The sequence below is a fragment of the Oncorhynchus mykiss genome, chromosome 14 (assembly GCF_013265735.2).
Source record: "Oncorhynchus mykiss isolate Arlee chromosome 14, USDA_OmykA_1.1, whole genome shotgun sequence".
Classification (NCBI taxonomy): domain Eukaryota; kingdom Metazoa; phylum Chordata; class Actinopteri; order Salmoniformes; family Salmonidae; genus Oncorhynchus; species Oncorhynchus mykiss.
This window is the reverse complement of record NC_048578.1, coordinates 17251796-17323884: the sequence shown is the minus strand read 5'-3', so window position 1 is coordinate 17323884 and position 72089 is coordinate 17251796. Positions and strand designations below refer to the sequence as shown.

The window sequence follows — 72089 nt, the reverse complement described above, 5'->3', positions numbered from 1 at the left end:
TTTTGCCCATTTTAATCTTTTATTTTTATTGGCCAGTCTGAGATATGGCTTTTTCTTTGGAAGTCTGCCTAGAAGGCCAGCATCCCAGAGTCACCTCTTCACTGTTGATGTTGAGACTGGTGTTTTGCAGATACTATTTAATGAAGCTGCCAGTTGAGGACTTGTGAGGCGTCTGTTTCTCAAACTAGACACTCTAATATACTTGTCCTCTTGCTCAGTTGTGCACCAGAGCCTCCCACTCCTCTTTCTATTCTGGTTAGAGCTAGTTTACTCTGTTCTGTGAAGAGAGTAGTGGAGAGCGTTGTATGAGATCTTCAGTTTCTTGGCAATTTCTTGCATGGAATAGCCTTAATTTCTCAGAACAAGAATAGACTGATGAGTTTCAGAAGAAAGTTCTTTGTTTCTGGCCATTTTGAGCCTGTAATCGAACCCACAAATGCTGATGCTCCAGATACTCAACTAGTCTAAAGAAGGCCAGTTTTATTGCTTATTTAATCAGGACAACAGTTTTCAGCTGTGCTGAAATTGGTCCCTGTACACCTATGTAGATATTCCAATAAAAATCAGCTGTTTCCAGCTACAATAGTCATTGACAACATTATCAATGTCTACACTGTATTTGTGATCAATTTGATGTTATTTAAATGGACAAAAAATAGCTCTTCTTTAAGAATCAAGGACATTTCTAAGTGACCCCAAACTTTTGAACGGTAGTGTATTTCTCAACATTACAACCCTTCCTCTGTCTTTTCTGTCGATCCCACCCTGATCTCCACTTCCACTGTCTCACAGTTGTTACTTAGTGATTATGTGGATGTCTGTGTGTCCACCAACATGCATGTGGCTGTGTATTTGAGCATGTAAATATTAGAATGTATCCGCTTATGACCCATGGGTGTTCCTCTCCTATCCTTTAGCCCCACTGGCTGGCTGCACAGTGAGAGAGCGGGACCGTAATCAATGGGTCAAGTCCTACTGTGTGCCTGAAAAGGCGTTGCCATAAATCCTGATCACATGTGTGGAGCTAGAAAGCCATTCCCATGGATACCCTGGCCTATGCCACCCTCTGCACGTGTCTGGGCACTAACCGCCATACCAGCTATTCCATTAACATGACAACACCCAAGTTGTTTGACTAACAGATGGGTTGAGTTAGTGGGACCTGCTAGTCTTGAGCCCCCCCCCTTGAACACTTTACCGTGTTATTACTTCTGCATTCGTGAAGGATCCGTGTAACATATAATATTTATAGGTAAACACTAGTTATAGTAACACAGTAATAAGGACCCTAGTTCGTTTGTTACCATGTCCCACATACATACTTAAAATCATAGGTAGATGATTAATGTATGATTAATTTGGTCTACATGTCAACATTGTTTAGCATCAGATTGGGCATACCAACAAAACAGTGAACAGTGACACAGTATTCCAAGGTGCACTCCATGACATTTCCCAATACATCATAGTGTTCCGATGACAACGAGAGTTCAATATGTGCAGTATTTGACCTAGACTGACCTAGACTGACCTAGACTGACCTAGAGTGACCTGGAGTGATATATGTCTTTCAAATGCTATCAACAGGGGTGAAATCACGGGGCAAAAGCCATTGAGCAGGCACATTTCTAACTCAACTCAACTACAGCTGGAGACACTGAGCCCTTCCCAGCCTTGTTAGCCCTCCTACAGCTACTTACAAAGCCACTTGTGACACTGCTGCTAACAATATGCTAGTCATCCTGGGTATGAATAGTGGTTTGGATGGTGGAGTCTGATGATGGCTCTCCTGAGTAAGCAGAAAACATGTCTTCCCCACTTTTCCGAGTTCCCCCGCTTACTCATCCAGCCTGATTCACTCAGGGAGAGGAAGATGCTTATACAGGATAGAGAGACACACATACCGGGTACACATTCTAATCTGAACACACACACTATCTGGACAACAGGTTACATGACTGTCTCTGGTGGAGGATATGGAGGGAAGTGGATAACACAACACACCACAATACAACACAACTAGCGTTCATGTTTTGGACCGTTTCACCGGGTGGCAAGACAACGGTTGTCTCAGCTATTCTTTTGCCACTTAAAAATAATATATTGGAATCACCCAGTTAACAGTTTCTCTTCCAAACAACATGACATATTGATATTTTAGTGTGATATAACATTACATGCCAAAGAAAAAAATGTAATGTTCTACTATTTCAATCAATATTACTCTGCTTGAAAGATACAAACGATCTCACACATAAGATATCGTACAAGCCAGACTGTCCAAGACTGTCTTCACTGACATATGAGGATGTTCACCATGTGAAAGGAGAGTGTGAACGCACATGTTGCTAAGAGATGACTGTTTAATTGGGAAAGCCAGAGCTGCCTTGAACTCCACCCCATTAGGGCCATATGAAGAAGCTTTTAGCCAGCAACATTGATTCAACAAAGGTATCAACACAATGGTGTACTGTGTTGACATATTCTATTGAGATCATGTTGCATTAGGGCAGCTATCTGTGTTTGGCACTAGAGTAGTTCATAATTAGATATCACTTGTAGATTGGTGTATATCATTGCTAACTTCTCAGTATTCTTCCCATCAGGTGTCAATCTTTTGGGATGTTTGTGTCCCTGGATCAAGTCTACTACACTGATGTGAAATCCTGGACCATACGGCAAGTCAATTAGTACTCAGGGGGTGAGGCAGAGAACGTCAACCTAAAGTGAATGACCCACAATAATCACATCCTAGATGTCAACGACTCTTACATTCCAGGCTCCTACTTTTGCACATGTCCCAAGGGTTATGTTCTGCTGTTTGATAGGAAGACCTGCCAAGGTAAGACAGTGCTGCTGAACTACTGATTATCCTATGCTGCTCCTTGACCAAAAGTGGTATTGTCTTGTTGATTTGGAAAGTGTGGTTATTTAAACTCATTCACGTAAGCAACAAACACTTTGTTGTACATGTTGTGTTTTTAGACTTTGAGATTGTGTGCAAAGGGAGTTTGTTTTCACATAGAAGTACTCATCACTAGTTCCAACCAACATCAGTAGTTCCCACATCATATGGTGTGGTATTTGTACACATTAATTCTTACACAGCCTTTTGTGGTATTTGGGGCCCCTGTGTGACAGGTATGAGAACCCTGTTTGCTTCCCCTTTGTAATATGAATCAAAGCCCTGTTTGGGTCCCCTTTGTGACAGGTATCAAAGCCCTGTTTGGTGCCCCTTTGTGACAGGTATCAAAGTCCTGTTTGGGTCCCCTTTGTGACAGGTATCAAAGCCCTGTTTGGTGCCCCTTTGTGACAGGTATCAAAGTCCTGTTTGGGTCCCCTTTGTGACAGGTGTTAAAGCCTTGGTTGGGGCCCCTAGACCTTACCTTGACCCCTGAGGCCTAATAAAAGAGAAAAGACAGACAGAGGCTAGGTGCCAACTCTCACTCAGGTTATATAGGTAAAATCACAGAAGTGGAGGAGACTAAGTCTTGTGACTGGCTGTATATAAGAGTATTGGGGGCCACTGGAGAGTAAGGTGTAAGGTAGACAGAGAAAAGAGAGGAAGAAAGGTCAAGGTACAAAATGTTGAATGTAGGCTGTACCATGTTTTTAAGCTGATGCAGAATATGCTGTTTTCAAGAAGACCTTGAGCCAAAGTGGTCTTAATCATCTCGAAGATGACTGATTCCTACGCAGAAATTGAATTCTTATTGTGTGGTAGATATGTATTTACATGTAGGGTATATGGTAGCTTAATAGCTTTTAAATGCTAGTGAATGTAGGCACTCTGTGTCAATGGCTTTGCAACGCTCAAACCTTCAGCGATGCATTCAATTACTCATGAGAAAATTGCATTACTAGATTACAATCAAACCCAAGTTAATTGGTTTAACCTACATCCTAGAATTATGACGACACAAGAAGGGTACTGTATAGGTTACTGTATAAGCACTGCAGTGAGAGTTTGTTTGCAGTCAGCTGCAAAGCAGTTAAGTACCTGGTAACTGTGTCAACCTGCATAGTAGTTACAGTGTTTCACTCTTTGTGTAATTACATTGTAATTACATCGTTTAAGGGTCTTAAAATAACATTTACAGTGCCTTGCGAAAGTATTCGGCCCCCTTGAACTTTGCGACCTTTTGCCACATTTCAGGCTTCAAACATAAAGATATAAAACTGTATTTTTTTGTGAAGAATCAACAACAAGTGGGACACAATCATGAAGTGGAACGACATTTATTGGATATTTCAAACTTTTTTAACAAATCAAAAACTGAAAAATTGGGCGTGCAAAATTATTCAGCCCCTTTACTTTCAGTGCAGCAAACTCTCTCCAGAAGTTCAGTGAGGATCTCTGAATGATCCAATGTTGACCTAAATGACTAATGATGATGAATAAAATCCACCTGTGTGTAATCAAGTCTCCGTATAAATGCACCTGCACTGTGATAGTCTCAGAGGTCCGTCAAAAGCGCAGAGAGCATCATGAAGAACAAGGAACACACCAGGCAGGTCCGAGATACTGTCGTGAAGAAGTTTAAAGCCGGATTTGGATACAAAAAGATTTCCCAAGCTTTAAACATCCCAAGGAGCACTGTGCAAGCGATAATATTGAAATGGAAGGAGAATCAGACAACTGCAAATCTACCAAGACCTGGCCGTCCCTCTAAACGTTCAGCTCATACAAGGAGAAGACTGATCAGAGATGCAGCCAAGAGGCCCATGATCACTCTGGATGAACTGCAGAGATCTACAGCTGAGGTGGGAGACTCTGTCCATAGGACAACAATCAGTCGTATATTGCACAAATCTGGCCTTTATGGAAGAGTGGCAAGAAGAAAGCCATTTCTTAAAGATATCCATAAAAAGTGTCGTTTAAAGTTTGCCACAAGCCACCTGGGAGACACACCAAACATGTGGAAGAAGGTGCTCTGGTCAGATGAAACCAAAATTGAACTTTTTGGCAACAATGCAAAACGTTATGTTTGGCGTAAAAGCAACACAGCTGAACACACCATCCCCACTGTCAAACATGGTGGTGGCAGCATCATGGTTTGGGCCTGCTTTTCTTCAGCAGGGACAGGGAAGATGGTTAAAATTGATGGGAAGATGGATGGAGCCAAATACAGGACCATTTTGGAAGAAAACCTGATGGAGTCTGCAAAAGACCTGAGACTGGGACGGAGATTTGTCTTCCAACAAGACAATGATCCAAAACATAAAGCAAAATCTACAATGGAATGGTTCAAAAATAAACATATCCAGGTGTTAGAATGGCCAAGTCAAAGTCCAGACCTGAATCCAATCGAGAATCTGTGGAAAGAACTGAAAACTGCTGTTCACAAATGCTCTCCATCCAACCTCACTGAGCTCGAGCTGTTTTGCAAGGAGGAATGGGAAAAAATGTCAGTCTCTCGATGTGCAAAACTGATAGAGACATACCCCAAGCGACTTACAGCTGTAATCGCAGCAAAAGGTGGCGCTACAAAGTATTAACTTAAGGGGGCTGAATAATTTTGCATGCCCAATTTTTCAGTTTTTGATTTGTTAAAAAAGTTTGAGATATCCAATAAATGTCGTTCCACTTCATGATTGTGTCCCACTTGTTGTTGATTCTTCACAAAAAAATACAGTTTTTTATCTATATGTTTGAAGCCTGAAATGTGGCAAAAGGTCGCAAAGTTCAAGGGGGCCGAATACTTTCGCAAGGCACTGTATCTAGCTTTTAGCGAGTTGAAAAGAGAAGCACGTGTGCATCAAACACGGAAAATGCGGGATAGACATCCAGCAAAACAAAACGCATATGCATCTGGTGGACATCGGGCATCAGGGTGGTTCTTACCGGACTGTCTAATCTGTTATATCCAGGGCCTATTTATATCTTGGCCTTATGTAGCACTTTGTTACAGAACCGAAAGTTTGGTGTACTTCAAGGGTATGCCTTGACGCCACAACTGATTCCACTGCTACTGTGCAACCTACAAACAACTAAAGCAAGCCAAAGGACAAGGCCATTCACCCTGAACTGAGTTGCTTTACTGTGAAGGCAGCTCTCAGACCGAACACACACACACTCATCCTTATAGTCAGTGTTACGTAAGGGGTGAAATCTCCTGCTCCAGCTAATACAGATCCAAGTTACACATCAGGTTAGCCAGCACTGTATATGTTTTTTCGATTCCAGGTCCATATCTAAGACTGGGATAATAAAATGAGAAATGGGACTGTAACAAGTTTCAACATGGTCTCATTAGAATAAATAACAATAGCAAAATCTAACCATTAAGCAATAAGGCACAAGAGAGTGCTATATTTAAGCAATAAGGGCCAAGGGGGTGTGGTATATGGCCAATATACCATGGCTACAGCCTGGACACAGCCCTCAGCATTGGTATATTGGCAGCATATTAGCAGTGCCTTATTGCCATTATAAACTGTTTACCAATGGTTGGTACATTATTGAAGATTTATGTTAAAAACATCCAAAAGATTGATTCTATACACCGTTTGACATGTTTCTCTGGAACTTTTGGACATTTTGTCTGCTCCTAGTGAACGCGCTTCGTGAGGTTGGATTTGTTTACAAAACACGCTAACAAAAGTAGCTATTTGGATATAAATGATGGACATTATCGAACAAAACAAACATTTATTGTGGAACTGGGATTCCTGGGAGTGCATTCTGATGAAGATCATCAAAATTAAGTGAATATTTATAATGTTATTTCTGACTTCTGTTGACTACACAATATGGCGGATATCGTTTTGGCTTGTTTGGTCTCTGAGTGCCGTACTCAGATTATTGCATGGTTTGCTTTTTTTTAAAGCTTTTTTGAAATCTGACACAGCGGTTGCGTTAAGGAGAAGTGTATCTAAAGTTCCATGCATAACACTTGCATTTTCATCAACATTTATTATGAGAATTTCTGTTAATTGATGTGGCTCTCTGCAAAATCACCAGACGTTTTTGGAACTACTGAACATAACGCGTCAATGTATACTGAGATTTTTTTTATATAAATATGAACTGTATCGAACAAAACATACATGTATTGTGTAACATGAAGTCGTACGAGTGTCATCTGATGAAGATCATCAAAAGTTAGTGATTAATTCTATCTCCATTTCTGATTTTGGCTGGAAAAATGGCTGTGTTTTTCTGTGACTTGGCTCTGACCTAACATAATCGTTTGTGGTGCTTTCGCCGTAAAGCCTATTTGAAATTGGACACTGTGGTGGGATTAACAAGAAGTGTATCTTTAAAATGGTGTGACATACTTCTATGTTTGAGGAATTTTAATTATGGGATTTCCGTTGTTTTGAATTTAGTGCCCTGCACTTTCACTGGCTGTTGTCATATCGATCCCGTTAACGGAATCTCAGCCCTAAGAAGTTTTAAGGAGATAGAACAAAAATCATGGATTGCTGTCATTCCTTGTCCATCGACTGCTTACAGGGTAAAGAAACCAATTTGTAATTTGTCATTTGGGTGAACTATCCATTCCAGGCGGATTACCAGGACGTGTACTCAAAGCATGCGCAGACCAACTTGCAAATGTCTTCATTGACATTTTCAACCTCTCCCTGACAGAGTCTGTAACACCTACATGTTTCAAGCAGACCACCATTGTCCCTGTGCCCAAGAAAGCGAAGATAACCTGCCTAAATGATTACCGCCCTGTAGCACTCACGTCGGTAGTCATGAAGTGCTCACATCAACACCATCATCCCAGGAAACCCTAGATCCACTCCATTTCGCATACCGCCCCAAAAGATCCACAGATGACGTAATCTCAATCGCACTCCACACGGCCCTTAATTAACCACCTGGACAAAAGGAAAACCTACATGAGAATGCTGTTCATTGACTACAGCTCAGCGTAGTGTCCAAAACACCATAATGCCGACAAATCTCATCACTAAGCTAAGGACACTGGGACTAAACACCTCCCTCTGCAACTGGATCCTGGACTTCCTGACAGGCCATCCCCATGTGGTAAGGGTAGGTAACAACACATCTGCCACGCTGATCCTCAACACTGGAGCCCCTCAGGAGTGCATGCATAGTCCCCTTCTTTACTCACTGTTCACCCACAACTGTGCGGCCAAGCACGATTCCAACACCATCATTAAGTTTGCTGACGACCTAACAGTGGTAGTCCTGATCACCGACAACGATGATACAGCCTATAGGGAGGAGGTCAGAGACCTGGCAGTGTGGTGTAAGGAGAACAACCTCTCTCTCAATGTGAGCAAGACAAAGGGGCTGATCATAGACTACAGAAAAAGTAGAGCTGAACAGGGCCAAGCTTCCTGCCATCCAGGACCTATGTACTAGGCGGTGTCAGAGGAAGGACCAAAAAATTGTCAGACTTCAGTCACCCAAGTCATAGACTGTCCTCTCTGCTACCGCACGGAAAGCTGTGCCATTGTGCCAAGTCTGGGACCAAAAGGCTCCTTAACAACTTCTACCCCCAAGCCATAAGACTGCTGAACAATTAATAAAATGGCCACCTGGACTACTGACCCCTGGACTATTGGTGGTGATGGGCCTTGGTTTTGAAAGCATTCTAATTACCCTTTCACCCTTTTGGATGGGATTACAGCTGACTTCAAAAAGGGATTTGAGGTGGGTAGGGGTTATGAGCATTTTTGTCCACTAACCATCTGGCTTTGTCCAGAGAAGACACAGTTGTTGCCAAAAGTTGTTGTCATCCACACATGACTTACTTAGGCCCATAGCTACTCAGGGAACATAGGCCATTGACAGATCCACTCCACTGTCCTGAGCAGTCTTTTCCAACTCACTCCACTGTCCTGAGCAGTCCTCTCCAACTCACTCCACTGTTCTGGGCAGTCCTCCCCAACTGTTACTGAGTGGAGGGTTTATTGCTGTCATTGAGTGGAGGGTTTATCAGTATTATTGAGTGCAGGATTTACTGCTGTTACTAAGTGGAGGGTTTAACGCTGTTACTGAGTGGAGGGTTTATTGCTGTTACAATAAGTGCACAGGGCGAGACCCAGATGCAGACACAGGAGGCAGATGGTTCGAGTCTGATATTTATTATAATCCCAGGAGCAGGCAAGAAAGTGGTGGTGGACAGGCAAAAGATCATAAACAAGGTCAGAGTCCAGGAGGTACAGAGTGGCAGGCAGGCTCAAGGTCATAACAGGCAGGCGGGTTCAGAGTCAAACCAGGCAAGGGTCAAAACCGGGAGGACTATCAAAAGAGAGATAAGAAAAAGCAGGCGCATGAAAAAACATGCTGTGATTTGACAAGATGAACTGGCAACAGACAAGCACCGGAAATAAATACCCAGGGACTAATGCGGAAAACGGGTGACACCTGGAGGTGGGTGGAGACAATCACAAAGACAGGTGAAAACAGATCAGGGCGTGACAGTACTCCCCACCCCCCTTTAGGGGCGCCACCTGGTGTTCTACCTGGGCTCATACCTGGCTGACCAGGGTGCCGGCGGTGAAAGTCAGTGATGAGGGCTGGGTCCAGGATGTCTTTAACGGGAACCCAGCACCTCTCCTCTGGCCATGACCCTCCCAGTAAACCAGGTACTGGAAACCCCTGCCCCGTGGTCAAACCCTGACAGGTAAGCCTGAAGGATTGAGCCAATTCCAGGACCTAAGGCTGGGCCGAATGAGGAACGAACATCCATTTAGCTGGGCCCCCCCCAGCGTTCCCCGCTGGGAACGTTGTGCCTTGCGGACCAGAGCCGTAATAATACCCCAAACAACCGAAGCCGGCAGGGAGGATGGTCTCAGATTCAGGGGGAGTGGCAGTGGAACTGTACAGACGGGAGAGAGCGTCCGGCTTTATATTTTTGGACCCAGGGCGGTAGGAGATGGTGAAAATGAACCTGGTAATTAACAGGGCCCAACGAGCTTGGGTTGAAATGATTGGCATGAAGGCACAGGGATGAAAGCACAGGGATGAAGTTTTGGTCCTGGATGGATCGCTGGGAAAGGACGGTCCCTACTCCCACGTTGAAAGCGTCAACCTCAACCACATACTGAGGAGTCTGGATGGATGAGGATGTGGGCAGTAGTAAATCACTGCTTTAGATCCTCAATATCCTTGTCCACTGCTGGAGACTATGTGAATGGTAACTTGGGAGAGGTGAGTGCAGAGAGGGGGGCCGCCAGGTTGCTGTAGCCCAGAATGAAACGACGGTTTAAATTAGCAAACCCCAGACACCGTTGTAGCTGCACCCTGGACGTGGGAGGGGGCCAATCCACCACCGCTCTCACCTTTTCCGGATCCATCTGAACATTCCCTTCAAAGATGATGTATCCCAGAAAGGCGATAGTGGAGTGATGGAACTCGCACTTCTCAGGTTTTACAAAGTGTGGTGCCCAGGAGGAGGTCAATAGCACAATCGTAAGGACTATGTGGAGGAAGGGAGGTAGCACGAGCCTTGCTGAAAACCTCCAGGAGGTCATGGTACTCTGTGGGACCACAGAGAGATCCGAGGCCGTACTCAACCCTGGAGGCAGACGTTCCCGGGGAAGGCTGCGCCGCCTTCAGGCAATGTAAATGGCAGAACGGGCTCCATCCCCGGATTGAACGCGTGGTCCAGTCAATATCGGGGTTGTGCTTCTAGAGTCAAGAGAATCCTAAAACAATAGGGATGTGGGAGACTCAATGAGGAGAAGCTGTATTGACTCACTGTGGTTTCCAGATACCCGCATATTAATGGGAACTGTGCTATGCGTGACTTTCAATGGAACAGCCGTCCAGTGCCCTGGCATCCATGGAAACGGAGAGGAGTTGTGTAGGGATTCTTATTTCCGATACCAGGGTAGCATCCATAAAACTCTCATCTCTCCCAGAGTCAATGAGCACATGGAGAGACTTAGACTGGTCTCCCCACAGCAAGATCACATAAAAAGGAGTTAATGGGAATTAGAGGGTTCCCAGTCAGGCTCACCTATGTACTTGTACCTACTAAGGATTCAGGTCTCTTCACTGGGCCGATGGCTATGTAATGCCCTACAGAACCACAATACAGACAACTACTGGAGCTTAGCCTGTGTGAACATTCCCTAGATGATAATCTAGCCCTTCCCAGTTGCATAGGTTCCAGTGTTTCCGACTCACCCGTCGTCGATGATTCTCAAGGGAGCTCGGGTGGCCTCGGATCCTCTCTGAAAAACAGCTGTTGGGGACTTCCGAATTCTTTCGGAGTTGAGTGAGTGGATGGACGAGTGTGACCTAGGCCAGACCTCCTCTCAGTTCTGTGTTCCCGTAGACGTCCACTCAATCCTAATGGTTAGGGCGGTGAGGGAATCGAGGTCCACCAGTAACTCCTGGGCAGCTAGCTCATCTTTTACCACCTCAGATAATCTGTGACGGAAAATATCGAATAGGGGCTCCGGATTCCAGGCACTCTCAGCGGCCAACGTGCGAAAGTCTACAGAGGTGGTGAGCTGCCTATGAGCTAACGTTCTGATTTGCTCCATAATAGCCTTGAACCCTTGGTCGTGGCGTTCCGTCAGGGAACCTCCCAATGGTGGATCCCTGCAGGGAGACAGCGTGGCAGAGCTGGTCCAAGTCTGCTGGGTCTGTCATGGCCAGCTCGTACTATAAGGGCACAGGGCGAGACCCAGATGCAGACACGAGAGGCAGATGGTTCAACAGACAAACAGGGAACCCCAGAATAAATACCCAGGGCCTAATGGGGAAAACGTTACTGATAGGAGGGTTTCTTGCTGTTACTGAGTGAAGGATTAGTCATTGTTACTGATTGGAGGGTTTATTGCTGTTACTGAGTGAAGGGTTTATTGCTGTTACTGATTGAAGGGTGTATTGCTGATACTTAGTGGAGGGTTAATCATTGTTACTGAGTGAAGGGTTAATCATTGTTACTGAGTGGTGTGTTAATCATTGTTACTGAGTGAAGGGTTAGTCATTGTTACTGATTGGAGGGTTAATCATTGTTACTGAGTGGTGTGTTAATCATTGTTAATGAGTGAAGGGTTAGTCATTGTTACTGATTGGAGGGTTTATTGCTGTTACTGAGTGGAGAGTTTATTGCTGTTACTTGGTGGAGGTTTTATTGTTGTTACTTGGTGGAGGGTTTATTTCTGTTCCTGATTGGAGGCTGTGCCATTAAATCTCTCCCTGTGTGTGTATGGATCTCCCAGGCTGCTCTTCTTCAGACCGAGGGGGCTGTCGTCACACTCCCACCCTGGTAGTTGGAAGTGTGACACTCTGCCTGTGTGCCAGCTCCACCAAGACGGCAAACGCTGCACAGCCACTGGTAAGTCCCCACTCCTACACACTCACACACACCACATATGCTGCCACGGATAAACATACATGTACACACACAATAAATATATCAACACACACAGGCAGTCACACATTACACACGTGCAAGCACACACACAAACACACAAACACATGCAGGCCTACACACACATGGGAAAATATTTATGTTTGCCTTCTTGTTTTTATTTGTCATCACTTATCAACATGTTCCAGCATCTCCGCCTTATCTGCTGCCAAAATGGTAGACAGTAGATGTGGTCATCTGGATGGGACTGGTAACGACAGCCTTGTGGAGGAGCCAAGGGCAATAGTGCTAACTCTGGACTACGATCCTGTACAAAACAAGTAAGGAAATGGTAGAACTAGACTACAACTTCAAAACTGCAATGCAAAATCACTTGACTGCTCTTTATTGACTATAGATCACTTTGGGTCAGCTATATTCAGATCTGCTGCCACCTATATGTCATAACTGGTTACTGTAGGACTGTTGATGATGGGGAAGGGAAACGGTTTGGTCCATGTCAGGCAATGATGCTTACGAGGCATTATGATTTTTTTTTTTATAAAAAAAAAAAAGCGTGTTTTTTCCTAGGTGTACTTTGCCAGTACGGTACTGAAGCAGATTGACCGGGCTGATTTGGACTGTTAGTCCTGGGAAGTTCTGCTCACTGAGGGGTTGGACTCACCAAAGGGCCTGGCTGTGGACTGTGTCAACTGCAAGCTCTACTGGACTGACCGAGGGTGGGTGGTGTATCCCAGGGTTTAGTACTGGAGCCAATGCTATTATCAGAATTTAAAACACACAATTACCTTGACATTGACATTCACACTGAACTATTTGAAGTTTAAACTATTAATTATATTATGTGTGGTTTCTTTTATTCCATTCATTCTACTCCATATCTACTGTTTTGTTAATATTGTTTTTAGCCTAGGCCTAGGACATTGCTTTTGTATTCTGTCTTTCAGCCTCTCAACTTTAGATCGCAGCACTTTCGATGGTATCAACAGAGAGAACGTTATTAGCAATGGGATACAGAAACCAAGGGGAATTGCCGTTCATCCTTTAGCCAAGTACAATATTTTCAATATGTTTCTTTATCAGTATTTTTGCTACACGTAGTCCTCTGCCTGTTAATTGTGGATGGCTGAGTTATCATTTCTGTTTGTTTTTTTAGGAAGTTGTTCTGTACCAGGCCTGTGGTGCAGTGCGTCTTTGGAAGGAAGTGACCATTCGGTCATCGCTGGTGCTGACTTGTTGTCCCCTAGTGGTCTGACCGTAGACTTCACTGAAGACAGGCTGCACTGGTGTGATAGCAAGAGTGGTGTAATGGAGATGGCATCCCTGTATGGCTCCAACCGAGGAGTCCTGACAGAGAACAATGTAGATGAGGCTTCTGTGGAACACACACACACACAAATATGCACACATACAGTACACAGATATACACACACACACACACACGCATGATTTTTCCTACAGATTCTGGAGATGGTGATTCTGCAGACCAGTTCTCTCTGAAAAACCAAACATTGAATGATGAGAGCATGCTGCTCTTCATGCCTGTTCTCTCCTCTGATGGGGAGGAGGCAGAGGACAACATGGTCAAAGAGAGTGAGCCCACTCTCTTCACTGAAAAGATGGTGTCAGATAAAAACCACACCTCTATAACAACAATACCGGAGATTACATACTGGCACAAAATGGCTTTCCACTGTACATATTAAAGTCCCAGTGAAACTGGTCTTTTGAAAAAGTGTTGGCAACATCCTTGCATTTACAGACCAGGATGACTAATGTCTGCTGGATGGAGGCAACCCCACCTGCCACTGCCTGGAAGGCTTCACTAGGGATAGAGAGCTGTGTGTGGGTGATTGCAGCGCTACCCCATAGTATTCATGCACTCAGCTCGCTTTTCACATTTGTGTGTTCTCATTTTACATTCATCAATATCTAGATAGGAGTGAAAACGACATGAAAATGTTGAAATTAAGAAACTCATTTCCACCGGCTGTGTTGACACACGGAGCTCTGGCTACTACACAGGGCCTTCCCTGTGACCACCAGTAGCCATATTGACATCACCAGCCAGTGTCTGAACACCAACACAGTGGAGAGCTGCCTCTCACCTCATGATACTTACTGTCTCTATGAGGGAGTCTGCTTTTACTTAGATAGAGTCCTACACCTGCAACCAAGTCCCCCTATCTACCTCCTTGTACATGGATCAACACTATTGTTGACTGACTATTCTACAACATTAAGGGGGCAAAAATGCTGTTTTTTATTACACTAACTTTGAGTTTGGGTTGAATATTGCTTCTGGATAGGGATTTTGAAGTAAGCCAGTCTAGACAACGGCAGTAGGTGGCACTATTGTTCCATGTGTAAAGCCTTTCCTTGGTAGCTATGGTAACAACGTGAGCTGTAGGGTAAATGTCACGAATCCCGCCGAAGATGGTGCCTCTTCCTGTTGGGGCGGCGCTCGGCGGTCTTCGTCGACGGCCCACTAGCTGCCACCGATCCCCTTTCCTGTTTCATTTAGTTGTGTCTGATTAGTTGCACCTGTTTCGTGTTTAGGTTTTGATTGTGGGCTATTTAAACCCGGTAGGCCCGCCGGCTTCTGTGCGGGCTTGTTTTTCTATTTATGGTGTGTGATTATTTCGTGGTATTCATTTTTCCGATCAGTTTCGTCCTGTTTGTTTGGACTGGGTCTTGTGTGTGTGACGTGACCGTCTCTCTGGTTTCTTGGAAAATAAAGATCCACATCTTTTGAACTACCCTGCTCTCTGCGCCTGACTCCTCCACCCACTACTTATAGAAGCCGTGACAGTAAAACAGTAATATTTATGATTCTAAAGTTTAAATCTGCATGGATCTGCAAGATATACAGGACGTCCTCGGTAGACTTTTCTCATAAATCAGCCAACACTGATTTTGAGCTTCTTGTTTTCAGAAGTTGTGTTATGTTTACACAAGTAGGTGAAACTGTGTGATCTATACTAACAGTGAGTTTTGTGCTGGTGAACCCAGCTGTGTCTCTGGCTACATGTGCGAGCGCTGTCAGTTCAGTTATCAGGAGTGGTGGGAGCTGCAGCAGGCCAAACAGGAGAAGAGGAGGAACATGGCCATCGCCCTGGGCATGCTGGTCCTCATTCCACTACTCGCCATCACTGCCTGCGTCAACTACTGCTACAGGTGAGAGGGGAATGGGGGGGAAGGAGGCTGGAGGCTGGAGGAATGAGGTGAGAAGGGAACGAGGGTGAGAGGGGAAGGGGAGGACGGGGTTGAGAGGGAAACTGGGGTGAGAGGAGAATGGGGGACGGGGGAACAGTGGTGAGAGGGGAACGGGGAAATGGGGGATGAAGGTGAAAGGGGAACGGAGGTGAGAGGGGAACGGGGGGACGGGGGAACGGGGATGAAGGTGAGAGTGTAATGGGTTGAAGGGGAAAGAGGAGAGAGAGGAAGAAGAGAGGAAAAGGAGATGGGGTGAAGGGGGTTTGCTGGTTTGGTCACACTTTACATAAGGTGGGTCTTATACCACAGTAACCATCAGTGTAATAAATACCAATGTACTTACAGGCTATAGTCCTTACCACGTATGCTAGTTTTCTTTATGTATCTTGGTGATGGTGGAGGTGGTCGTGGTGATGGTGGTGGTGGTGATGGAGGTGGTGATGATGTGTGTGTGTGTGTCTTTGTGTGTGTGTAAACGTATAAACGTGATGCATCAAATCTTGTTAGATGGAAGCATCTAAAAAACAGTTTAAAGACGTGGACCCTTCGTGGGGTTAACACCACGACAAGTATCCAATCCCTTTGTAGAAACATGCAGAGGTGTCCATCAAACGCACCTTGTCATGGTACGTGTAATATAGGTGAAGGCACAACAGCAGGGAGTAAACAAGAATTAAGCTAATCACATGGAACAAATAGTGGCTTTTGCTGAGGTGCCTGTAGCATACATTAACTCTATATTCTCGTCCATTTGATGCCACACACAGGCACACACACCCACGCACACGCACACGCACACGCACACGCACACGCACACACACACACACACACACACACACACACACACACACACACACACACACACACACACACACACACACACACACACACACACACACACACACACACACACACACACACACACTCCCCTATCTGAGTTAAGTGGCTGATTCTCTTGACAGATGTTCTGGTGGCTTAGAGAGACACATAGGTGGCTCTGTGGTTCTTCTGACTCACAAAGCAAGGCTTTTTCGAGGGTGTTTTCGTTTGGCTTCCTGGTGGAAGAGGCACGCTTTCAATGACATGCTTGGTTTAGCTTGTTCTACAGCAATTACACACGAAAATGGGTAATTTCTCTGCCTCAAGATGGACCCACTGAGCTATAACCCAGTTCAATCTCTGCACAGTTGACAATAGGTAATAGTTCTTCCCCCAAATTGCCTTTCGCACTTGGCTGCATGTGCAGACATACCCTTGCGGTTTAGTTTTTCTAGCTGATGCACCCCACACATACAAGTGTTTGGGGACACTCACACACACACACACAGTTACAGTCACACTCACACACTCGCTCTCTCTCTGCCTGTCTCTTTCTTCACATCTGCTGAAAATGTAGTTTACTTTCAAACATACACACACATACATACACACACCTCTCGTCTCCAGGTGGAAGAACAGGTCACATAGATCAAACATACACCATTGTAAAAGTAGTAAAGCCACTTACTCTATCCACTGTAAAATATACTTTATTAACTGTATAATGTTGTTTTCACCATCTTTTCCTTTGAGTCATGTCTGTTTGCATGTAATATTATCTAGGGAGTCTGTAGGCCGTGGGGACAGGTTTTACTGTGGAACCGATATGGTCTGTCAAAATGATATCAAAATGATACCACCAGTCACCAGGTCACCATTTACATAGATAGGAGCAACCATATTTACATGACGGTATTTACACAGCTTATATCCGTAGTGACACTGGTGTTGGAGTTGTCATGTGAAATGTATTGAAGAGAACTGAACATAACGCCATTCCCTTGACCTTTGACCTGTGATTGAGACTCACTATGTTGCAATGGTTGTCAACATTATGATGTGAAGGGAAGTATCTTCTATCATTCTATGCTTGTTAACAGCTCATGGTAGCTAACAGTAGCCTATATAAATCATGTTTATTATGCATTATGGACAGATGGATCACATGTTACTCTATTCTTTGTCTACCAGAATTATTTGAGACATATTACATAGGACACAATGATATACAGACTCGTGGCTGAAGGACAACATTAAGAACATACAGCTGGCGGGTAATACACTCTATCAGCAGGACAGAACAGCAGCCTCTGGTAAGACACGGGGCGGAGGCCTATGCATATTTGTAAACATTAGCTGGTGCACGAAGGAAGTCTCAGGGTTTTCCTCGCCTGAGGAATCTCATCAAGAGCTATAGACCACACTATCTACCTAGAGAGTTTTCATCTGTATTTTTCGTAGCTGTCTACATACCACCACAGACTGAGGCTGGCACTAAACCGGAACTCAATGAGCTGTGTTCTTCCATAAGCAAACAGGAAAACGCTCATCCAGAGGCTGCGCTCCTAGTGGCCGGGGACTTTCATGCAGGAAAACTTAAATCAGTTTTACCTAATTTCTATCAGTATGTTAAATATGCAACCAGAGGGAAACAAATTCTAGACCACCTTTACTCTACACACAGAGACGCGTACAAAGCTCTTCCTCGCCCTCCAATTGACAAATCTGACCATAACTCCATCCTCCTGATTACTGCTGACAACAAAAATTAAAGCAGGAAGCACCAGTGACTCAGTCTATAAAAAAGTGGTCAGATGAAGCAGATGCTAAGCTACAGGACTGTTTTGCTAGCACAGACTGGAATATGTTCCGGGATCCTTCCGATGGCATTGAGGAGTACACCACATCAGTCAGTGGGTTCATCAATAAGTGCATCGAGGATGTAGTTCTCACAGTGATTGTACGTACATACCCCAACCAGAAGCCATTGATTACAGGCAACATTGGCACTGAGCTAAAGGGTAGAGCTGCTGCTTTCAAGGAGCAGGACTCTAACCCGGAAGCTTAGAAGAAATCCTGCTATGCCTTCCGACGAACCATCAAACAGGCAAAGCGTTAATATAGGACAAAGATTGAATCATACTACACCGGCTCCGATGCTCGTCGGATGTGGCAGAGCTTGCAAACTATTACAGGCTACAAAGGGAAGCACAGCCAAGAGCTGCCCAGTGATACGAGCCTACCAGATGAGCGACATAACTTCTATGCTCGCTTTGAGGCAAGTAACACTGAAACATGCATGAGAGCATCAGCGGTTCTGGATAACTGTATGATCACGCTCTCCACAGCCGATGTGAGGAAGACCTTTAGACAGCGCAACATTCACAAGGACGCTGGGCCAGACGGATTTCCAGGACGTGAACTCCGAGGATGCGCTGCCCACTGGCAAGTGTCTTCATTGACATTTTCAACCTCTCCCTGTCTGAGTCTGTAATACCAACATGTTTCAAGCAGACCACCATTGTCCCTGTGCCCAGGAACACTAAGGTAACCTGCCTAAATGACTACCGACCTATAGCACTCATGTCTGCAGCCATGAAATGCTTTGAATGGCTGACCATGGCTCACATCAAAACCATTAACCCAGAAACCCTAGACCCCCTCCAATTTGCATACCACACCAACAGATCCACAGACGATGCAATCTCTATTGCACTCCACACTGCCCTTTCCCATCTGGACAAAAGGAACACCTATGTGAGAATGTTATTCATTGAGTACAGCTCAGCATTCAACACCATTGTCACACCCTGGTCAAAGTATTTTGTGTTTATCTTTATTTATTTGGTCAGGCCAGGGTGTGGCATGGGTTTTTGTATGTGGTGTATATTTATGGGGATTGTAGCTAGTGGGGTGTTCTAGCTAAGTCTATGGCTGTCTGAAGTGGTTCTCAATCAGAGGCAGGTGTTTATCGTTGTCTCTGATTGGGAACCATATTTAGGCAGCCATATTCTTTGAGTTTGTCGTGGGTGATTGTCCTTAGTGTCCTGATGTCATTGTTCTGTGTTAGGTTACACAAGTATAGGCTGTTTCGGTTTTCGTTAAGTTTATTGTTTTGATAGTGTTTGTGTTTAGTGTGTTACTTCATTAAACATGGATTGCAATAGACACGCCACATTTTGGTCCGACTCTCCTTCTCACCAAGAAAACCGTTACAGAATCACCCACCACAAAAGGACCAAGCAGCGTGTCAACAGGCAGGAGCAGCGCGAGGAGATGCGCAATAAGGATTTCTGGACATGGGAGGAAATCCTCGATGGGAGAGGACCCTGGGCTAAACCAGGGGAGTGTAGCCGCACCAAGGTGCAGCAGGAGAAGGAACAGAGGCAGCAGCAGCAGGAGCAGCAGCAGCTGCAGTGGGAGAGGCTGCACCACCTGGAGAAATGGACATGGGAGGAAGAACTGGACGGTAAAGGACCCTGGGCACAGCCTGGAGAATATTGCCGCCCCAAGGAAGAACTGGAGGCTGCGAAAGCTGAGAGGCGCAGATATGAGGAGGCAGCTCGACGTAGCGGATGGAAGCCTGAGAGGCAGCCCCAAAAATTTCTTGGGGGGGGGCTAACAGGGAGTATGGCTACGCCAGGTAGGAGACCTGGGCAGACTCCCTGTGCTTACCGGTGGGCTAGAGAGACCGGACAGGCACCGTGTTATGCAGTGGTGCGCACGGTGTCTCCAGTGCGGGTGCATAGCCCGGTGCGCGTGTCGGCCGGGCTAGATTGAGCGTCGAGCCTAATGCCATGAAGCCGGCTCTACGCAGCTGGTCCCCAGTGCGTCTCCTTGGGCCGGCTTACATGGCACCAGCCTTGCGCTCGGTGTCTCCGGTTCGCCTGCATAGCCCAGTGCGGGTTATTCCACCTCGCCGCACTGGCAGGGCGACCGTGAGCATTCAACCAGGTAAGGTTGGGCAGGCTCGGTGCTCAAAAGCTCCAGTGCGCCTGCACGGTCCGGTTTTTCCAGTACCACCTCCACACCCCAGCCCTCCGGTAGCAGCTCCCCGCACCAGGCTTCCTGTGCGTGTCCTCGGCCCAGTACCACCAGTGCCCGCACCACGCATCAGGCCTACAGTGCGCCTCGCCTGTCCAGCGCTGTCGGAGCCCTCCTCCTCTCCAGCGCTGTCGGAGTCTCCTGCCTGTTTAGCGCTGTTAGAGCCTTCCTTCTCTACAGCGCTGCCGGAGTCTCCCGCCTGTTCAGAACTTCCAGTTAGCATAGAGCTGCCAGTTAGCATAGAGCTGCCAGTTAGCATAGAGCTGCCAGTTAGCATAGAGCTGCCAGTTAGCATAGAGCTGCCAGTTAGCATAGAGCTGCCAGTCTGCAAGGAGCTGCCAGTCTGCAAGGAGCTGCCAGTCTGCAAGGAGCTGCCAGTCTGCAAGGAGCTGCCAGTCTGCAAGGAGCTGCTAGTCTGCAAGGAGCCGCCAAAGCTGCCAGTCTGCAAGGAGCCGCCAGAGCTGCCAGTCAGCATGGAGCAGCCAGGGCCGCCAGTCAGCATGGAGCAGCCAGGGCCGCCAGTCAGCATGGAGCAGCCAGGGCCGCCAGTCAGCATGGAGCAGCCAGGGCCGCCAGTCAGCATGGAGCAGCCAGGGCCGCCAGTCAGCATGGAGCAGCCAGTCAGCATGGAGCAGCCAGAGCAGCCAGTCAGCATGGAGCAGCCAGAGCTGCCAGTCATCATGGAGCAGCCAGTCAGCATGGAGCAGCCAGATCTGCCAGTCGACCAGACTCTTCCAGATCTGCCAGTCGACCAGACTCTTCCAGATCTGCCAGTCGACCAGACTCTTCCAGATCTGCCAGTCGACCAGACTCTTCCAGATCTGCCAGTCGACCAGACTCTTCCAGATCTGCCAGTCGACCAGACTCTTCCAGATCTGCCAGTCGACCAGACTCTTCCAGATCTGCCAGTCGACCAGACTCTTCCAGATCTGCCAGTCGACCAGACTCTTCCAGATCTGCCAGTCGACCAGACTCTTCCAGATCTGCCAGTCGACCAGACTCTTCCAGATCTGCCAGTCGGCCAGACTCTTCCAGATCTGCCAGTCAGCCAGGATCTGGTAGATTCATCAACCTGCCTGAGCTTCCTCTCACTCCTGAGCTTCCTCTCACTCCTGAGCTTCCCCTCAGTCCCGAGCTGCCTCAGTCCCGAGCTGCCCCTCAGTCCCGATCTGCTCCTCAGTCCAGTGGGGTTCTGGGTGAGGACTACTAGGCCATGGTCGGCGGCAAGGGTGGACTATCCAGGGACGCGAGGAGAAGGGACTAAGACATTGATTGAGTGGGGTCCACGTCCCGCGCCGGAGCCGCCACCATGGACAGACGCCCACCCGGACCCTCCCTATTGTTTTGAGGTGCGTTCGGGAGTCCGCACCTTAGGGGGGGGGTTCTGTCACACCCTGGTCAAAGTATTTTGTGTTTATCTTTATTTATTTGGTCAGGCCAGGGTGTGGCATGGGTTTTTGTATGTGGTGTATATTTATGGGGATTGTAGCTAGTGGGGTGTTCTAGCTAAGTCTATGGCTGTCTGAAGTGGTTCTCAATCAGAGGCAGGTGTTTATCGTTGTCTCTGATTGGGAACCATATTTAGGCAGCCATATTCTTTGAGTTTGTCGTGGGTGATTGTCCTTAGTGTCCTGATGTCATTGTTCTGTGTTAGGTTACACAAGTATAGGCTGTTTCGGTTTTCGTTAAGTTTATTGTTTTGATAGTGTTTGTGTTTAGTGTGTTACTTCATTAAACATGGATTGCAATAGACACGCCGCATTTTGGTCCGACTCTCCTTCTCACCAAGAAAACCGTTACAACCATAGTGCCCTCAAAGCTCATCACTAAGCTAAGGACTCTGAGACTAAACACCTCACTCTGCAACTGGATTCTGGACATCCTGACGGGCCTCCCCCAGGTGGTAAGGGAAGGTAACAACACATCTGCCACGCTGATCCTCAACACGGGGGCCCCTCAGGGGTGCGTGCTCAGTCCCCTCCTGTACTCCCTGTTCACTCATGACTGCACGGCCAGGCACGACTCCAACACCATCATTACATTCACATCCGCCACGCTGTTCACCGACAACGATGATACAGCCTATAGGTAGGAGGTCAGAGACCTGACCGTGTGATGCCAGGACATCAACCTTTTCCTCAACGTGATCAAGACAAAGGAGATGATTGTGGACCACAGGGAAAGGAGGACCGAGCATGCCCCCATTCTCATCGACGGGGCAGTAGTGGAGCAGGTTGAGAGCTTCAAGTTCCTTGGCGTCCATGTCACCAACAAACTAACATGGTTCAAGCACACCAAGACAGTCGTGAAGAGGGCATGACAAAACCTATTCCCCCTCAGGAGATTTTGCATAAGTCCTCAGATCCTCAAAAGGTTCTTCAGCTGCACAATCGAGAGCATCCTGACGGGTTGCATCACTGCCTGGTGTGGCAACTGCTCGGCCTCTGACTGCAAGGCACAACAGAGGGTAGTGTGCACGGCCTTGTACATCACCGGGGCCAAGCTTCCTGCCATGGCTACCCAGACTATTTGCATTGGTGGCGATGGAAAGGTCATTCAGGTCATGAGCTGTCCAAGAATAGCTGTTAGTCCCTCTTGCTCCTCTGAAACAGGTACCATCACACATGCCTGTTTTGAGGATTCCCAATCAAACAAAACATGTCATTCATAGGTTAAAACTATGTCATTATGAGTTTACTATGATATTTCTTTCGTAAATACCTTACAATTCCTATATAGTGAAGCAAAGCTCTGGTCTGAGATGAGCTTGGCTTTTTAAATCTATTTTATTTTTTATTATTTAACTAGGCAAGTCAGTTAAGAACAAATTCATATTTACAATGACGGCCTACTTGTAAAATGTGCCTGTCCTTCATTCCACTGGGGTTTCAACTAGGATATTTGTGTATAGTCACTTTTCCTTGATGCTGGTTTAAAACAACATTGTTTTGTCTGGAAGGTTCCGTTGGAGATGCTGGGGGTGTCTGAATAAAAAAAGAAAGAAGAAAGAGAATGCATCCCAAATAGGACCCCACTTCCTATGTAGTGCAGGGCCCATAGGACTATGCAGGGAGCACTTTGTAGGTGGTGCCATTTGGGACGTAACCATAGAGACACACTATCTGTGAGTACTGGTGTAGAACGCTACTAATAGGAAAGTGGAGACTTGTTATGCAGCTGATTTCTGCTTTTTCACTGCTTCAATATGACTTGGTCTATACCCGGTCAAGTTATTGACAGTGAGTGTGATTTTCAAGAACTTGATAACAACTGGTTTCCTTTTCTATTCGGTTTTGCTGTATTTTTGTTGTTCATCATACACATTCTCCATTTAACTGGACTGACCTGTTGAAACTTACATATGGGTCAGTGCTTGTGTATTTTTTGTGGGCGATAAAATACTTATAAACATACAAAACTGTCTGATTGGGAGACGGATATCTTTTCAACAGTACCAGAAAATACCATTTCAATCCAAGTGTGATATGGGTTTGTCTCAGTGCAAAAAAAAAAATACAAAAATGTAATACAAAGTCAGTAGTCAATTGATCAATGGTAACAACCATACTACCTGACCTTAGTTCTTTAAAAAGGAAAAGCATGTACCACCATCTAAAGATCATACCACAAGCATGCCAACTATGGCTACGAGTAAGATGTTAAAAGATGTTAAAATAAGAATAGTTCAAAAGCCTTGGGGGGAGATGACCCTTATCAGCCTAATGCCTCTAGCCATAAGAAGAGCTAACAACGAGGAGAGAACCATTGGCAGTGACTTCTTTGAACAGTCACTGTGAAACTTCTAAATAACCTTTTCGAGGAAGGCTATTGGTGATTATTTCATGGAATACCTCATGGATTGCATGAGCCTCTCTGGCTACAATTCAAGAATAACAGATTATCTCTCTGTCTGTCTGTCTGCTTGTCTCTCTCTCTCTATCTGTCTGCCTGCCAACCCGTCTGGCAACATTTTTCTCTCTCTTTCCCTGCCTCTCACCTCACCCAGGTAAACGGTTGTGCTCCAGCGATGATGCTTTCCCGTCAAGGGACCAAATGATTCTATCTGTAACACTCTGGCAACTTTGGTGCCCAATGCACCCGCTTTTCTCTCAAGCCTCACTGGGGATGGTTAATGGCGGGCCAACGTATCTTCTTTGTTTCGAGCTGATAGGGGAAAACAAAATACTTTCCTTCAAAAACTATTTGAGGCCACATCGATATTGATTTCCTGGCAAGGGAACACATCTATATATTGCCCTCCATTGTAGCCTTTTTAGCTCTCTACTCTAAAATAGTGGTAGATCGGCCGTGAAATAAAGATGAAATTGGACCCGTGTCAATTTATTTTGTATTAGGGGCAATAGAGTCAATGGTAAGTAAAAGGCGTTTTCACTCAAAATATTATCCTCTCATTTTCAAGGATGTTTTTATATACTCACCATCTAAACTTTTGTGTTTAAAGAAATGGTATTTGTTTGACGATGAGGTGCTAGTTGTTTGACCTTGAGGGATACATATTTAATCTAATGAATACATGACCTGGGTTGAGCTACAATTACTACTACTGCTACTGCTACAACTACTGCTGCTGCTACTACTACTACTACTTCTACTACTAATACTACTACTACTACCGCTACTACTAGTACTACAGCCACTACAGCTACTACTGCTGACAACTAATATGACTACTACTACTGCTACAACTACTGGTACTACTACTACTACTGCAACTACTACTACTAATATTACTACTACCACTGTTGCTACTACTTCTACTACTACTAATACTAATGCTACTACTACTACTACTACTCCCTCTACAAGAGGGTAGAGGGAGTCCGATAGAGAGGGAGAGGGATTGATGTTGTGAACTGTGTTTACCATTACCAAGGGCTATTACTACTACTACTGCTACTACTACTACTGCTGCTGCTACTACTACTACTACTACTACTACTACTACTACTACTACTAACACTACTAATAGTGCTATGGCAACTAATATGACCACCACTACTGCTACTACTACTGCTACTACTACTACTGCTACTACTACTGTTGCTACTACTGCTACTACTAATAATACTGCTACTACTACTGCTACTACTACTACTACTGCTACTACTAGTTTTACTACTAATGCTGCTACTACTGTTACAACTACTGCTACTAATAATACTGCTACTACTTCTACTACTGCTGCTACTACTACCACTGGTGCTGCCACTACTACTACTGATACTGCTACTAATACTACTACTACTACTACTAATACTAATACTGCTATGACTACTACTACTACTAATGCTACTGCTGCTACTACTACTAATACTTCTACAACTACTACTACTAACACTGCTACTACTGCTACTTATACTACTACTACTGCTACTTATACTACTACTACTACTGCTACTACTACTACCACTGATGCTGCCACTACTACTACTGATACTGCTACTAATACTACTACTACCAGTGATGCTGCTACTGCTACTACTACTACTACTATTACGAGTACTAAATAATAATAATACTACTACTAATACTGCTATGACTACTAATACTATTACTACTGTTTCTACTTCTACTACTAATGCTACTACTACTACTACTTCTTCTACTACTGCTACTAATGATACTGCTACTGCTACTACTACTGCTGATACTATTACTACTACTACTACTACTACTGCTAATACTGATACTGCTTCTACTACTCCTACTACTACTACTGATACTACTGCTACTACTACTCCAACTGCTACTACTACTAATGCTGCTACTACTACTAATACAGCTACTACTACTACTGTTACTACTACTACTAATTCTACTACTAATGCTGCTACTATTACTGATACTACTTCTACTACTACTACTCCAAATACTGCTTCTACTACTACTGATACTACTACTACTGCTGCTACTGCTGCTGCTGCTATTACTACTGCTACTAATACTACTACAAATACTGCTTCTACTGCTACTGCTGTTGCTACTGCTGCTACTACTGATACCACTGCTACTACTACTACTACTACTGCCATTACTACTACTAAGACTACTACTGCTACTACTTCATTCAGTGTGTGTGTCCAGTCCCATTTTCGCTTCAGCTGTTGGGAATTTAAAATGAGGGATCAAGGGATGAGGAGATTATCCACCTGAGAGAGGAAGGGAGAGACAGAGAGGGAGGGAGAGAGCGAGATAAGGGAGAGACAGAGAGGGGGAGGGAGAGACAGAGAGGGAGGGAGGGAGGGAGAGAGAGAGAGAGAGAGAGAGAGTGAGAGAGAGAGAGAGAGAGAGAGGGAGAGCGGGAGAGCGGGAGAGACGGAGGGAGAGAGAGAGAGACGGAGGGAGCGGAAGAGAGACAGGGGCGGGGGAGGGAGGGAGGGAGAGAAAGACAGGGGGAGAGAGAGGGAGAGAGAGACAGAGAGAGAGGGAAGGAGAGAGAGAAGGAGGGAGAGAGAGATAGAGAGAGCTACAAAGAGAATGGGAGAGGGAGAGGAGAGAAAGAGGTGAGCAAGACCGGGAGAGTAAGAGAAAAAGCAAGAGAGCGAGAATGACAGAGAGAGAGAAAACAACAACACCTTACCTTCCCAGAAAAAAATATTACTGTATCTTATTCTTACCCCCTAATTTCCCAGTCATATGGTAGATAGAAGCAGTTGGCCCAAGATGGCCATCGTCTATTCACTCTGCTAGGTCCACAGATGAGAGTGGCTAAACACAGTATTAGCTGTCCACTCAAAGGCTTTACCCTGATCCTTCAGGTCACTTCTTTGTCCCCCTGGCGTCTAAACTGGGCACTTTAGGTCTGTTTTGCAAGCCTTTGGGCAGATTTAGAAAGAATGGGGGATAATGTTTATTTAGTGTATTTTGGCATGAACACTTGTGCCCAAAAACTGAGTGAGTGAGTTACTTGTTACTCCCTTGATTGAGTTGTCGAGAGGTTAGAGGTGGTAGAGGGAGTCCGATAGAGATGGAGGGGAGGAGGGATTGGTGGTGTGAACTGTGTTTACCCATACCAAGGTCTAAGCCATGCAAGATGGTACGCTGGTAACCCATATCAGCCTTTCTGCAGCAGTATGTCGTCAAGTGGTGGTTCCATAGTGCAAAGAAGCATATATTCACAGAATATCAAGCAACTTGATCTATCCAAGAAAAGTAAACTGACTAAATATATGATAACATTTCCAACTATGTCTAAATGTACGTTTGCTATTTTTTAAAATATGTACATAAACATACATAAATCCAACAGATGCAGAATCAGAGGAAGAGATTGATCATAAAATATGATAGGAGAGCTGTGACAGAGATTCAAATGTCAGTGAAGCATGCAGTGCTCCAGGCCATGAAGTAGATTGACACCTAAATCTGAGTTGTATGCGTCTTTTGTCCAGAAGATGGTGATAGAGGACTGAATAAACCTTGACAATAGTTCTTGCTCTGAGTCAGCTCTATTCCACCACTAGGGACAATCCACTGCTGAGTCACACTTTCACAATTACAGTTTTTGACAACTGCTTACACATGATTTCTGAAACTATGGCTCATTTTCTCTGGACTCTACACACAAACCCCCACAGACACAACATGCAAAACGTCACACAATTCTTGTAAAACCAAACGATTCATTCAAAACTATTTAAACTCTTCTCAAAATTGTGTTTTGCGTCAAAACTCTACACACAAACCATCAAATGATTAGCTCTTATACACGCCAACTAGACACGGATGTGACAAATGTAAAACACGACTATCTTGTGACTTTTGCATGCTCAGTGCGCAGTGGAGTCCACGGCAGTTTGTCATAGCACTCACACGTACATGTACAGTATGTGCACAAATATATACAGTATGTATCCATATTCAGTATATATTTACACTAGAAACAGAAATGGAAGGTGGGGGGATTAAATGTATTTCTTTCTGAAAACATTGTATTTTCATCCAGAATTCAGGATGAACAGTAACAGACAAAACACATACTGTAGATGATAAACAAACAGGCTTGTTATTATAAAGAAAAAAACAATTAGGGTGCATCCTGTCTCCTATTTGGGTCTGGCCACAGCACCTCAACATCACAAGCGATGTTCCCTCTGGCTTAACAGCGGGGGAAGTAACATCTGGAGCGGCGTATCCAGCCCTGGCATGCCCCCTCGTCTGTGTCACCACAGGCCTCCTCCGTCACCTGGAGAAGGGGTATGCGTTGGTGGGGTTGGCGATCGTACACCTTCCAACGCCACACTGAAAAGATCTCTTCTATTGGGTTTAGAAATTGAGAATATGGTGGCAGGTTGAGCATCAACTTGCGGATGGTCAATGAACCAATTGCGGACCACAGCAGCCCGTGGAAACTGACGTTGTCCCAGATGACAACAAACCTGGACGGCTCTGGCCCATTCCTCTGGTCATTGGGAATGAGGATATTATGCAGGGTGTCAAGGAAGGTGATAATGTGGGCAGTATTATAAGAACCAAGAGTGGCATGTTGATGAAGGACACCGTTCTGACTAATGGCTGCACACATTGTGACGTTACCACCACACTCTCCAGGGATGTTGACGATGGTGTGGTGTCCTATGAGGATTCTTCCCCTGCGTCTTGTTTTGGCTAGGTTAAAGCCGACCTCATCAACGTAGACCAAATCATGATGCTCTGCAGCAGCATCTAGATCCAGAACTCTCTGAAACAGACAAGACAAAACATTATTGTATGACAGCATGAATAGACATAGAGCAGTCAATATGTAGCACAATACACTGGAATACAGTACCAATGACAGGATAGTGATAGTATAGCTTACTTGTACGTATTATTAGTGCAGTTGTTTCAGTCTGTCTGTCGCAGTTGTTTCATTTCGCTCAAATGGTATCTGATGGCGTTTCAGGAGACTGCCAAGTGCGGATAAACTCACCATATTTATGTTACTGAATGTTGTGTTGTCCGTGATGATGTTGTGTTGCAGATGTTGTAAACGCATGCTGTTGTTTAAAATGACCATATTCGCTATGTGTTGCTCCTGCTCTAATGTGAACAGCCGGTTTCTTCGTCTAGCAATTCTGCAAAAACATGGTGTGAATGGTTAGGGTACAAGATTTCTTTCCGTGTGAAATGAAATGTTACTGTAGTGCTATAAGGGCTACAGTGCTGTAAGTACAGCAGCATGGTATAGAGCCGTGGTTCCCAAACTGTTTATAGTCCCGTACCACTTCCAAACATTCAACCTCCAGCTCCGTACCCCCTCTAGCACCAGGGTCAGCGCACTCTCAAATGTTGTTTTTTTGCCATTATTGTAAGCCTGCCATACACATACAATATATTTATTAAACATAAGAATGAGTGTGAGTTTTTGTCACAACCCGGTTCGTGGCACACACATTACCACTCCACTATGTCTCCCCGTCATGGCTTTTGCGCCATCAGTACAGATAACAACATTAGCAGCAGCTACATTTGGCTACATCCGGACTGTTAGTGGAATTCCCGCCTGAGAGTAACGGTTAATGTGATTGGATGTTAATTATTTGACTAGGCTACCTAAATTTGACATTGTGTTGTTATTTTGCTGAACACTAGATGGTTTCATTTTATTTTTGACAGTTAAACTAGGCTACTCAGTCAAGAAAAAAAACTCACCCAAGTGTATAGCCCCATTGGAAAATATAAATGGACTGTATGAAAATGTGAAGGAAAATGTGAAGTGAATGTGAAGAAAAAAAATATAGAGAAAAATCTTTTAAAAAAACAAAATCTTAAAAATGTGAATGACATTTTTATTTATAGCGTACCCCCAAAAGCATTGCACGTACCCCTGTCATAATGAATATTGTTTTTATTATATTATGTGAACTAAACATATTTCAAAACATATTCATGAACGGGGCAAACTGCAGTTGCTGCATACATTTTTAGACTTATAAATGAAAGGGCGACTGCATTTTTTTTTTTTTTAAGTGAATCACATTTTTATTTGGTGTACCTCCGGCGGCATTGCGTGTACCTCTGGAGGTATGTTCAATCTTTTGATGTTAAAGTACTGCAAAGTCTCTCTCTCTTATAACACTCAGACATTCCATTCTCAATACTGCAAAGGGAAGAGAGAAAATGTACAACAAATTTACAAAAAAAATATGGCAAATTGAAATCACAACTGGATGGTTTTCACAGATAGATGGGAGGGGTTGAGCGTAGCTGAAGGATGGGACTAAAAACAAACAAAAGATAACTAATGTGAAATATACTGTTCTTGTAAAATGTATATAGTATGTATAAGATGGAAGTAGGAGCCTAAGTGTTGTTGTCCATTAGTTTACTCAAATTAGGGGAGGGTGGTAGGGTTATGGGAAAATAATAACGATACCAAAAATAATAATAATAACAAAAAAATAAGCTATTTTTGTTTATTTTTGAACAATTTTATTGAAAACAATCACAGTAAGATACTGAATTGTTAGCCAGAAATGATTTGATGTTGAGATAAATAAAAGAGCTGCATTGGAACTTTAAAGTCTTTTTTAAAGATATTACTAATGTTACTGTCCTCACTACAACAACAAACATACTTAAATACATTTTGTCCTTGAAACATTAAATTGAAATACTGCAGAATTCCATTAATTCCTATGGGGAATGCTCCAACTGGGGAGTACCAATTTGGCCGCCAGTGACTTTAAAGCCTCTCATTGGGCAATACATACCATGAGCAATCCAGGGTTATATAAACACTGAACAAAAATATAAACACAACACGTAAATTGTTGGTCCCATGTTTCATAAGCTGAAATAAATCATGTAAAACAGAAAGGAACACGCTGCACACTGCTGCTTATGCTCCCAGGTGATTTTATTTATAACAAAGTTTTGACCCTTAGGGCTTCATCAGGCGTCCATATAATAGGTGGGGGTGGAAAGTCCTGTATATAGGGGCAGTACTCAGTGAAATAAATAATAAATGATGCTATAAATGTTCCATACGCACAAAAAGCTTATTTCTCTCAAATATTGTGAACAGATTTGTTTACATTCCTGGTAGTGAGCATTTCTCCTTTGCCAAGATAATCCATCTACTTGACAGGTGTGGCATATAATTAGATTAAACACGATCATTACAAAGGTGTGCCTTGTGCTGGGGACAATAAAAGTTAGTTTTGTCACAACACAGTATGCAGTTTTGTCACACAATGCCACAGATGATGTCTCAAGTTATGAGGGAATGTCCGATTGGCATGCTGACTGCAGGAATGTCCACCAGAGCTGTTGCCAGAGAATTTAATGTTTGTTTCTCTACCATAAACCGCCTCCAACATCGTTTTAGAGAATTTGGCAGTACGTTCAACCGGCCTCACAACCGCAGACCACGTGTAACCGCGCTAGCCCCAGGACCTCCACATCCGGCTTCTTCACCTGTGGGCTCGTCTGAGACTAGCCACCCAGACAGCTGATGAAATTGAGGAATATATTTGTAATAAAGTCCTTTTGTGGGGAAAAACTTATTCGTATTGGCTGGGCCTGGCTCCCCAGTAGGTGGGTATGTCTTCCAAGTGTGTGGGCCTATGCCCTCCTGGGCCCACCCATGGCTGCGCCCCTGCCCAGTCTTGTGAAATTCCTAGATTAAGGCCTAATTAATTTATATTTCAATTGACTGATTTCCTTATATGAACTGTAACTCAGTAAAATATTTGAAATTGTTGCATGTTGCATTCATATTTTTGTACAGTCTACATTATTGGTCTCTCCTCATTGTTCATAGTAAGTATCGGTAATGTAATCCATTTCTAATGTATCTCGGGTGAAATGGTGAATTCATTCTAACTCAGTTCATAACTTTGTCAAGTCCCATTTCTTTCTCCTATGCCGGTCTTTTAGCCTAAATATTTGCCTTTAGATTTCCTATTTTTAATGGAATTGATAGTGCCAGTAGCACGGTAACATGCTCGACAAGTACTCATCTCCTGCATTTCATTTGATGAAATGTTGTCTTATATCCAGTCTTTATATCTTCCATAATTGTCCATAGTCCTACATATTTAAGTAATATGTTGATCCAGTTACTGCTATGTTGAAGATGCAACCCCCCCAGAGCCTCATTGTGAATATTTAATAAGAGTAGTGTGAAAGGGCTCAAAATGGTTCATCGGTTTCATGATGTGTATGAGCTTGAATCACTTGACATTGTGGGGGTTGGGGAACTTGCATTGGTGCAATGTTTAACCATTTGTTAGACAAGCGTAAGTATACATTGAGCAGTCTGGCTGAACATACATTGACTTGATTGAATTGTTATGGCTTCATATTCCTCACCTTACTTGAGCCTTCTCCCCAATCAAATTAGCCAAAGTAGAGTAGTCTTATGCAGAGTAGGCCTATATATGAAAAGGCTGCACTGTATGATACTGTAGGAGTGCCAGAAATGCACACCTGTACACACAACGACACACACACACACACACACACACACACACACACACACACACACACACACACACACACACACACACACAATACCCTTATCTCAACATTGACCAACTCTCTAAAATGCAGTGTTTATGATAACACCAGAGATATGGCGGAATAGAAAGGATATTGAGCTTATCTGACATGAATTTGCTTATCTTAATCTCTATGATGATAGCAGCCTAATTCCACATGTATGGTATGACTGCTTATGACCCACCTACAGCTACTGACCATAATTGCAGGTTGATTCACATGTGACTATAATTGAACCAATAGCAGGGTTGATACACATGTGACTATAATTGAACCAATAGCAGGGTTGATACATATCAAATCAAATCAAATCAAATGTATTTATATAGCCCTTCGTACATCAGCTGATATCTCAAAGCGCTGTACAGAAACCCAGCCTAAAACCCCAAACAGCAAGCAATGCAGGTGTAGAAGCACGGTGGCTAGGAAAAACTCCCTAGAAAGGCCAAAACCTAGGAAGAAACCTAGAGAGGAACCAGGCTATGTGGGGTGGCCAGTCCTCTTCTGGCTGTGCCGGGTGGAGATTATAACAGAACATAGCCAAGATGTTCAAATGTTCATAAATGACCAGCATGGTCGAATAATAATAAGGCAGAACAGTTGAAACTGGAGCAGCAGCACGGTCAGGTGGACTGGGGACAGCAAGGAGTCATCATGTCAGGTATTCCTGGGGCATGGTCCTAGGGCTCAGGTCCTCCGAGAGAGAGAAAGAGAGAAGGAGAGAATTAGAGAACGCACACTTAGATTCACACAGGACACCGAATAGGACAGGAGAAGTACTCCAGATATAACAAACTGACCCTAGCCCCCCGACACATAAACTACTGCAGCATAAATACTGGATGCTGAGACAGGAGGGGTCAGGAGACACTGTGGCCCCATCCGAGGACACCCCCGGACAGGGCCGAACAGGAAGGATATAACCCCACCCACTTTGCCAAAGCACAGCCCCCACACCACTAGAGGGATATCTTCAACCACCAACTTACCATCCTGAGACAAGGCTGAGTATAGCCCACAAAGACCTCCGCCACGGCACAACCCAAGGGGGGGGGGGGGGGGGGGCGCCAACCCAGACAGGATGACCACATCAGTGAATCAACCCACTCAGGTGACGCACCCCCTCCAGGGACGGCATGAGAGAGCCCCAGTAAGCCAGTGACTCAGCCCCTGTAATAGGGTTAGAGGCAGAGAATCCCAGTGGAAAGAGGGGAACCGGCCAGGCAGAGACAGCAAGGGCGGTTCGTTGCTCCAGAGCCATTCCGTTCACCTTCCCACTCCTGGGCCAGACTACACTCAATCACATGACCCACTGAAGAGATGAGTCTTCAGTAGATACTTAAAGGTTGAGACCGAGTTTGCGTCTCTGACATGGGTAGGCAGACCGTTCCATAAAAAATGGATCTCTATAGGAGAAATCCCTGCCTCCAGCTGTTTGCTTAGAAATTCTAGGGACAATTAGGAGGCCTGCGTCTTGTGACCGTAGCGTACGTGTAGGTATGTACGGCAGGACCAAATCAGAGAGATAGGTAGGAGCAAGCCCATGTAATGCTTTGTAGGTTAGTAGTAAAACCTTGAAATCAGCCCTTGCTTTGACAGGAAGCCAGTGTAGAGAGGCTAGCACTGGAGTAATATGATAAAAAAAATGTGGTTCTAGTCAGGATTCTAGCAGCCGTATTTAGCACTAACTGAAGTTTATTTAGTGCTTTATCCGGGTAGCCGGAAAGTAGAGCATTGCAGTGGTCTAACCTAGAAGTGACAAAAGCATGGATTCATTTTTCTGCATCATTTTTGGACAGAAAGTTTCTGATTTTTGCAATGTTACGTAGATGGAAAAAAGCTGTCCTTGAAATGGTCTTGATATGTTCTTCAAAAGAGAGATCAGGGTCCAGAGTAACGCCGAGGTCCTTCACAGTTTTATTTGAGACGACTGTACAACCATTAAGATTAATTGTCAGATTCAACAGAAGATCTCTTTGTTTCTTGGGACCTAGAACAAGCATCTCTGTTTTGTCCGAGTTTAAAAGTAGAACGTTTGCAGCCATCCACTTCCTTATGTCTGAAACACATGCTTCTAGCAAGGGCAATTTTGGGGCTTCACCATGTTTCATTGAAATGTACAGCTGTGTGTCATCCGCATATCAGTGAAAGTTAACATTATGTTTTCGAATAACATCCCCAAGAGGTAAAATATATAGTGAAAACAATAGTGGTCCTAAAACGGAACCTTGAGGAACACCGAAATTTACAGTTGATTTGTCAGAGGACAAACCATTCACAGAGACAAACTGATATCTTTCCGACAGATAAGATCTAAACCAGGCCAGAACTTGTCCATGTAGACATATTTGGGTTTCCAATCTCTCCAAAAGAATGTGGTGATCGATGGTATCAAAAGCAGCACCAAGGTCTAGGAGCACGAGGACAGATGCAGAGCCTCGGTCTGATGCCATTAAAAGGTCATTTACCACCATCACAAGTGCAGTCTCAGTGCTATGATGGGGTCTAAAACCAGACTGAAGCATTTCGTATACATTGTTTGTCTTCAGGAAGGCAGTGAGTTGCTGCGCAAAGCCTTTTCTAAAATATTTGAGAGGAATGGAAGATTCGATATAGGCCGATAGTTTTTAATATTTTCTGGGTCAAGGTTTGGCTTTTTCAAGAGAGGCTTTATTACTGACACTTTTAGTGAGTTTGGTATACATTGAGTGGATAGAGAGCCGTTGATTATGTTCAACATAGGAGGTTCAAGCACAGGAAGCAGCTCTTTCAGTAGTTTAGTTGGAATGGGGTTCAGTATGCAGCTTGAAGGATTAGAGGCCATGATTATTTTCATCATTGTGTCAAGAGATATAGTCCTAAAACACTTGAGTGTCTCTCTTGATCCTAGGTCCTGGCAGAGTTGTGCAGACTCAGGACAACTGAGCTTTGAAGGAATACGCAGATTTAAGGAGGAGTCCGTAATTTGCTTTCTAATAATCATAATCTTTTCCTCAAAGAAGTTCATGAATTTATCACTGCTAAAGTGAAAGTCATCCTCTCTTGGGGAATGCTGCTTTTTAGTTAGCTTTGCGACAGTATCAAAAAGGAATTTCGGATTGTTCTTATTTTCCTCAATTAAGTTAGAAAAATAGGATGATCGAGCAGCAGTAAGGGCTCTTCGGTACTGCACAATACTGTCTTTCCAAGCTAGTCGGAAGACTTCCAGTTTGGTGTGGCGCCATTTCCGTTCCAATTTTCTGGAAGCTTGCTTCAGAGCTCGGGTATTTTCTGTATACCAGGGAGCTAGTTTCTTATGATAAATGTTTTTAGTTTTTAGGGGTGCAACTGCATCTAGGGTATTGCGCAAGGTTAAATTGAGTTCCTCAGTTAGGTGGTTAACTGATTGTTGTCCTCTGGCGTCCTTGGGTAGACAGAGGGAATCAGGAAGGACATCAAGGAATCTTTGTGTTGTCTGTGAATTTATAGCACGACTTTTGATGATCCTTGGTTGGGGTCTGAGCAGATTATTTGTTGCAATTGCAAACGTAATAAAATGGTGGTCCGATAGTCCAGGATTATGAGGAAAAACATTAAGATCCACAACATTTATTCCATGCGACAAAACTAGGTCCAGTGTATGACTGTGACAGTGAGTGGGTCCAGAGACATGTTGGACAAAACCCACTGAGTCGATGATGGCTCCGAAAGCCTTTTGGAGTGGGTCTGTGGACTTTTCCATGTGAATATTAAAGTCACCAAAGATTAGAATATTATCTGCTATGACTACAAGGTCCGATAGGAATTCAGGGAACTCAGTGAGGAACGCTGTATATGGCCCAGGAGGCCTGTAAACAGTAGCTATAAAAAGTGATTGAGTAGGCTGCATAGATTTCATGACTAGAAGCTCAAAAGACGAAAACGTCATTTTTTTTTTTGTAAATTGAAATTTGCTATCGTAAATGTTAGCAACACCTCCGCCTTTGCAGGATGCACGGGGGATATGGTCACTAGTGTAGCCAGGAGGTGAGGCCTCATTTAACACAGTAAATTCATCAGGCTTAAGCCATGTTTCAGTCAGGCCAATCACATCAAGATTATGATCAGTGATTAGTTCATTGACTATAATTGCCTTTGAAGTAAGGGATCTAACATTAAGTAGCCCTATTTTGAGATGTGAGGTATCATGATCTCTTTCAATAATGACAGGAATGGAGGTGGTCTTTATCCTAGTGAGATTGCTAAGGCGAACACCACCATGTTTAGTTTTGCCCAACCTAGGTCGAGGCACAGACATGGTCTCAATGGTGATAGCTGAGCTGACTACACTGACTGTGCTAGTGGCAGACGCCACTATGCTGGCAGGCTGGCTAACAGCCTGCTGCCTGGCCTGCACCCTATTTCATTGTGGAGCTAGAGGAGTTAGAGCCCTGTCTATGTTGGTAGATAAAATGAGAGCACCCCTCCAGCTAGGATGGAGTCCGTCACTCCTCAGCAGGTCAGGCTTGGTCCTGTTTGTGGGTGAGTCCCAGAAAGAGGGCCAATTATCTACAAATTCTATATTTTGGGAGGGGCAGAAAACAGTTTTCAACCAGCGATTGAGTTGTGAGACTCTGCTGTAGAGCTCATCACTCCCCCTAACTGGGATACATATGTGACTATAATTAAACCAATAGCAGGGTTCATACATGTGATGGCCAAAGGTTACAGTGTAATGGCACCTATACAGTACCTGATTGTTGCTTGTGACACCAGTGCAGACAGATATGCTTGTTGCCATCGAGTGTTTTCATTCTCTTCAGCTGTAATGAGCAATGAAATGTTCTCACTTAGTATATAATTACATGTTTATTTTGTTATAGAATAATGCATGTTTCCAATTACTTCCATTGACATTTGTGAGAGATGCAGTTACTTCCCGATGTGATTAACAATGTTTCCTTCACCTTAGGTCATTTAGTTCCGTCTAAACTTTAAACAACCTCTTTTGTTTTGTACCTATGATGCATGTTTCAAGGTATGTTCTGTGTGTGAAGCTGTTTTCAGTATCCAACAAACACTAGAACCATAATCTATTATGATGTTGTGGCTTTGGATTCTCAGCCTAAACTAGCTGGTGGAATCTCTGCAATTTTTTGGTCAGACCATGCTCCAGGTATGCAACTTAACCAGTTTAGCTCTTGGTTAAAGGCCCAGTGCAGTCAAAAACATGATTTTCCTGTGTTCTATATATATTGCCACACATTGAGTTTGGAATAATACTGTGAAATTGAGAAAATTATGATAATGCAATTTGTTAATAGACTAATAAGAGAGTACCAAACCTCTCTGCCAATAACAGCTAGTTTTCAGACAGTTCTAGCAAAATTATTGTTTGAGAAATTGCTCTTTGCTAAGAAGCTATTTTTGTTTATTTTTGACCATTTAAATTGAAAACAATCACAGTAAGGTACTTAATTGTTACCCAGAAATGATTTGATATGAGGATAAAAACGGCTGCAATGGACCTTTAAGATGTTATGCAAAATAGATGAGGTGCAAAAGCTCTCTTTCTCACACTCTCATACACATGCAGCTCTCACACACATGTGCATGCACACACACACCTTCTCTGCATGCTGTGAATAAACTCCAATGAAATACAAGCTGCTAAGGGCTGAGGCATGATTTCCCCTTGATTTGTACTCTTCACTTTTACTGACATACAACTAAACCACAATGACTAATTGATATGGAGTAAATGGTATATGTGATGCCAATGCCAAGACAGTCGTTGCTGAGATTAAAATAAGCAGACATGACACTGTAGGCATAATGACGCTCCTTGTTTGCACTCTTGGTTCTTTAGCGACAATGACTTACATTGATACAGTGTGAATGCACAATAACATGACAGACACCATTAAAAGATACAGGTTACTTAAAGTTATAACATTGTAATTTTGACAATTGCATGTTTTTTTTTTAACATAAATATGTTTTAAATTCAATACACTTCAATGTCCACTGGTCTTGAGGCATTTTTCCGTTACCGTTTCTTTCATTAAAGTCTTTGGAAATGTATAGCGTCTCGCTTTCAAATGTGGTCTGCGACTTTGTGAGGTCATTACTGGCAGGTGAACAGATCACTGTCAGACTCCGTTTCCCATCATGCCACACATTGAATCAGTGTGGTCACAAGATTCATTTTTCTCCAATGGGCCTTCAGATCAGATGTTTGTATGTAACTAAGCAACCTTCCCCTTTGATGCCTTTTGGCATTGTTTAAGCCCATATCTGACCTTTATCAAGATCTTTATCAAGATGATATGCATATAATATGAAAAAATTGAGGGAAACCTAAAACCTGAGAAAATATTGTGTTGCAATGATGGGTACAGAAGTTACAGTGTCATTCGCTCCATCGGCACACAAAAGTCACACAAAAGTCTACCTCTCACACACTCCCAGTGTCTAAAACGATTCAACAAAAAACAGAAAAGCAAAGGACAATGAAGAAATGACAAAAAACACCTAGATGGTTTCAATCGTACATTTAGGTCCCCGCATTCTTCATAAGTACCAATAGATTTCCTATTTATCAAGTAACACCTTTTCAAGTAGATGTACTTCCTTTATCAGGTAAAAAATTAACTGTCCCATTAATATGGAGAATCAAGTGGGAGCCAAAGAAACATCAGATAAAGGACACACTGACTGTTTATCGCCTTGGTAGGTAGTGCTTCCTTCCTCAGTGCAGCTCTCTTGAGATGGCACCTCCGTCAAAGTGAAGGATTTTACATCTGCGCGTTAGTAGTATGCTCAAGCACAAATAGACAGCAGTCCCACCTTATGTTTCCTCGTGTTCTACCCCCCCTCCCCAACCTCCCTCTTTCATTCCTCCACCCATCCGTCAAATCATTCATCCATCCATTTGCCGATAATTCTCCCCATCTCCTCAGTCCTTGGTCCTCGCGTTTCGTGTCCATCAGTCTCCCTTCTATCTTTCCCTCTCAAATCGCGTCTACTGGGCCTTCCTGGTGGCTGCGGCAGCGGCTTCTGCTCTAGCTGCGGCGGCCTTCTTGGTCTTGTCAATGTAGGCCTCGTGGAAGAACTGGCAGAAGAGCACAAAGTAGCTGAGGTACATAAGCGAGGACCACACAATGTTCTGCACGTGAGACGGGCACTCCTGACCCTGCTGCATCCACGAGTACACCAGGTAGTTCACCACGCAGCCAACCAGCATCTGGGTGATCTGCGTGAGTGTGATGAACATGGCAAATTTCCTTGAGACCTTGAAGCCGGCCGCCCTCAGGGCGTAGTAAGAGTACATGACGGAGTGGACGAGGTAGTTCATGGTCATGAACCAGCCGCCGCCAGCCACCATGTCCTTGTAGGAGTACCAGGAGTAGAGCAGAACAGTGATGTGATGGTACCAGTGGAGGAAGATGAGCTTCTGCTTCCGCAGCACGATGAACAGGGTGTCACCTGCATGGTGGGTGTGGAGAGAGAGAGCAAGAGAGAGAGAGAATGTCAGTTACAAATGGAAAGGAACCAAAGCGCACACCTTTACATAGCAAGTCATCAATTTCAGGTAACACTTATTTCTAGCATTAAGTGCTATTTAAGCGTCATCTTCTAATACCCTCATGTTCTTGGTAAATCAATGTTAAAAGATCATGATGGCAACATTTAGGAGCGATAAGACAAAGCAAGGACCCAAATAATATTTTCAGTGCTCATGTTTAATCAAATTTAATCACAGATAAATGCACTGTGGGTTCTCAGCATTGTTATGCTGTAGGTGTCAACATACAATAACAATATGTGTGAGCAGAGCAGTCTCCAGGGTGTATCTGTTTAAAAGCAGAGCAGTCTCCAGGGTGTATCTGTTTTAAAGCAGAGCAGTCTCCAGGGTGTATCTGTTTTAAAGCAGAGCAGTCTCCAGGGTGTATCTGTTTTAAAGCAGAGCAGTCTCCAGGGTGTATCTGTTTTAAAGCAGAGCAGTCTCCAGGGTGTATCTGTTTTAAAGCAGAGCAGTCTCCAGGGTGTATCTGTTTTGAAGCAGAGCAGTCTCCAGGGTGTATCTGTTTAAAAGCTTTGGGAACATTTTTCAGCTTTGCTCTGTGAAATGGGGCCCACAGAGTACACTTACATCTGACATCTCAGCTACAGGTTATACAGGAAAACCACCTAACATATAAATGCAATGCATTCAATGTGACCTTACCTCTTATCATACCATACCTGACTAATTGGTGAATCCACTGCTCGACAGTGGAACACCACCAGAGAATTGTGTGAGAGTGTGTTTGTACAGCGTCATTCTCTCTCTCAGTCTTTCTCTCTAACTCACTCTCTCTCTATCTCTCTCTAAAATCTCTCTCTCTCTCTCTCTCTCTCTCTCTCTCTCTCTAACTCTCTCTAACTCTCTCTCTCCCATATGTCTCTGTGACAGTGATCAGTGTCTGGGCCAGCAGGTCTGTACTCCACCCCCCAACCAGAGAGCCAGAGCCAGGCAAGGGGTAGGGGCTTCTATCCCCCTCCCTGTGCCCCTGAGAGGGGGCTCCTGCTCTGGGCATCGTACTCAGAACTGACAGGGTGTGGAGCCCCAGTGACGGCAGGACTGGGCAATAACAAAAGGGCCAAACAGGCAGAAAATGGATTCCCAGACACAAAAAGGCCAGACTCTGGGTACGAGGGAAAGGTCACTAAAACTAGGACCGGTTGGGGTGAGATGACACGCATGTCTCTGAGGTCATTGGAGGACAGAAAAGACAGATTCATGCCTAAAGATCCGTGTGCCGATCCTTTCAGCCAACGGGAGCAAAGATATTTCATGGGTATTATCTCAACATACTATATGGCCAATGCCACAGTCTCATAAACCTTTCTAACCACAATGGACACTATGGACAGAAAAAAGCACATGTAAAACATATTGATATATTATAGATAAGGATAGTAGTAGTAGCAGCAGTAGTAGTAGTAATAATAGTCGTAATAGTAGTAGTAGTAGCAGTAGTAGTAGTAGTAGTAGTAATAATAGTAGTAGTAGTAGCAGCAGTAGTAGTAGTAATAATAGTAGTAGTAGCAGTAGTAGCAGCAGTAGTAGCAGTAGTAGCTGTGTTAGTAGTTGTAGTAATAGTAGCAGTGTTAGTAGTAGTAGAAGTAGTGGCAGCAGTAGTCGTAGTAGTAGTAGCAGCAGTAGTAGTAGTAGCAGCAGTAGAAGCAGTAGTAGTAGCAGCAGCAGCAGCAGCAGTAGCAGCAGCAGTAGTAGCAGTAGTAGCTGTGTTAGTAGTAGTAGTAGTAGAAGTAGCAGTGTTAATAGTAGTAGTTGCAGTAGTAGTAGTAGCAGCAGCAACAGTAGTAGTAGTAATAGTAGTAGCAGCAGCATTAGTAATAGTAGTACTAGTAGCTGTGTTAGTAGTAGTAGTAGTAGCAGTGTTAATAGTAGTAGTTGCAGTAGTAGTAGTAGCAGCAGCAGCAGTAGTAGTAGTAATAGTAGTAGCAGCAGCAGCATTAGTAATAGTAGTAGTAGCAGCAGCAGTAGTAGCAGCAGCAGTAGTAGTAGTAGTAATAGTAGTAGCAGCAGCAGTAGTAGTAGTAATAGTAGTAGCAGCAGCAGCATTAGTAATAGTAGTAGTAGTAGTAATAGCAGTAGTAGCAGCAGCAGTAGTAGTAGTAGTAATAGTAGTAGCAGCAGCAGCATTAGTAATAGTAGTAGTAGCAGCAGCAGTAGTAGCAGTAGTAATAGTAGTAGTAGTAATAGTAGTAGTAGCAGCAGCAGTAGTAATAGTAGTAGTAGCAGCAGCAGTAGTAGTAGTAGTAGTAGCATCAGCAGTAGTAGTAGTAGAAATAATAACAGTCAACTTACCCAATTCTGGTGCTTTACTGAGCACAAAGGCGTAGGCCCAAAACTTGCTGACAGGCCCGTTGTAGAAGCTCTGATCACACACTGACTGCTTGAGCCCTTTAGTCATCAGAATGTATGTCATGTAGCTTCCAGTGCGAACAGCACCAAATATACTGGACAAGAAAGAAAGAGAAAGAGAAGGAAAGAGAGAGAGAGCGAGAGCGAGAGCGAGAGAATGGTGTAAGTGAAGCCCCAGGACTCTGGTATAAAGTCTCTCTCCAGTCTCTCCTGCCACAGCAATGTTTGTGCAGCATTGTTGTTTGAGTGTGTAATTCTGAAAAGTGTCAGCATGACTTCTTTATTCCAAACTATCCTGACTGTTTCTTTAAGAGGAACCTAAGGCCACAAGATGCTTACAGTATGTGCATTGACTGGACCAGTGTTGTAAATGTCTGCCCTCTTACCTGAACACGGCGAGGGTGAGGGACCATAACACCAGCGGTTTCCTCAGATTAAATTTCTCCCTCTGTTTCATTACATGGCGGCCGCCTAGAATGCAGGCAGCATAGAGGGCTGAGAAGAGGAAGGACTTCTTCCTGTAAAGGAAGGATGGAGTTTGGTGAACATAATCAGCACTTACAAGTGTAAAATAGTGTAAGAACAGATGGCCTAAAATATACAGTATAAAGTACACAGTATAAAATATACAGCAGCGCAACATTAGATCACTTTTGGGGTAATGCGAAAGCTTCTGACAAACTTTGATTTTGGAGCAGACTACTCCATTACTTCCACACTGATCACCAGCTGATACACCGCCTGGCCAGTTGAGCTACATACTGAAGTGCTCAGCATTATCATCTGAGGGGTTGGATGCTGAGAGGCCCAAAATAAAGTGACGTTTCAAAGTTTTTGTTTGGTCCCAGTGGGCTCAAAACGAGACTTGAGGTCTAATCAATCAAATTTGGGTGGCTGATGACGCAGCTTATGCAATACATTACTACATATAACAAAGTGATGTTAACTATAAACCAAGAGGTACCCAGAATTTGGGCTCCCATATGTTATAACCAAAACCCTAAAGATAACTCCCCTTTTCCATTCTGCAACCTCAGCTTCATATGGTGACAACGGCACTATTTCTTGCTCTTTTCAGCTGACTAGGTTGGTCTACAAGAACTTAAAACCAAGAGGTGCTTTTTTTTTTAACGTTGCTTCCCCGTGAAAAATGAAGAGAGGCAAAAAGAGAGCTTATTTAGGGTAATGATGATATATTGAGGAAGAAAATGTGGCTTGTCATTATGCTTGAGTTTTTTAACTCTATAACTCTATTTAACTCTATGACTCTTTGCCTCTCAGCCTCTGCCATTCCCTTTGGCCAGATTGGAGTTGTCTTTTCATTTGTCATCGCAATGCAGCAATATTACCTAAAATCCCATTCATACCTCTACCTACTTTGCCCTGGCCATCCTTATAAAACTGTTTAAGACCTAATTCTAAGAAGCAATATAGGGCTAAGCAAGATCATGCCCCATTACTTGTCAAGGCACTTCACCCCACGTAGCCCCTATCATCTTTCCCTGAACCAGAGGTACCTGGAATATTGGAAGTAGGGAAGTTTACATCTGAAAAAATTATGCAACATGCAACAATATCAACGATTTAACTCAGTTACAGTTCATATAAGGAAATCAGTCATTTGAAATAAATTAATTAGGCCCTAATCTATGGATTTCACATGACTGGGCAGGGACGTAGCGCTGGGTTGGCCTGGGAGGGCCTAGACCCAACCTCTGGGGAGCCAGGCACAGCCAATCAGAAAATGTTTTTCCCCACAAAAGAGCATTATTACAGACAGAAACACTGCTCAGTTTCATCATCTGTCCAGGTGGCTGGTCTCAGACAATCCCGCAGGTGAAGAAGCCGGATGTGGAGGTCCTGGCCTCACGTGGTTACACGTGGTCTGCGGTTATGAGGCCGGTTGGAGGTATTTCCAAATTCTCTAAAATGACGTCGGAGGCGGCTTATGGTAGAGAAATTAACATTCAAATATTACGTAACAGCTCCACATTCCTGTGGTCAGTATGCCAATTGCACGCTCCCTCAAAACTTGAGACATCTGTGGCATTGTGTTGTGTGACAAAACTGCACATTTTAGCATGGCCTTTAATTGTCCCCAGCACAAGGTGTAATGATCATGCTGTTTAATCAGCTTCTTGATATGCCACACCTTTGAGGTAGATGGATTATCTTGGCAAAGGAGAAATGCTAATATGGACGTAAACAAATTTGTGCACAGAATTTGCGAGAAATAAGCTTTTTGTGGGTATGGAAACTTTCTGGGATATTTTATTTCAGCTCATGAGACATGTGACCAACACTTTACATGTTGCGTTTATATTTTTGCTCAGAATATTTTCCTTGAAGAAACGGAAGAAATCTTCAAAAAAGGGTCTGCAAACAAAGTAAATCTAACATTATAGAAAAGTAATAGATCCTAACTTCCTATAGGGAAACTCACTAGCTTGTGTTGACCAGAACTAACACTTCTGAACAACCTCACCAAGAACAATATCCTGAAAGAACATTACTGTTGTTGACAACGAGTATCCCCTTTGTGCAAAATGCAAATAATCAAACAGCTAGTGTGTTTGCTTGCAGGCTTGATAACTGATTGAACAAAGGACAAAGCAGTGCAGTGAAAATCCAAAGAAGCTGCTGTCACACAATGATAGCACAGTTCAGAGCGCAGAATGACATCTTTGTTCCAAAGAAAATAAACAAGGGTGAAGAATGGAGAGAGTCAGAGTAAGCACCTTATAGTGAGGCAGAGCGAATTCCAGACGAGCAACAAGCCCACATTCCTCAGACAGTCTTCACAGCCAAAAAGGTTAAAGGTCACAATGATAAACAGATTCCTCAGAACAGTACAGTTAAAGCTTCAGAGATGTAGATACTAGGAAGTAGAGGACCAAGTACCCTGTTCACACCATCGAACCCAAACCAAACTGTGCTGGTTGTGATCTTTTCACGCGGTCCTATTCAGCACAGTTCCCAGCAACTATGGTGAATGCTCAACCAGGTCAGCACAGTAGAACTTGGTTTTGTTCAGCTTGGTTTGTCTCAGTAGTGTCTAAAGCACTACAGAGTACAGTCTGAATGAGGTACAATAACATGGACCAAAACCCACTAAGGTCAGAGAAAACCTGGGGCATGGTCAAAGTTGACAAATGGGTTCGAGGGCTGTCTCTCTCCTTGCTCAATTGGGCCAGCTGTAGCTAAGCAATGCCTCCAGGAATGGGAATTCATTTGAGACGTCAGTGTGAATTCACATCATGCCTCCGTGCCTCATAGTACCTGCATGTGGCAAGAGCATTCACGTCGGAGCTTCAGTTAGGGGCTGGGGGCTGAAAGTGTCTCTTGCTGCCTCTCTATACATATGTCTAGGGGTCAGAGGTCATCACCTAGATGCTGATCTATGGTCAGTTTTGCATATTAAAGATTGACTGCCTTTAAAAAGCAATGAAACCCTTTGAAAACGGCCTATGTGGCATCAATATGAGTCAAAAACAGTTATTCTAGTGTCGAAACTCTTTAATAGTTACGGTCATGATTGGCGGAGTATAAATTAATCCTAGATCTGTGCCTCTAAACGACTTTTAAAAGAGAAGCTCTGTCAGGGAGGGTTATAGTCAGAGATATGCAATCGTCTCTGAATGACGGCATCAGAGATGGTGGACTAATCCAAGAGATTAATCTTCACCTGAAACAAGATTTATACACAGCACTTCAATAAACTCCAAGACATTAGACTCTTGGCACTGGACTAATTTCTTCACATCTGATTTATTTGTTCTTTACTTTTTGAGACAGGATATATTTAGATGAAAACTCAGTTTGGAGTCAGAAACCCCAGCACTGAGTGTCTGCTAAAATGTAAATGCAATGCTATTTGGAAAACCCTAACAGGAAACACTACACTATGAATGCTGTTCCTGACTAATTACGATGGCACAATGTATCAGTGGATGGAGTACTACTGTTGCAAGTACAGTTGAGCAATCAGAAGAGACTTCTCACACTCTGCACGTTCTGAAACCTTACTTTATTCTTCCAGCTGAGATTTGTTCAAAATACCTTTACAATTCAACTCAGCTTTAAAGGCAGTTTAAAGCACAGCCTAACAGTGATTCCAAATGAATAATAACTGTGAAAATAGTAAACGTCACATACAGCAAAGGTCGAACATTGAGTGGGGACATATTTGGGACATATTTACTGACATTTTCCTATGCTTTAAGATGGAGTTGTGTCTCTTTTTCTTCATTATTATATTGTACCTCTCACATCCCTGAGAGCTATCCAACAGAGCTGCAGACTGCTCCATTTTGCCAGTCATCATCAGCATTCATGGAGAGCAAGCCACCTCCCATGCATTCCCTTATCACTGAGTGAGACTTGCTGGGCGGTGGCCGAGTCTGTCCCAGAGCCTTTGCTGGAGCTAAGCAAACATTAGGGGCTGATCTAATGCGTTCTGATAGAGCGAGCAAAGCAGTGGCGGCCTTCCGGGGGATCTCATTCCCTCCTATGTCTGCACAATGTATCAGGTCATCCTGCCAAACAGAGCTAGCTAGTGGCTTGAACTATAAATATTATATTTAATATGGAGGTCACAGAACTAATGACTGAGCCTGGTTATAATCATAATGTAGGATTGCACAATATTGTACCTGTGTGCATTTACTTTTGGAATAATATGTCCCCTGGTTTAGGGCTTGTTTGAAAAATCATTGCAATAGGTATCTCGCTCTGTAAATATTTAACAGTGTAAGTGGCCTATTTCAGAGAGAGATTAGATAGGGAATGTGTGGACAGATCTCTAAACAAATCTTACCTGAAGGCATAAATCACACCTGATCATGAAATTGGACCATGGCAGGAACTATTTGACTAAACTTTTCTAATGCAAAAGGAGTCTTTCAATACTGATTGCTAGATCTGCATGCACCTTCTAATGGTTGGGCTAACCTAGTGTTAGCAGTTCACAATAACTAGGCTAGTCACACTTGTGGCCATTTCCCTTCCCCTAGCTGTTTTGGTCAAAGCTGCTGGCTAACCTGATGTGTAACTTGGATCTGTATTAGCTGGAGCAGGAGATTTCACCCCTTACGTAACACTGACTATAAGGATGAGTGTGTGTGTGTTCGGTCTGAGAGCTGCCTTCACAGTAAAGCAACTCAGTTCAGGGTGAATGGCCTTGTCCTTTGGCTTGCTTTAGTTGTTTGTAGGTTGCACAGTAGCAGTGGAATCAGTTGTGGCGTCAAGGCATACCCTTGAAGTACACCAAACTTTCGGTTCTGTAACAAAGTGCTACATAAGGCCAAGATATAAATAGGCCCTGGATATAACAGATTAGACAGTCCGGTAAGAACCACCCTGATGCCCGATGTCCACCAGATGCATATGCGTTTTGTTTTGCTGGATGTCTATCCCGCATTTTCCGTGTTTGATGCACATGTGCTTCTCTTTTCAACTCGCTAAAAGCTAGATACAGTGCCTTGCGAAAGTATTCGGCCCCCTTGAACTTTGCGACCTTTTGCCACATTTCAGGCTTCAAACATAAAGATATAAAACTGTATTTTTTTGTGAAGAATCAACAACAAGTGGGACACAATCATGAAGTGGAACGACATTTATTGGAAATTTCAAACTTTTTTAACAAATCAAAAACTGAAAAATTGGGCGTGCAAAATTATTCAGCCCCCTTAAGTTAATACTTTGTAGCGCCACCTTTTGCTGCGATTACAGCTGTAAGTCGCTTGGGGTATGTCTCTATCAGTTTTGCACATCGAGAGACTGACATTTTTTCCCATTCCTCCTTGCAAAACAGCTCGAGCTCAGTGAGGTTGGATGGAGAGCATTTGTGAACAGCAGTTTTCAGTTCTTTCCACAGATTCTCGATTGGATTCAGGTCTGGACTTTGACTTGGCCATTCTAACACCTGGATATGTTTATTTTTGAACCATTCCATTGTAGATTTTGCTTTATGTTTTGGATCATTGTCTTGTTGGAAGACAAATCTCCGTACCAGTCTCAGGTCTTTTGCAGACTCCATCAGGTTTTCTTCCAGAATGGTCCTGTATTTGGCTCCATCCATCTTCCCATCAATTTTAACCATCTTCCCTGTCCCTGCTGAAGAAAAGCAGGCCCAAACCATGATGCTGCCACCACCATGTTTGACAGTGAGGATGGTGTGTTCAGCTGTGTTGCTTTTACGCCAAACATAACGTTTTGCATTGTTGCCAAAAAGTTCAATTTTGGTTTCATCTGACCAGAGCACCTTCTTCCACATGTTTGGTGTGTCTCCCAGGTGGCTTGTGGCAAACTTTAAACAACACTTTTTATGGATAACTTTAAGAAATGGCTTTCTTCTTGCCACTTTCTTCTTGCCACTGAGTCTCCCACCTCAGCTGTAGATCTCTGCAGTTCATCCAGAGTGATCATGGGCCTCTTGGCTGCATCTCTGATCAGTCTTCTCCTTGTATGAGCTGAAAGTTTAGAGGGACGGCCAGGTCTTGGTAGATTTGCAGTGCTCTGATACTCCTTCCATTTCAATATTATCGCTTGCACAGTGCTCCTTGGGATGTTTAAAGCTTGGGAAATCTTTTTGTATCCAAATCCGGCTTTAAACTTCTTCACAACATTATCTCGGACCTGCCTGGTGTGTTCCTTGTTCTTCATGATGCTCTCTGCGCTTTTAACGGACCTCTGAGACTATCACAGTGCAGGTGCACTTATACGGAGACTTGATTACACACAGGTGGATTGTATTTATCATCATTAGTCATTTAGGTCAACATTGGATTATTCAGAGATCCTCACTGAACTTCTGGAGAGAGTTTGCTGCACTGAAAGTAAAGAGGCTGAATAATTTTGCACGCCCAATTTTTCAGTTTTTGATTTGATAAAAAAGTTTGAAATATCCAATAAATGTCGTTCCACTTCATGATTGTGTCCCACTTGTTGTTGATTCTTCACAAAAAAATACAGTTTTATATCTTTATGTTTGAAGCCTGAAATGTGGCAAAAAGTCGCAAAGTTCAAGGGGGCCGAATACTTTCGCAAGGCACTGTAGTTGGAGTCTGTGTGTACCTCCAACGCACAAGTTGAAAATATTGAACACATGCGGTATACAGAACTCACCGCCGCCTAGTACGGCACCCCCAATGTAGAGCTGCAGACGGCTCCATTGACAATTAATGACTTCTGCCGGGAATGCAAATAGTTTGATGCATCTGGTGGCCTTGAGGCGGGAGTCGAATTCAGTGGTGAACAGAGAACTATAAATCTAGAACTGGACATACAGCAAGAAACATAATTGTTACATCATACAAAGCCTACCACAAAAAAGTGTTACCTCTGGCGCTAGTGTTATGATACAGTTTAAAACATTTACGCCAGTGTATTCAATGGGAAGAATGAGTTTGATAATGATACATTAAAATGTGCACTGTTAGTTACACTGCCTATTTCAGTTGAGCTGATAATAACTGTACAACTAGGCAAATTATTTTGTTTGGCTCTGGCAGATAATCGTTTCAGCTTGTTAAGGGATTAAAGTGTAATGGTGAATGGCTGGTTTATTTATAGTAGGAAGAGAATGAAAGCTTTAGAAGGTTTGAATGAGACTTATTGCATTTTGCCAAGTGTAGATCATTAGCGAATACAAAGATGCAAGGTGAGCAGTGCAAATTAGATGTATTTTTGACCTCATGGCCACTTGAGCAAATGCAAAAACACATTTCATTTGATACACTGGCAGGTTGAAAATGAATATCTGCCTCTGCAAAAGCTGTTTGATGAAATACAATGGAATGACTGCTCTTTCCTCTGTCTGCATCTTGACTCTCAGCTGACACTTTGACAAGATGGGAAAGTCACCCCACATCTCCCTCTCTGTATCCTCCATCCAGATGTACTGCTGGGTGACAACATCAAGCCAGAGGTAGGCTCTGGGTCGATGCAGTCAGCAGCAATCACCATCATCGCATCCTATCCTTCTGGGAAAAGCAGCATGTAAAGCATCCCTCCCAGTAGTCGATACCATAACTCATTGGGGACTAGCTAGCTGGCCTAACCTTTGCAAAAGGAACATTCTAACCTTTGTCAGAAAGTCACAATCAGTGACGATGTAGTATTAGCTACTGAGGGGAGAGTAAGGTTCCTTAGGAAGTTGGAATGTGATGGCAAGATAATACTGGGTATTGTCCAAAGACTAACCCTAGGAACTGCTGTAGGTCTGAAACAATTGGATAGATAAGCAATGTGCGTTGCAGTTCTTGACAGAAACCGATGCGCCTGGTACCTACTTCCATACCTGGTTCAAAGGCACTTAAATATTTTGTCTTGCCCATTCACCCTCTGAATAGCACACATACACAATCCATGTCTCAACTGTCTCAAGGCCTAAAAATCCTTCTTTAACCCGTCTCTTCCCCTTCATCTACATTGATTGAAGTGAATTTAACAAGTGACATCTATAAGGGATCATAGCTTTCACCTGGATTCACCTGGTCTGTCAATGTCATGGAAAGAGTGGGTGTTCTTAATGTTTTGTATTCTCATTGTATGTCCATGCAGTAAGCTAACATGGTATCTATCTCATCACATTTTGTAGAGGTCTACAGCTCTTCCTTCAGAATTGCATGAAACAACTGATCCTACAATGACATGCAGTCGCCCAAGAGGATGATTGCTTGGAAGTCCACTGAGGGTTTCAATGACTGAATACACTACACAACCTGAGCAACCATCACTGACTCTGGAGCAATGGTGAAGTTTGTGGGGGGATTGACTGGGAATGACTCAGCAGGTAAATTGAATATATGTGTACTTCAGTGTCAGGCAGCCACAGTGTGTTGGACATTAAGACCAGCCAGCTGTACTGTAAGTAGACAACATTATGGACTGATCTGTGTGTTGTTTGGTCACTTGCTGGCACAGAGCCATACACAACTACATATGAGGACATCGAGGACCGGACCTCGGACCTTTATAATTTGAATTTTTTTAAATAATAAAAAAATATATTTTGTACACAATCATAAAAAAAATCTAGATCAACATCTAAATATTGCTCCCAGCGTCAATCAGTTCAGAACGCTTATATTCTTGATCTGACTAAGTTCGAGCTGCGCCTGCCTCTTTGCGAATGAGTGGATAGTGGTGTGTTTGTTATGTTCGCCTGCTTCCCCTGGATTTACCTTTAGCAGCACATTCACCACTCTCTCAAATGGCTAACTCCACCCTCTCGTGGCACAGGCCGAGGGCCATAGACATGAAATGAACTACCCTAGCACCCTACCCTAGTTCAAGCAAGCAACCAGAGAAGTTTCTGACAGTGTATTTGCGAGATGCCGAACAAAATGCAATTTTAAAACCGTCCTGCGACTCCTGCCGTGTCTATAGACTTCCTCCAAACAAACAAAAACCGTCTCTCGGAGAACAAGTGCACAACTGGTAAATAGTCGCTTATAGATGTGGCAGTCAGTCAGGTGGCTAGCTTCCGGCAGAAACTTATATTGCAGTAACATTGAAGGGCTCCGGCTATGTATTAGCCAGCTAGGATGAAGTAAGAAGCTAACATTAAACGGAGTCTACCTCAACAGTAGTAAAAAAAGAGACTACTAAGTTCTCATAATACCTGGCGAGGCTGAGGCAGGCTGCAATGCATTCAGGAGGAAGCAGAGGAGACATAGAGCGAGAGGAAGCAAGTAGAGAGAGAGAAAGAGAGAGAGAGAGAGAGAGGTTATTACAGTGGTTCCCAAACTTGGGGTCAGGGCCCCATGTACTAATCTGTAGGGGCAGTATTGAGTAGCTTGGATGAAAGGTGCCCAGAGTAAACCGCCTGCTCCTCAGTCCCAGTTGCTAATATATGCATATTATTATTAGCATTGGATAGAAAACACTCTGAAGTTTCTAAAACGGTTTGACTGATGTCTGTGAGTATAACAGAACTCATATGGCAGGAAAAAACCTGAGAAGAAATCCAAACAGGAAGTGGAAAATCTGAGGTTGGTCGATTTTCAACCCAGCCCCTATTGAATACACAGTGGGATATGGATCAAGTTGCACTTCCTAGGGCTTCCACTAGATGTCCACCGTCTTTAGAAACTTGAATGAGTCTTCTACTGTGTTGTGGAGCCGGATGGAAGCTGTTTGAGTCAGTTGTCTGGCAGAGAGCCAGGTCCTGGTCACGTGAATTTCACATGATAGCGACCTGCATTCCATGGCTTCTCTACAGACATCGGAATTCTCCGGTTGGAACGTTATTGAAGATTTATGATAACAACATCCTAAAGATTGATTATATTGATTCTACAAGTTTCTTCGACCTGTAATATAACTTTTTGAAGTTTTCGTCCGACGTTTGGATGGACCTGCACGAGCGTTTTGATTTGTGTACTAAATGCGCTAACAAAAGTAGCTACTTGGACATAAATAATGGACATTATCGAACAAATCAAGCATTTATTGTGGAACTGCGATTCCTGGGAGTGCATTCTGATGAAGATCATCAAAGGTAAGGGAATATTTATAATGTTATTTCTGATTTCTGTTGACTCCAACATGGCGGATTATTTAATTTTATTTCTGAGCGCCGTCTCAGATTATTGCATGGTTTGCTTTTTCCGTAAAGTGTTTTTGAAATCTGACACAGCGGTTGCATTAAGGAGAGGTATATCTCTATTTCCATGTCTAAGAATTGTATTTTCATCGACATATATAATGAGTATTTCTGTAAAATGATGTGGCTCTCTGCAATATCACCGGATGTTTTTGGAACTAGTGAACGTAACACGCCAATGTATACTGAGATTTTTTTAAATATGAATTTTTATCAAACAAAACATACATGTATTGGGTAACATGAAGTCCTATGAGTGTCATCTGATGAAGATCATCAAAGGTTAGTGATTCATTTAATCTCTATTTGTGCTTTTTGTGACTCCTCTCTTTGGCTGGAAAAATGGCTGGGTATTTCTGTGAGTTGGTGGTGACCTAACATAATCGTTTGTGGTGCTTTCGCTGTAAAGCCTATTTGAAATCGGACACTGTGGTGGGATTAACAACAAGAATGCCTTTAAAATGGTATAAGATGCATGTTTGTTTGAGAAATTTTAATTATGAGAGTTCTATTGTTTTGAATTTGGCGCCATGCACTTTCACTGGCTGTTGTCATATCGATCCCGTTAACGGGATTGCAGCCCCAAGAAGTTTTAACAAGTTAGGACATTTTTTTTACATTTAACTCAACATTAAATTACTTCACCAATCATGCGTTGCGGATAGAGCAGCTTGCGATGGAGAAGGCAAGCTATAGATCAGTGAGATGTTTACATGCATGACAGAAAGACAAGAGGCAGCTGAAATTTTGTGGGTGGGGAGAGAGCGAGTGAGGGTGGAGGAGGAGGCTTGGCTGGAAGCACTGGGCATCTTGTTATGACATGCATCATTTGAATTTGGCCCACAGCATTATACCTACGGAGGAGCGGCTTCTATGGAGGAACTTTGAATGTCTTTCAACTTAAGAGTTGACTTAACGTTGGACCAGAGATAGCTAGCTAACAAACAAGCTTGTGTGGTCAGAGCAGCACCTAAATTAAAAACCCGTCTTACATTTTTGTAGTCAATAAATACAATGTCAACTGTGATAACTATGTATCCCTAACCAGTAGCAGTGCATGGTTAAAATCACGGGGGGAGGCAAGCCAAAAAAAAAATCATATTAGAAGTGTTGTGATAATTGTGTTGTTTGCTCTATAACCTGTTAGTTCATATGCCTTGCCACTGTGATATATAGGACGAAGGCTGAGACAATAAGAAGACACCGTGGCAGAACAAATTAAACCACACCTTTGTTCACAATACTGGAGAGCAACCACTGTCCAGTGAAGTCCGCAAAGCATATTGCATGTAACAAACAGTTACATGACCTATAGCATGGGCAAGCAAGCTAATGTATCCAACATTTTCGGACCACTAAATAGCTTTTAAAATAGAACCACGGAGAGTTACAGCAAGTCGCAAAGAAAACAGGAGCTGCCTCCACTATTCCAGCACCATTTCCACATTTCAACATCATCAAATCACCTATGCTTAGTCTCATACAGTGACAACTAAAATATACCAAAAACTATTTAGTCCAATCAACATGAGCTAACTATGATGTGGCTGTCCATTGTTCTGATTTGTGTGTGTGTGTGTGTGTGTGTGTGTGTGTGTGTGTGTGTGTGTGTGTGTGTGTGTGTGTGTGTGTGTGTGCATCCGTGCAAATAGAAAAAAAATGTTGTCTCACCCTACAGGTAGAGAAACGCCAATGCCATCCTTCTCTCTTTCGTGTTGCCTAAAAGGTCTATGGCTGTCATACAGTACACAATTTTATTTTTTGTTGTCCTAGGCTACCTGGATAAAAATGTGTTAGCTAGTTACATATTGAAAGGCTGGTCATGGCTCACATCAACACCATTATCCCAGAAACCCTAGACCCACTCCAATTCGCATACCACCCCAACAGATTCTCGGATGACACAATCTCTATTGCACTCCACACTGCCCTTTCCCACCTGGACAATAGGAACACCTACGTGAGAATGCTGTTCATTGACTACAGCTCAGCATTCAACACCATAGTGCCCTCAAAGCTCATCACTAAGCTAAGGACCCTGGGATTAAACACCTCCCACTTCAACTAGATCCTGGACTTCCTGACGGACCGCCCCCTAAGGGTAGGCAACAACACAACATGGGAGCCCCTTAGGGGTGCGTGGTTAGGCCCTCCTGTACTCCCTGTTCACCCCCGACTGTGTGGCCAAGCATGACATTAAGCTTGCAGACGACACAACGGTGGTAGGCCTGATCACCGACAATGATGAGACCTGGCAGTGTGGTGCCAGGACAACAACCTCTCCCTCAACGTGATCAAAACAAAGGAGATGATTGTGGACTAAAGGAAAAGGAGGGCCGAGCACACCCCCATTCTCATCGCCGGGTCTGTGGTGGAGCAGGTTTAGAGCAGTCCACATCACCAACAAACTATCATGGTCCAAACACACCAAGACAGTTGTGAAGCAGACAGGACAACGCCTATTTCTCCTCAGGAGACTGAAAAGATTTGGCATGGGTCCTCAGATCTTCAAAAAGTTCTACAGCTGCACCATCGAGAGGATGTGGTATCTGGTGGCATCAGAGGAAGCCCTTAAAAATTGCCAAAGACTCATGCCACCCACACTCAAGTCATAGACTGTTCTCTCTGCTACCGCACGGCAAGCGGTACCGTAGAGCCAAGTCTAGGTCCAAATGGCTTCTTAACAGTTTCTACCCCAAGACATAAGAATGCTAATCAAATGGCTACTTGGACTATTTGCATTGACCCCCTCCTATTTATTCATTTCTTACGCTGCTGCGACTCGCTGCTAATTATTGATGCATAGTCACTTTACCCCTACCTATACATACAGTTGAAGTCGTACGTTTACATACACCTTAGCCAAATACATTTACACTCAGTTTTTCACAATTCCTGACATTTAATCTGAGTAAAAATTCCCTGTCTTAGATCAGTTAGGATCACCACTTTATTTTAAGAATGTGAAATGTCAGAATAATAGTAGAGAATGATCTATTTCAGCTTTTATTTATTTATTCACATTCCCAGTGGGTCAGACGTTTACATACACTCAATTAGTATTTGGTCGCATTGCCTTTAAATTGTTTAACTTGGGTCAAACGTTTTGGGTAGCCTTCCACAAGCTTCCCACAATAAGTTGGGTGAATTTTGGCCCATTCCTCCTGACAGAGCTGGTGTAGCTGAGTCAGGTTTGTAGGCCTCCTTGCTCGCACACGCCTTTTCAGTTCTGCCCACACATTTTCTATATGATTGAGGTCAGAGCTTTGTGATGGCCACTCCAATACCTTGACTTTGTTGTCCTTAAGCCATTTTGCCACAACTTTGGAAGTATGCTTGGGGTCATTGTCCATTTGGAAGACCCAAGCTTTAACTTCCTGACTGATATCTTGAGATGTTGCTTCAATATATCCACATAATTTTCCTTCCTCATGTCATGTACTGTCATGTTGTCTTGTCTCTGTCCTTTCCCTTCACCCTGTCTCCCTCTGCTGGTCGTGTTAGGTTACCTTTTCTCCCCCGCTTTCCCCCAGCTGTCCCTTGTCTCCTCTAACTACCCATTCACCCCGTTCCCCACCTGTTCCCTTTTTCCCTCTGATTAGGTCCCTATATCTCTCTCTGTTTCTGCTCCTGTCCTTGTCGGATTCTTGTTTGTTTGTGTCATTCATGCCTGAACCAGACTGCCGTCATGTTTGCTGTAACCTTGTCCTGTCCTGTCGGAATCTGCCGGTCCATCTGAGCCTACCTATGTTTGGTAATTAAAGAAGCTCTGTTTAAGTTGATTCGCTTTTGGGTCCTCATTCACGCACCGTAACAGAAGAATCCGACCAAGAATGGACCCAGCGACTTCGGATCCTCTCCACTCAGCCGTCGAGATCCAGGGAGCGATGCTAGGCAGACACAAGCAGGAATTGTCTGCTGCTCGACATGCCGTTGAGACCCTGGCCACCCAAGTCTCCAACCTCACAGAACAGGTTCACCATCTCCGCCTCGATCCACCGGCCACTTCCAGGGCTTTCGAATCTCCGGAGCCCAGAATCAATAACCCGCCGTGTTACTCTGGGGAGCCCACTGAATGCCGCTCGTTCCTCACCCAGTGTGATATTGTGTTTTCTCTCACAGCCCTTACTTCTGTCAAGACGTGCTTTAAGTGGTCCGTTTCTGCCCAGGGAGCTTTTGATCTCCTCAAGAATCGTTTTACATCCGCTCCTATCCTTGTTACACCTGACGTCTCTAGACAGTTCGTTGTCGAGGTTGACGCGTCAGAGGTGGGAGTGGGAGCCATCCTTTCTCAGCGCTCCCTCTCTGACGACAAGGTCCACCCATGCGCGTATTTTTCTCATCGCCTGTCGCCGTCGGAACGTAACTATGATGTGGGTAACCGCGAACTGCTCGCCATCCGGTTAGCCCTAGGCGAATGGCGACAGTGGTTGGAGGGGGCGACCGTTCCTTTTGTCGTTTGGACTGACCATAGGAACCTTGAGTACATCCGTTCTGCCAAACGACTTAATGCGCGTCAGGCGCGTTGGGCGCTGTTTTTCGCTCGTTTCGAGTTCGTGATTTCTTATCGTCCGGGCTCTAAGAACACCAAGCCTGATGCTTTGTCTCGTCTCTTCAGTTCTTCAGTAGCCTCCACTGACCCCGAGGGGATTCTCCCTGAGGGGCGTGTTGTCGGGTTGACTGTCTGGGGAATTGAGAGGCAGGTAAAGCAAGCACTCACTCAAACTCCGTCGCCGCGCGCTTGTCCTAGGAACCTTCTTTTCGTTCCCGTTCCTACTCGTCTGGCCGTTCTTCAGTGGGCTCACTCTGCCAAGTTAGCCGGCCACCCTGGCGTTCGGGGTACGCTTGCTTCCATTCGCCAGCGTTTCTGGTGGCCCACCCGGGAGCATGACACGCGTCGTTTCGTGGCTGCTTGTTCGGTCTGCGCGCAGACTAAGTCCGGTAACTCTCCTCCTGCCGGCCGTCTCAGGCCGCTTCCTATTCCCTCTCGACCGTGGTCTCACATCGCCTTAGATTTTGTCACCGGACTGCCTTCGTCAGCGGGGAAGACTGTTATTCTTACGGTTGTCGATAGGTTCTCTAAGGCGGCTCATTTCATTCCCCTTGCTAAGCTTCCTTCTGCTAAAGAGACGGCACAAATCATCATCGAGAATGTTTTCAGAATTCATGGCCTTCCGTCAGACGTCGTTTCGGACAGAGGTCCGCAATTCACGTCTCAATTTTGGAGGGAGTTTTGCCGTTTGATTGGGGCTTCCGTCAGTCTCTCTTCCGGCTTTCACCCCCAGTCTAACGGTCAAGCAGAACGGGCCAATCAGACTATTGGTCGCATCTTACGCAGTCTTTCTTTTCGCAACCCTGCGTCTTGGTCAGAACAGCTCCCCTGGGCAGAATACGCCCACAACTCGCTTCCTTCGTCTGCGACCGGGCTATCTCCTTTTCAGAGTAGCCTCGGGTACCAGCCTCCGTTGTTCTCATCTCAGTTCGCCGAGTCCAGCGTCCCCTCCGCTCAGGCTTTTGTCCAACGTTGCGAGCGCACCTGGAAGAGGGTCAGGTCTGCACTTTGCCGTTATAGGGCGCAGACTGTGAGAGCTGCTAATAAGCGTAGAACGAAGAGCCCTAGATATTGTCGCGGTCAGAGAGTTTGGCTCTCCACTCAGAACCTTCCCCTTAAGACGGCTTCTCGCAAGTTGACCCCGCGGTTCATTGGTCCATTCCGTATCTCTCAGGTCATTAATCCTGTCGCAGTGCGACTTCTTCTTCCGCGATATCTTCGTCGCGTCCACCCTGTCTTCCATGTCTCCTGTGTTAAGCCCGTTCTTCGCGCCCCCGCTCGTCTCCCCCCCCCCCCCCCCCATCCTTGTCGAGGGCGCACCTATCTACAGGGTCCGTAAAATCTTGGACATGCGTCCTCGGGGCCGTGGTCATCAGTACCTAGTTGACTGGGAGGGGTACGGTCCTGAGGAGAGGAGTTGGGTTCCCTCTCGGGACGTGCTGGACCGTGCGCTGATTGATGATTTCCTCCGTTGCCGCCAGGTTTCCTCCTCGAGTGCGCCAGGAGGCGCTCGGTGAGTGGGGGGGTACTGTCATGTACTGTCATGTTGTCTTGTCTCTGTCCTTTCCCTTCACCCTGTCTCCCTCTGCTGGTCGTGTTAGGTTACCTTTTCTCCCCCGCTTTCCCCCAGCTGTCCCTTGTCTCCTCTAACTACCCATTCACCCCGTTCCCCACCTGTTCCCTTTTTCCCTCTGATTAGGTCCCTATATCTCTCTCTGTTTCTGCTCCTGTCCTTGTCGGATTCTTGTTTGTTTGTGTCATTCATGCCTGAACCAGACTGCCGTCATGTTTGCTGTAACCTTGTCCTGTCCTGTCGGAATCTGCCGGTCCATCTGAGCCTACCTATGTTTGGTAATTAAAGAAGCTCTGTTTAAGTTGATTCGCTTTTGGGTCCTCATTCACGCACCGTAACACCTCATGAGCCATCTATTTTGTGAAGTGCACCAGTCCCTCCTGCAGCAAAGCACCCCCACAACATGATGCTGCCACACGCGTGCTTCACGGTTGGGATGGTGTTCTTCGGCTTGCAAGCCTCCCCCTTTTTCCTCCAAACATAACGATTGTCATTATGGCCAAACAGTTATATTTTTGTTTCATCAGACCAGAGGACATGATTTGCACTTTTCACACCAAAGTACGTTCATCTCTAGGAGACAGAACGTGTCTCCTTCCTGAGCGGTATGGCGGCTGCGTGGTCCCATGGTGTTTATACATGCGTACTATTGCTTGTACAGATGAACGTGGTACCTTCAGGTGTTTGGAAATGTATCATAAGGATGAACCAGACTTGTGGAGGCCTACAATTTGTTTTCTGAGGTTTTGGCTGATTTCTTTTGATTTTCCCATGATGTCAATCAAAGAGGCATTGAGTTTGAAGGTAGGCCTTAAAATACATCCACATGTTCACATCCAATTGACTCGAATGATGTCAATTAGCCTATCAGAAGCTTCTAAAGCCATGACATAATTTTCTTGAATTTTCCAAGCTGTTTAAAGGCACAGTCAACTTAGTCTATGTAAACGTCTGATCCACTGGAATTGTCATACAGTGAATTATAAGTGAAATAATCTGTCTGTAAACAATTGTTGGAAAAATTACTTGTGTCATGCACAAAGTTGATGTCCTAACCAACTTGCCAAAACTATAGTTTGTTAACAAGAAATTTGTGGAGTGGTTGAAAAACAAATTTTAATGACTCCAACCTAAGTGTATGTAAACTTCCGACTTCAACTGTAGATATTACTTCAATTACCTTGACTAACCTGACTAACCTGTACCCCCGCACATTAGCTCAGTAACGGTACCTCGTTATTGTTACTTTATGTTTTTACTTTTGTTTATTTAGTAAATATTTTCTTAACTCTTATTTTTCTTAAAACTGCATTGTTGGTTAAGGGCTGGTAAGTAAGATTTTCACAGTAAGGTCTACACTTTTTGTATTAAGCATATGTGATAAATTAAATGTAATTTGATTTGATTTGAACTTCCATCCTCTCAGTCCAGAGGCACAATGTATGAATTTATGGTTGGATCAGAATCACCGTTATAATCACTGGCCAGAACGGAGAATTAAGTAAAAGTCCAAATCCCTATCTCCATCCATGGCTAATTTAGGAAAGGGATAATTCAAGCTAGCTAGCTAGCCACCGGAGGACAATACATTGAGATGCAAAAAATCAAGTTGTTTCTGCCAATTACATATTTCTCGCAATGTGATGTGATAGGAGTGAAGCCAAATCCAAACTGGCTTCCCTTGACACTTTTTTTATGTGTGCCAGGACAATTCACAGTTGAGCTCACTAATTTAAGCTCAATGCTGATTGGCTATTATTTTATTTAAAAAATGATCAAGGGAGGCCAAATGCTCACTGGCTTCCCTTGCATTTAATGCAATAATGTCATACTCTTTTTGACCAGACAGCATCAGATAGATGGCCTACACATACAGAGACAGAGGGGAGCTATTTCGCTCACTCTGGTGAGATACATTCAGCCTCTTGCAAATTGAAAACAAATTATGAAACACAGAGACACAAAATATAAATTATGATATGTTTTTTTTCTATTCCATTTTTTAGGGAAGCTTGGCTTCCCTTGGCAGCCATGAATACACACCACTGTCCCTAACTATCATTGAAAAAGTTCATCCATTCTTCTATAATAAAAAAATCTCTCTCCCTATCAGCTGAATCATGCTTGTAACATCAGTAGGCTACTGCTATGCTTCGGAAGGGGAAAGGCAGGTTGCCTAGACACACACACACTGGCAAAGATTTTCAACTGGCAGGAAGACACTGGAAGAAGTTCCTGATTGACAGAGAGAGGGCTTTGCATAGGCACTTTTTTTCATCTTTTGTGGGACTGGGAAAAAAATGCCCAGAACTAAAATAATGTTATTAACGGGTTTAAAATAATGGTTCTGTTCCAGAACAGTATACTGTAGATCACTTTCATTCCCGGTTCTGATTCTGTTCCTTTAAAAATTGTGTTCTTTTTCAGTTTTCGGTTCTGTTACCTGAACCAGTTCCAACCTCTAGAAGAAGGTGCTCTGGTGCTATAGGGTTTGAGCCCGGAGGGAATGTGATAGTTAATAACGCTATGCTAAGCAAAAACAGTCCCTTGGTTTTTTTTTCTCTCTCTCACTGGGCAATGTCTCATCAGGTTTATACTTAAGACCACACAGAGAACAAACAGCGTCCTCTATATAAACATAAAAATATCGAGACATTTGAATGTACAATTATTTTCAGTTATAGCCAAATCTTGCATTCTATTGCCACTGAACGGTGATCTCTAAGTGATCTTGTGAATGAATCTGTTTAATGTCAAACCATCATCAAAATGTCACAGTGCCACTTTGTTGACTAACTCCAAAAGAACAAGTGTCTGTTGCCAAAATGCTGTATGTTCCCAGGACTGAGATTCTTTGTTTTATTCAACATCATTTGTCAATGTAAGTCAAAGTAAACTGTTGTTTTAAGGTTGAAATTTTAACCACAGAATTATGTCATCATGGTAACCAAATTTCAACATAGACAATACGTAAAATGTGTACCTTTATTACAACAACATCAGATCATTTATATCCACTATCAGAAAAAAAACTATAGGCTGGGCAACACCTACTGTCGAATTCATCTATCTACAGCTACCATTTGGTCACTCATCCAGGGTTTTAACCAAGCCCTGTCCTGCTTAGTTATGATATTTGTCACTATTACAATAAGAATGTTTGTTGAGAGATCTCCTCTTAAAAACTAAATAGATTCACTGTTGTTATCCAAGTCATTCCAATGGGTAGGTTTATCAGAGCAAATGAAATGGGACAATACTTTATCACTCATATAGCATAAATTATACTATTTTAGGTCATCAACAGCTATTGTTCCAATTCAACCCAGAATTCAACTAAAATAGACAATACAATAGGTCTAGGGATTTAAGCTCTGGTTGGCTTCAAACCTCAAAATGTGGCCATGTGTTACTCATTTTAAGGTTGAATGTTACTTACTGTTATTTACTGTATAACATTGATACGTTGGATTCACGTCTCCATCTCAATTAAAAATCTAAGTAAAAGAATCGGACTAAATCAAATCAAATTTGATTTAAAGTGCATTTAACTTTTGATTTGATCATATTCTTTAACTTTGATTGTTGGTTGAGATGGAGACGTGAATCCAACATATCAATTATTAATTTGTAGAAAAACTGGAATTAAAGACAGACTAAGTCAGTGGCACGGATGGAACTATCCAAGCAGAAAATAAATCCCCTGTAAAATGATGATATTTGGTTGTGTTGACAACCAAACATAATTTAATATTACTTTTGAAATTACTCCTAAAATACAATAAATAGTCTATTAACTTGTCCACAAGTTAAAGGGATACTTTGGGACTTTGACAGTGAGGGCCTTTATCTACTTCCCCAGAGTCAGATGAACTAGTGGATATAATTTTTGTCTCTAGCATCCTAGTAAATATCCACAGACTTCCTAATGCTAGTTAGCATTGATGCGCAAAACTACCTCTAACCTCCTTCATAATGGACACAGACATAAAAATGGTATCCTTTAGTTCATCTGACTCTGGGGAAGTATATACAGTGCCTTCGGGAAAGTATTCAGACCCCTTCCCCTTTTCTACATTTTGTTATGTTACAGCCTTATTCTAAAATGGATTAAATAAAACATTGACATCAATCTAGCACAATACCCCATAATGACAAAGCTAAAACAGGTTTTTCGAAATGTTTGCAAATGTATTAAACATTAAAAACAGAAATACCTTATTTACATAAGTATTCAGACCCTTTGCTATGAGACTTGAAATTTAGCTCAGGTGCATCCTGTTTCTATTGATCACCCTTTGAGTGTTTTTACAACTTGATTGGAGTCCACCTGTGGTAAATTCAATTGATTGGACATGATTTGGAAAGGCACAGAACCTTCCAGGAGAACAACCATCTCAGCAGCACTCCACCAATCAGGCCTTTATGTTAGCGTGGCCAGACGGAAGCCACTCCTCAGTAAAAGGCAAATGACAGATCGCTTGGAGTTTGCCAAAAGGCACCTACAGGACTCTCAGATAATGAGAAACAAGATTCTCTGGTCTGATGAAACCAAGATTGAACTCTTTGGCCTGAATAGCCAAGTGTCACATCTGGAGGAAACCTGGCACCATTTCTACGTTGAAGCATGGAGGTGGCAGCATCCTGATGTGGGGATGTTTTTCAGAGGCAGGGACTGGGAGACTAGTCAGGATCCAGGGAAAGATGAACGGAGCAAAGTACAGAGAGATCCTTGATGAAAACCTGTTCCAGAGTGTTCAGGACCTCAGACTGGGTGGAATGTTCACCTTCCAGCAGGACAACGACCTTAAGTACACAGCCAAGACAACAAAGGAGTGGCTTCGGGACAAGTCTCAGAATGTCCTTGAGTGGCCCAGCCAGAGCCTGGACTTGAATGCGATCGAACATTACTGGAGAGACCTGAAAATAGCTGTGCAGTGACGCTCTCCATCCAACCTGACAGAGCTTGAGAGGATCTGCAGATAAGAATGGAAGAAAATCCCCAAATACAGGTGTGTCAAGCTTGTAACGTCATACCCAAGAATCAATCAAATGCATTTATAAAGCCCTGTTAACATCAGCCGATGTCACAAGGTTCTGTACAGAAACCCAGCCTAAAACACCAAACAGCAAGCAACGCAGATGTAGAAGAAGACTTGATTCTGTAATTGCTGCCAGATGCTTCAACAAAGTACTGAGTAAAGGGTCTGAATACTTACAAAAATGTGATATTTCAGTTTTATATTTTTTATAAATTTGCAAAAAAATCTAAATCCCTGTTTTTGCTTTGTCATTATGGGGAATTGCGTGTAGATTGATGAGGGAAAAAACAATTCAATCAATTTTAAAATAAGGCTGTAATGTAACAAAATGTGGAAAAAGTCAAGGGGTCTGAATACTTTCCGAATGCACTGTAAATGGCCTCACTACCAAAATTCAAAAGAATCCCTTTAACAAATTATATGTTGAGTGGAAAAATATATGGCAGCTAGACTGTATGGTCTTCAGAGATAGATGGGAGGAGTTGAGCTTAGCTGACGGGTGGGACCAAAAACAAACAAAATATAACTAATGTAAAATATACTGTCCGTGAAATGTGTGTAGTATGTATAAGCTGGAAGTGAAAGCATAAGTATTGTTGGGTTAGGGGAAAATAATAAAGAAGGAAAATATATATATATTTTTAAATGTACAATACCAGTCAAAAGTTTGGACACCACCTCATTCAAGGGTTTTTCTTCATTTGTACTATTTTCTACATTGTAGAATAATAGTGAAGACATCAAAACTATGACATAAAACATATGGAATGATGTAGTAACCCCAAAAGTGTTAAACCAATCCAATTATATTTTATATTTGAGATTCTTCAAAGTAGCCACCCTTTGCCTTAATGACAACTTTGCACACTCGGCATTCTCTCAACCAATAACATTGATAGAAGCCACAATCTATTTACAATATTAAAGCTGATCTACCCCCCCCCCCACCCACCCACCCACCCCACCCAAATAAAAACAAAATAGAAGAAAATAAATTATCACTCAACCACAAATACAAGTTAAAGAATGGGATGGTCTAGTGGCTCAGATGGAACTAAGCAAGCAGTAGATACATCTCCTTTAAATGTTGATATTTGGTTGCATTGTCAACAAATACAATTAAATACTACTTTCAACCTGTCTTTAATTCAACCTTAAAATGAGAAACACATCCATGGCCACATTGAGGTTACTGTAACTATAAAGGTATTCTTATGTAATCATATAAAGTGTGCATGTTCAAGATAGTGTGCATAGGTCATCGCAGATCTGCGGAGATATTCACAATTGCTGCAATGATTTGCTCAGAATCTTGAACGCTACTGATCACTTGCACCATGTACTTTTAATGTAATCTCATCTGCAACACAGGTCATGTGGTTGTGCTATTAGATGAACAGCGATATCACAATTTGTTGTGTAAATAAACAAAATATCTGAAATTGTATTCCCATTTGAGTGATTGTAATCTCATTGATCAACATCGCAACCAAATATTACCCAATTATCCACCTTGAAATGACATGGTGTGCCCAGTGGGAGATTTTATAAATTCACTGAGTTTCTTCAACCAAAAACATTTGTCCTGAGGGGGAGGGTATTTGCAGGAGCTAATGGCAAGTGAGGGTAGTTTAATTAGCAATTATGTGAGGGTAGCTATATGCTGTTTTTCAAGTTAAGCACACTGCACACTGCCCCCTGAAGCCGAAGCAGTGATTTGAAGATCAGATGCCATTTCCAGACATGCTGAGTCAACCATGACATTTTTCTCCCGTTTGGATTGAACACCCCAATAGCAAAGAGCAAGCCTTGTTATAACAACGAGACAAGGTTTGCGTAAGCTTGATTCTTTGCAGTCGTTCCCAAAAGAGCTTATCATCTGTCCTCACTTTCCCCAGGGGTTTTGTCCTCGCTGGACTAAGGTGCACTTCCTCTGAGTTTGTTAGTACTGGCAGCTACAGAGGCCGTCCCTGCAACTATTTCATCACACAGTAGTCAATAGACTGCAGCAGCCTACCATTAAAACTTTCCTCTATTTCCCATTGGTATTTGGTAGGCCTCAACATACAGTAGCCCATTCAAGAAATGTGATGAGAGAGAGAGGGAGGTCACCTGCATAGTGAGAACACATGCTTCAATTACAATGCTGTAGAGTTTGAAAGTGTTGTTTTGATTAGTACATGCATCAGAAAGTGCCATTATGGTATTTTGTTTCATTGAATAGGGTCCCAACAGTTAAAGGCAGTTGAAATGTGCCAGAAAATCACCCATGAAGCAATGCATTGTTATTGTATCTGTACGGCAGAGAAAGAAACAGGTTGGTTAGCATTCAATTATGATTTTTCTCTTTAGGAGTTTAGGCTGAAGGGCTGCACCTATTTACAACTAAGTTGACTACTCTATAACATATCTCTCAAAACATGTAACATGTTCATACACCTTTGTGTAATGTCAATTTGGGTGAATATGACTAACCACTCGTGAATTTGTGCAGTAGTTATTTCCTCTCAGAACCATGCGGTATGGTCTTGTCAGAGCAGACATCCCTGCTGCAGTGCAAACGCTGCCCAGAAGAGTGGGCACAGATCATGAGCTGCGATGTGATTGGCTAGCACTCTGTCAGCAGACATCATAAGATAATTTCTATTGGTCCGTTGGTAGCACCAACTTATGGGCAGCTCCTGCACAATGTTTCCACACGCTTGATTCTGAAAAGGAACACATTGGACTTCTGTAAAATTTTCCTTTTTAAAGAATGTTTAATTGCAACATAAATGTTTCTACTATTACAAATTAACACACTTCTTTTTGCTATTTCCTAGTTCTGTAGCCTACCAATAAACCAGCATGTGGCATTAGTGTAGGCTGCTGTTGCATTACAAATGAGATTTTTACCTGTCTATGGAAGGTTTTTTAACAGGTATAAATACTTTAATCATTATTTAAGTCAGTTAATAACCAATGCATAAGTGGTGACCTCCCACTGGCTATTACAATGGTAAACACAGGAGACTAATTAGACACTGATGGTCATGGATAACAGTCAATTATAAAAACGATTTAAAAAACCATAATGGTGATTTATTTCCTAGACACTTACAGGTATTAGTAGGGTGTGATTGCAGATGGAGCATAACCTGAGCATAACCTGATTATGGCCGTGCTCATCACCTGCATCATCTGGCATCAATAGGCATTACCAAGACAAGTTTTGTTAGTTTTCTATTTATTCAGTCTGTGGTGGATATATAATGGTCTTACCCTGTCTTTGGTGAGCATTTGTCTATGTTAAGGGTTTGGCCAGAACATGAACATATAGCCTATCCAGGCAGTGATGTTATTTTGAGTGTTTGCCTATAATTTGGTCATATTTTCTTAAGGAATGTGTTTGTAATGGTTAGCACCTTAGACTTATAGGCTAGGAAGGTTATTGCCACAGGCACTGGTGCGCTTTGTGTCAATGAATGAACACGTTTGTTTAGTTATTCTGTCTGTTTGGCCAGAGAAACGAGACTACAGACTCCAAACCGGTATTGTGCGTATTGTAGGTCTAAATGTAATCCGTTTTTGGAGCGCAACGGACTAGACAAAATAGTATGCTGATAAACGAAAGGTCTACCTCTGTCAACTCTCGGCATGTGGGATTTATTTCATTCATAGCGTACCGGTTGTAATACAGGGCTATTGGGCAGCGGTAAATGTAAGAGGACGGAATTATCTGGTCAGCAGACAGATAACAGTAGCGCCGCATCACCTTGAATACCTGGAATCTGATGCCTAAAAATAAACATTCTACATCCGCAAATCACTGAAAGTCACATCAGAAGGGAAGGAAATTGTAACGAGATGTAGCCTAATAATATAGTGATAGGTTCAGTTGGTAGGCTATTCACCAATAGGCACTTTCTTGATTCATTGTAACTAATTCACAGCCAGGCCTGCATATGTTGTGAATAGGGTAGGCTACTGTGTGCGGATGATCCTCTAGCTGCTTTATGAGAAATATGTTATTATAGGAAAGCCTAAGCAGACCACAACATAAGCTATTTGCAAGCTTAACGTTAGCAGCATCCAGAATATGCTATTCTTATTCATTCATTTCCTGTTTCTATTAATACGAGTATGAGGAAATTGTGTCACATATACACAAACAATCCTCCCCACATCAATATGATATTTCATAGACTATATCTACCAGTTTTCTTGCATCCATCGTATGGCTTCGTCCTCGTTGAACTGTCTCTCAAATTCGTACTCTTGTAGCGCTAACACCGACATGTTCACTGTGCGCTTTCCTGTAAACGGATACAAAGTTATATTCTGATTAGGTGTTATATTTAACTGGTTTCCTCTTTATCTCTCTATCTCATCTACACTCCTTGTCTTGCATCGCTCTTGCCACTGCCAAAAACTATCAAACTGAACGCGAACGTCCGACTATATGACAGCTCGATCCGGCATAGGCCCTCTCCACCAAGGAGGTGGATTCACGGTCCTAAAGCCTGAGGAGCCGAGTTTATTTTGCAAGTAGATTGTCACTGTGATGCCTCGTTCACGTTAACCATAGGAACCCCGTTAAATTGCGCAGGATGTCATTCATTTAAATGGTGACGTCCACAACAAAGTGGAATCGCAACGCCCCCGTGCGGTTGAAGGCTCTGCGGCGAGAAGTACGGCGCACACTTAATTTTTCCAAACTTTGCATCATCTTCAGTCCAGTCAGAGTCCGTGGAAGAACAGGAAGTGACCAACCACAGAAAAATATGAAAATGTGTAGTTTTTGGTGATGGCTTTATGGGATAGCTAGCAACTTGTAAACAATTACCCATTCGTATAGGGTACTAACGTTAGGGGGTAACTATCCCGTTGGGTAGCCCGTTTGGGTAGTTACCAAATACGTTCTCTGACTGTCACTGCTCTTGCTCAACAACAACAAAAATCCTCTGTGTCTTCTCAACTTTTGGACATATTTCAACAAAACTATTTTGTGGTAAATGTATCCATTTTTTTTATTTAAAAAAATTTTGTAGATAAAACGTTACTCCAATGAATTTGGATCTATAATTGTTTTTAAATGTACAAGCCTTAAGATAAATAATCCTCTTGTTTACAGAGAAATATTGAGATCATTTTTAAATAATGTTGGATGAGTGTTTTGGGGCTAGTTACCCTTTTACGGTTATGAATGTTTCTACCTGTCATTTAGACAATGACTGGCACAGTTAGCGCTAGTTTATGCTAACTTGCTAGCAACTTCACTAGCAGGAAATGCTAGCCAGCTAACTAGTTAGCAAAAGCTGCTAGGAGTGCTAGCTAGCAACCTTACTACCAGATCGTCTGAGGGAAAATACATTAAAAAGATAACGTAACTTAATTTCAGTTGTAAATGACTGATAGTTTTGCAGTTAATCTTACTTTATTGAATTTTAGTTATTTTACACAGCATTTTATGTCATATAGCTAGATAGCTAGCTATGTTTTTAAGAGAAATCTCCCCATTTTCAGTCACAGGTGGGGACTGGATTAGGTTTGAGTATTGCAGGAGGTGGGCTCATGAGTTGTGCTCCAATTTTACTGGGGATAGCTTTATTTGTGACCTATGTACAAATTAGAATCATGCAATAGCAGAGCATAAGAGAGTTTCCACATCAATGTCACACTGAATTAATGAGTTAAGTTATTGTTATTAAATGTTATATTCCAAAGTTATTTAATGTTATTAGTTATATTCCATTCCAATATTATATTCCAAATAATATATGTTTTTTTTTTATTAATTAAAAACATCTATTGAAAACCTTTTGCTCCTGAATGTCATGGGACTGCTGGGATTGAACATTTTGCATTATTCAAATAATATTTAGTGGAATTGTACATAATGGATTGTATGGAAAAGGAACAGCAAAGAAATAACTTTTTTTTTTACAGGTATCACGCCCTGACTATAGAGAGCCATTGGGGTTCTCTATGGTGCAATAGGTCAGAGCGTGACTAGGGGGTGTTCTAGTCTTTCATTTCTATGTTGGTGTGAGTATGGTTCCCAATTGGAGGCAGCTGATGATCGTTGCCTCTAATTGGGGATCATACTTAGTATGGTCCTTTTCCCATCTGCGTTTGTGTGATATTGTTTCATTTGGTTTAGTGCTATGTGCGCTACGGCTATGGGTGGATGCGAGACCCTTCCTTGGCGGGAGTCGCCAAGGAGTATAGGAGGACAGTGACGACACTGGGGTCCGCGGCCACAGAAACTGCAAGATTTTTTTTTGGGGGGGGGGGCACAAGGGGCTGTCGGTCGAGCCGAGGAGAGAGACAGAGACCGTCGGGGAGTCGATGGAGCTGTTTGAGGAGGGAGATCGGAGAGAGATGTTGGTTAGGTGTATTCTGCAGCGCATTCGCCCTGAAAAGCGCCTTCCTAGCCCGGTACGTCCTGTGCCGGTTCCTCGCACTCGCCCTGAAGAGAGTGTCATCAGTCCGGTGCCACCTGTGCCGGCTCCACGCACCAGGCCACCAGTGCGCCTCCCCAGCCCGGTACATCCTGTGCCGGCTCCCCGCACTCGACTTGAAGAGCGAGTCATCAGTCTGGTGCCACCTGTGCCAGCTCCACGCACTAGGCCTCCAGTGCGCCTCCCTAGCCCGGTACATCCTGTGCCGGTTCCCCGCACTCGCCCTGAAGAGCGTGTCATCAGTCCGGTGCCACCTGTGCTGGCTCCACGCACCAGGCCTCCAGTGCGCCTCCCCAGCCCGGTACGTCCTGTGCCGGCTCCCCACACTCGTCCACCAGTGCGTGTGCACGGTCCGGAGACTCCATCGACGGTCTACAGCCCGGAACCTCCAGCGACGGTTCACAGTCCGGAATCTCCAGCAACAGTTTACAGTCCGGAGCTTCCAGCGACGGTTCACAGTCCGGAACCTCCAGCGACGGTCCACGGCCCGGAGCTTCCTCTGCGCCGGTGCCCAGTTCAGGCACGGCGTCCAGTCGCGATCCATGGCCAGAGCCTTCTTCTGTGCCAGTGCTCAGTCCAGGCACGGTGTCCAGTCCCGCTCCATGGCCGGAGACTTCCTCTGCTCCGGTGCCGGTTCCTCGCACTCGCCCTGAAGAGAGTGTCATCAGTCCGGTGCCACCTGTGCCGGCTCCACGCACCAGGCGTTCAGCCCGGCTTCAGGGTCAGATCCGCTGTCTGAACGGGGGCTACGGCCCGCACCGGAGCCAAGGGGGGGGGGGGGGGGGGGGGGGGGGGGGTAAAACATTTTGGAGGTAGAGAGCCCTTGGGGTTCTCTATGGTGCAATAGGTCAGAGCTTGACTAGGGGGTGTTCTAGTCTTTCATTTCTATGTTGGTGTGAGTATGGTTCCCAATTGGAGGCAGCTGATGATCGTTGCCTCTAATTGGGGATCATACTTAGTATGGTCCTTTTCCCATCTGCGTTTGTGTGATATTGTTTCGTTTTGGTTTAGTGCTATGTGCGCTATGAACTGCACGTTCGTTTATTATTTGTTGTTTTTTGAAGGTTCACTATAATAA

The 72089-nt window shown here is 43.7% G+C and overlaps 1 protein-coding gene across 1 annotated transcript; it reads right to left on the bottom strand.

The window, feature by feature from the left end:
• Nucleotides 1-38272: 38272 nt before the first annotated feature.
• On the bottom strand, nt 38273-69148 carry elovl6 (ELOVL fatty acid elongase 6). Its single transcript, XM_036943047.1, has 4 exons — nt 68764-69148; nt 43179-43310; nt 42736-42887; nt 38273-40346 (listed from the first exon to the last, which is right to left on the bottom strand). Exons 1-4 carry the CDS (start codon nt 68844-68846, stop codon nt 39883-39885), a joined length of 831 nt encoding a protein of 276 aa, XP_036798942.1. The 5' UTR covers nt 68847-69148; the 3' UTR covers nt 38273-39882.
• Nucleotides 69149-72089: the final 2941 nt, after the last annotated feature.

Coding starts and splice junctions, on each gene's coding strand:
- elovl6 (XM_036943047.1), bottom strand. CDS start 68,846: ATGTCGGTGTTAGCGCTACAAGAGTACGAATTTGAGAGACAGTTCAAC. Junction 43,311..68,763: donor CGATGGATGCAAGAAAACTG/GTAGATATAGTC, acceptor CTTCCTTTACAG/GAAGAAGTCCTTCCTCTTCT. Junction 40,347..42,735: donor CAGTAAAGCACCAGAATTGG/GTAAGTTGACTG, acceptor CCCACCATGCAG/GTGACACCCTGTTCATCGTG.